This window comes from Mobula hypostoma, chromosome 10 (genome assembly GCF_963921235.1).
Source record: "Mobula hypostoma chromosome 10, sMobHyp1.1, whole genome shotgun sequence".
Lineage (NCBI taxonomy): Eukaryota > Metazoa > Chordata > Chondrichthyes > Myliobatiformes > Myliobatidae > Mobula > Mobula hypostoma.
Genome location: NC_086106.1, coordinates 4,295,639 through 4,367,727, shown reverse-complemented (window position 1 = coordinate 4,367,727; position 72,089 = coordinate 4,295,639). Strand labels below are relative to the sequence as shown.

Below are 72,089 nucleotides of genomic sequence, written 5' to 3'. Positions count from 1 at the left end.
TGAGGGGGAAGGTGGGTGGGTGAGGGAGAGGGGGGATGAAGTGAGACACTGGGAGGTGATAGGTGAGACCAGGTGAGGGGGAAGGTGGGTGGGTGGGGGAGAGGGGGGATGAAGTGAGACACTGGGAGGTGATAGGTGAGACCAGGTGAGGGGGAAGGTGGGTGGGTGGGGGAGAGGGGGGATGAAGTGAGACACTGGGAGGTGATAGGTGAGTCCAGGTGAGGGGGAAGGTGAGAGGGGGAGAGGGGGGATGAAGTGAGAAGCTGGCAGGTGATAGGTGAGTCCAGGTGAGGGGGAAGGTGAGAGGGGGAGAGGGGGGATGAAGTGAGAAGCTGGCAGGTGATAGGTGAGTCCAGGTGAGGGGGAAGGTGAGAGGGGGAGAGGGGGGATGAAGTGAGAAGCTGGGAGGTGTAAAAGATAAAGGGATGAAGCAGGATTGGTTAGCAAGACGCTATTACCTCTCGGGGTGTTCTAAAGTATGGAGTTCAATTCCGGTGCTATTCCGTAAGGAGGGTCTGTACATTCTCCCCGTGGAACGCCTGGGTTTTCCCCAGGAGCTCAGGTTTCCTCCCAGTCCAAAGACAAACCAGGAGGATAAAGTGATCATTTTAAGTTGTCCCGTGATTAGGCTGGGGTTGGTTAATTGGGTTTGTTGGGGGTTGTCGGGTCGCGCGTCTCAAGTGGCTGGGAGGACGTACCCCACATGTATTCCAAATAAATAGATAGATAGATAAATCTTGTCGCTGAGAATACCTTCAAACAACTTACCCAGCACTGAGGTAAGGTTTCCCCATCTAATTCTTGGTGCCTTTCTTGAACAGCGTTAGCTATCTTTCAACACCCTTCCAGTGGCTGGGGATGTTTTAAATACCTCTGCCAGAGCTCCTGTAGTTTGTACACTGGCCTCCCACAAAGTCCAAGGGAACACCTCTTCAGGCCCCAAGGACTTATCCACCTTAATCTGCCTGGAGACAGCAAGCACCTCCTCTTCTGTAATTTTATGCGATAGATCCTACAGTCGTCGGCACATGAGCAGAGGGCCTCAGCTAACGGTGTCAGAAAGTGTCAGGCACACATATATACAGCTTGGGTGCCTGAGACATCTACACAGGACTGTATTGGTCAACGTGGAGCGGAGAGCAAGTTTGTGAATCTGGTGGGAGCAAAGATGTTGGGAATGGTGAGGGTGGAGCACCACGGGAGGGGTGTGGGACAGGTGGCAGAGAAGGAGTGTCCGGGGTGGGGGTTGTGGGTGTTGACACACCCAGCTCTGAGACACCAAGCAAGGCAATTTGATTCCAAACAATTGGTTTATTGATCATTACAGAATGTCTCTCTGATGCTTCCCGCTCCCTCCCCTCTCCCTTCCCCTTTCCCCAACCATGATTCCCCTCTCCCTGTCCCCTTCCCACTCTCAGTCCACAATAGAGACCCAGATCAGAATCAGGTTTATCATCACTCACACAGTGATGAAATTTTTTTTTGTGGTAGCAGTACAGTATAAAACGACAGTACTGTGCGGCAGTCTGAGGTACTCTAGCTATGTGAGGCACTCTGTGCCTGAGACTTTTGTACAGGACTGTACCTGACAGCCTCAGTGACCTGAGTGCAATTCTGACCTTGGGTACCATCTGTGTGGAGTTTGCATGTTCTTCCTGTGACCGGGTAGGTTTCCTCTGGAAGAACATGCATGACGTGCAGGTTGGTAGACTTAATCGCCTCCGTAAATTGCCTCTAGTGCGTAGTTTTCTGGGAGAATCCTCCTCCTGTTTCTTTGGTTGGCTTTCTCCTATGAATATTGCATCTCTAATGTTACGTGCCTGCAGTCGTGCTCCCACTAAGTTTTTCCTTACACCTGTGTGTACATATGACAATAAAGATGATTTTGGGATCTAGGAGAATATAGAATTAGTGTAAATAAATCCATAATAAAACCACAAGACCATTGAAACATAACACCTAGGAGCAGAACTCGACCATTCAGCCCATCCAGTCTGCTCTGCTAGTCCATCATGGATGACTAATTATCCTGCTCAACCCCACTGTCCTGCTGTTTCCCTATAACCTCTGACACCTTTACTACTCAAGAACCTATCAGCCTCTGCTTTAAATGTACCCAGTGAAATGGCTTCCATTGCCGTCTCACCCAAATTCCAGCGAGTACAGGCCCAGAGCCATCACACTCTCCTCAGACGTCAAACCTTTCATTCCTGGGATCATTCTTGTGAACCTCCTCTGGACCCTCTCCAATGCCAGCACATCCTTTCTTAGATATGCAGCCCAAAACTGCTGACAATACAGGTTCAAGTTTAATTGTCATTTCACCATGCAGACATACCCATGAATACGGCCAAACAAAACAGCGTTACTCCAGGACCAAGGTGCCAAACACAGCACCAACAGTCACACACAGCACAAGGCATACAGAGCACATTGAAGATATCAGTAAAATACAGTCACACACAAAAAAAACTATATACAGTCCAAGACCCTGAGCCCATGAATGTTACAGCAGTCTGAAGTTGAACAGAATACAAGTTGTCTTCTGCCAAGTGAACACCAGAGGGCAGCACCAGCTCCACACCCCAATGCCTCCGGTGGAACCCAGAGACCCTGACACCACAGCTTAAGGCCTAATCCTTGCTACGACCAAGGCCACGCAGCCGCCCCGCCATCAGCCGACAAATCAGTGAATCAGACTTCAGACATCCCACCTCTCCCGGAAGTTCCGGGAGTCTCCCGCATATGAATAGTGGCTCCCTGATGCCCGCAAATTATATACAATATCACGGAAATCAATTTTTTTGAGAGCGAGTGAGCGAGAGAAAAGCAAGAGAGAGCGCGAGAGCGACCACGAGAGAGAGAGAGAGAGAGTGCGCCATGGCAGTGTTTCAAAAAGAGAAAATATAAAACGTACTTCACCCCAGACTACCCTAAAGTGTACCCCTGCCTAATAGGGGTCAAAAATAATGACAGTGTTGCTCGCCGCACTGTTTGCAACAGTGACTTTTCTATTGCCCATGGTGGGTTAAGACTGTAAAAGACATGTTGAGGTGAGTTTAACAGGTCTCATTCGTTCATTAGCATAGCTAATGTTATTTAAACTAGCTGGCCAGCTGCTAAAGAGCTACTCTATTGCAGACATCCCACCTCTCCCGGAAGTTCCGGGAGTCTCCCGCAGATTGATGGTGCTACCTCCCTGAAATGAGTTTTTTCAGGGTGGGATGTCTGAGACTTTCACCGTTCCTTGTGATCACATGAAGAGCGACTAAGAAGACCTCTCGCTGTTAGACTGCACACCGGCTTCACGCCATGACTCCTCCGACACAGGCAGTGGGACGATCCACACCGAGTCCAGCTCCTTCAGCTTCTCCGGCCCCGAGCAACTCGCTGTACTCTAAGACCTCCAGTACTCTAAGTTCTTAATGTCCGGCGGGGTCTTGCAATCATAAAAAAAAAACATTTAAAAAAGAAAATAACTCCTTTGGTTGACCCCACAGGAGCAGCTACGACCAAGCGTGCCGCCAGCTTACTAGAGGATGGTATGTCTTTCGAAAGGCAACGTTTTAGGATGTGCGAGACGAACTGGCAAGGTGTCAGTCTCCCTCATCTTCGGTTGACCAACGCAGCACCTGAAAAAGCCTCAGGATTGAGTTGGAGAGGAATAAGTGGGCCAGAGGTCCTGTTCGTCTGTTGCATGACCCCCTGATACGATAGCCTCACTGATGCAAAGCGAGCTGAGGATTCCCAAAGCCAGGCAAGATGCTAAAGACCTGTAATGAGAAGTGTTACTTTAATGAAAGTACTTTCTTTTCTGTGCACCATTCAACAAAGTCGTCCATCATCAACGAGGTGGTTAATAGGTTTCAAGTTGATGGACACAAGGCAGAAGTCATTGGCCTTGTTCTTCTAGGGAGGGAGCCCAAATTATTGACCAGTGCAACCCCTGACACTTTAAGGACTTAGCTGAGCCTCTGAGGCCCTCCGTTGCTCAAGATCAACCATGGATGTTCTGCCCCAGGACAATATGGAGAGCAAGCTGTTGCCCGTGCCCAAGCTCCCCCTCTCCACACAGCTGATGCATCCAAAGGAACGGCAGGGACTGATACAGTTTGGCACCAGTGGCGTCGCAGGAGTTGCCAGTCAGCATTGAACTCAACGTAGGACTGCCTTAGAGACTCCAGCTCCGGATTTTTCCCTCGGGTTTTACTACCAAAGCCTTCCCCATGAGTGAGTGTAGCTGCAAGGCAGCGGAGGTTTGAGATCAGAGTTTTCCTGGTGAGCTGCCAACCACGGCTGTAGAGCCCCATCTGCCCGACGCAACTGGTTTTAAGGTGCCGGTAACCTGCCTTTGCCCCTTCTCCTGTCAGTGGAAACATTTCAGCCGGGCTTAGTAGCTAAGCACACGCAAAGGCCGGGAGCTCATCTTGGTTGTCAGTGGCTACTTGAGCCATTGGGAGCAATTAATACATAAAATACTGGAGGAACTCAGCAGGCCAGGGCAATATTTGCACTTTCGGTCCTGCCAAAGGGTTTTGGCCAGAAACGTCGACTGTGCTTTTTTTCCATAGATACTGCCTGGCCTGCTGAGTTCCTCCAGCATTTTGTGTGTGTTGCTCGGATTTTCAGCATCTGCAGATTTTCTCTTGTTTGGGAGCATTTAATAGGTGGTGGGAGCTTGTCCCATCACCGCCCCCAGCTATAACAACCTTAAGGAACCAACTTAGCTGAGTAAAATGTTGCTGCCCACTGTAAGAGACTGTAAAGGAACTCTTGCTTTCAGCAGCCCACCTTCAGATAACTTGGGAATTCACCTTCTGCCACACCTGTATGTACGAATCTAGCACGGCATGAGGTTTGGGGTTTGGCGATTTGATAGAGTCAACGGCAAGCAACAGTCCTGTAGAAATATCAGCTCCAATGGGGTAGCCGGAATCAAAGCACAGAGGATTGAACATCTGGCTGAGCGGTGCCTCTTATTCGATTTCAGAAAGAGCAAGGAGCTGATTACTGACTTCAAGAGGAGGAAACTAGAGATCCATGAGCCAATCCTCACTGGAGAATCAGAGGTGGAGACAGTCAGCAACATTAAATTCCTTGGTGTTAATATTTTGGAGGGTCTGGCCTGGGCCCAGCACAAAAGTACAATCACAAAGAAAGCCTGATAGCACATCACTTCCTTAGGTTTTCTCAGAGAATTCTGCATGACATCTTAAACATCGACGGACTTCTATAGATGTGTGGTGGAGACTACATCGACTGGTTGACTGGTTATGGAAACGCCAATGTCCTTCAATGGAAAATCTTACCAAAAGTAGTGGATTCGGCCCGGTCTATCACGGGTAAAGCCCTCCCCACCACTGAGCACGTCTACATGAAACGCTGTCGCAGGAAAGCAGCATCCATCATCAGGGTCCCCCACCACCCAGGCCATGCTCTCTTCTTGCTGTTGCCATTAGGAAAAAGGTACGGGAGCTTCAGGACTCACACCGCCAGGTTCAGGAACAGTTACTAATCCTCAACCATCAGGCTCTTGAACTAGTGTGGATACCTTCACTCAACTTCAATTGCCCCATCATTGAAATGTTCCCATAACCTCTGGACTCTTCATCTCTTGTTCTCAATATTTATTGCTTATTTATTTATTATCATTACTAATTGTTTTTAATTATTATTATTAATTGTGTGGACATGTGGCCAAGTGGTTAAGGCATTGGACTAGCGACCTGAAGGTCGTGAGTTCGAGCCCCAGCTGAGGCAACGTGTTGTGTCCTTGAGCAAGGCACTTAATCACACATTGCTCTGCGACGACACCGGTGCCAAGCTGTATGGGTCCTAATGCCCTTCCCTTGGACAACATCGGTGTCGTGGAGAGGGGAGACTTGCAGTATGGGCAACTGCCGGTCTTCCCTACAACCTTGCCCAGGTCTGCGCCCTGGAGAGTGAAGACCTTCCAGGCGCAGATCCATGGTCTCGCAAGACTAACGGATGCCTTTACTTAATTGTTTCTCAGTTTAAGCTGGAGTACTGAGATATGCGCATAGCCAAGCACACTCATTTCTCAATTGCTGGGAACTTTCAGACTATTCTAGTGGTGTTTAGTGCTGTGGTTTTCTGGAGATTTACATAAATATTGCTGTGTGGGCCTAATTGTTTAATCTTATTGCGTAGTGCCTTTGGGATGTTGTATATATTACTATCTGGACAATGTATACCCAGTTCAAGTTCCAAAGTCTTTTAATTTCTTTTAGTTCAAGATATTTCTGGTGTTTTTCACTTATTAGTTTCTGTACGCTGTGTGCATTTGGCACGGCTGTTATTACTAACATTTCTTTCTTATTGCACTTGTACAGGTTGTTGTCTTTTGCACACTGGTTATACACCCAGTCGGTGTGGTCTTTCATTGAATCTATTATGGTTACTGGATTTATTGAGTGTGCCCACAAGAAGGTGAATCTCAGCAATGTATACGGTGACATGTAAGTGCTTTGATAGTAAATTTACTTTGAACTTCAAGCTTTAAACTAACGTGGCCACCTCAAGTACTATCTCTGGCAGTTCCTTCCAAATTCGCCCCACCCTTTGTGCGAAGAAGCTGCCCCTGGTGTCCTTTTTAAATCCCCTTCCTCTGCCCTCTTGTTTTTAGCACCTCCTCCTGGGAAAAAGGCTGTGTGCTTTAACCCTGTCTAATATTCAAGTTACTTTCATCACCATCATTATGTGCCACGTCATATGACATCATCGTTATGTGCCGCATCATATGACATCATCATTATGTGCCATGTCGTATGACATCATCATGTGCTGTGTTGCATGACGTGGACGATCATGGCTCTGACCGTGATTGTTCCTGGCAAATGTTTCTACAGAAGTGGTTTGCCATTGTCTTCTTCTGGGCAGTGCCTTTACAAGATGGGTGACCCTAGTCATTATCAATACTCTTCAGAGATTGTCTGCCTGGTGTCAGAGGTCACATAACCAGGACTTGTGATCTGCACCGGCTGCTCATACGACCATCCACCACCTGCTCCCACGGCTTCTCGTGACCCTGATTGGGGGCTAAGCAGGTGCTACACCTTGTCCATGGGTGACCTGCAGGCTCGCAGAAGAAAGGAGCACCTTACACCTCCTTTGGTAGAGACGTATCTCCACTCCACCACCCTATGACACTATTTTCCCCAAGCAGTAAGGCTGATCAACACGTCCACCCACTAACCCACCCCTCCACACCCCAATCACCACTACTTTATCATTTCCTGTCACTCCTGTGCCTAGTGTCATTTTATGGACATGCAATCAATCTATGTACATAAGCTATCCACTTTGGTGGCAAAAACAGGAAAACAGATTATTATCTGAATGGCAGCCGATTAGGAAAAGGAGAGGTGCAACGAGACCTGGGTGTCATTGTAGACCAGTCATTGAAAGTGGGCATGCAGGTACAGCAGGCGGTGAAAAAGGTGAATGGTATGCTGGCATTCATAGCAAGAGGATTTGAATACAGGAGCAGGGAGGTTCTACTGCAGTTGTACAAGGCCTTGGTGACATCACACCTGGAGTATTGTGTGCAGTTTTGGTCCCCTAATCTGAGGAAAGACATCCTTGTCATAGAGGGAGTACAAAGAAGGTTCACCAGATTGATTCCTGGGATGGCAGGACTTTCATATGATGAAAGACTGGATCGACTAGGCTTATACTCTCTGGAATTTAGAAGATTGAGGGGGGATCATATTGAAACGTATAAAATTCTAAAGGGATTGGACAGGCTAGATTCAGGAAGATTGTTCCCGATGTTGGGGAAGTCCAGACCGAGGGGTCACAGTTTAAGGATAAAGGGGAAGCCTTTTAGGACTGAGATGAGGAAAAACTTCTTCACACAGAGAGTGGTGAATCTGTGGAATTCTCTGCCACAGGAAACAGTTGAGGCCAGTTCACTGGCTATATTTAAGAGGGAGTTAGATATGGCCCTTGTGGCTAAAGGGATCAGGGGGTATGGAGGGAAGGCTGGTACAGGGTTCTGAGTTGGATGATCAGCCATGATCATAATAAATGGCGGTGCAGGCTTGAAGGGCCGAATGGCCTACTCCTGCACCTATTTTCTATGTTTCTAAGCTATCTTATGTATTTATATTTATTGTGTTTTGTATTATTGTGTTCTTTATCTTATTGGGTTTTTTTTTTGGGCTGCACTGGATCTGGAGCAACGATTATTTCATTCTCCCTTACACTTGTGAACTGGAAATGACATTAAACAATCTTGAAGGCCTGGCATAAGATGCAAGTATTTTTGTGTGACTGCAATAAACATATTTTATTTCTGCGCATTTTGCAATTTCGCAGACCCTTCAGTCAAGGCAAATATCTTTAAGTAGCAGAGCGCCTCGGGCAAAGGGGAAACCAGAGTCCCTCCGGGTAAGTGGGAGAGTGTCTGCAATACTCTTTTACAAAGTCTATTGCTACGTTTGTGGATTAAGCACTGAACTCTCACACATCCCACCCCCGTCTTGTCTGGGTGCTTGGAAGTCCTACTCTGTAGTTGAAGAGGTTCGAGTGGTGTTTTGTAAACAAGCGAGCCATGAGAGTCTGTAAGAAGAACCTGTCACTTGGCGTCAGGCAGCAGGAATGGAATGTACTCTCTGTTACTGTAGCTGAACAGGGGCACACAGGGGGGTTGAGTAGAACTGGCTTGGGCGGGCAACTCTCTCGCCACACTGATCACATCATCCAGTCTAATCGTGGCTCTTGGGTTAGCTGTGAGTTCCAATTATAAAAATACTCACCCACTTAGACTGTTGAGATTGCCGGCCCACAAGACGGGTCGCAAGCAGGTATCCCACTCCTGACACTAAGTGTTGGTGCATGAGTGCAGTCGCCGGGGAGAAGTACTGGTAGGCGCGAAGCAGACTCTTCATCTGACAAAATATCACAAATAATCTGACAGCCTTTGGAGTCACGGAAGAGAGAGAGAGGCCTTTTCAGAGCAAGAGGTCTCCCTGGCCCAACGCCAAACATATATTATATGCTAAAGGTCACAGGACAATTCAGGCCAAAGTTCAAAAGACAGTTCCATACTTACACTGCTTCCTTTGAATTACATGTAAGAGTTTCAAATGCCTGGATCTTCCCACCATCACACCTCCCTGTTCACACCTATATTACAGGCACCCAAACACACGCAAGTAGCGAATTTAAATCAGCACTGCCTGATCTTCCAATTAACCTGGCTCACGGTTCTTAGCCCACTGTTCGGAGCTGCATTTCAGATTTAATCCACAATTTATATTTGACTCTGAAGGCTAGTGGCTGAAGTCAGTTAAAAGTTATTTGCTGCATGTGCTAACCCCAAAAATCGCTCCAAAAAGGCAGTGGGGAGAATCTGTCAAAGCTCCCCCTTTGTCCCTCTCCCCGCCATTCCTGCCCTCTCAACCCTGCCTCCACCCATTGTTTTCTCTTTGAATAGTGAGAACTAATGAGCATATAAAATGTAAGGAATTAGCCCCATTATAGGAAGAACGTTGAGGTTTTGGAGCGGGTGCAGAAGTTGTTTATTGTATCAGTCCAACTGGGAGAAAACTTCCCACAAGGATCCGTGGATTTTAACCAGCTGTAAAGCAGCAAGACCAACTCTCCCTAGTCTCTACCCATGAAGACTGAGAGGGGCACAAATTTGACCGGGCATCAGTGGAAGTCATGGCACAAGCAAACACACGGCACGCAAGAGAATTCCTGTGGCTTTCTGTGATCAATTCTGTAAACAAACACATAGATCCCATTTATGCGAAATTCCTGACCACAATGCACAGAGTTCACCAAACAGCCAAAGGTTTAAAGGTTCATTTATTATTCAAAGTATACGACTCTGAAATTCTTCTTCTCCAGATAGCCATGAAGAAAAGAATGGCAGCGTGATCATCAACCCCCAGTTCCCTCTCCCTGAACAAAAATAAGAAAACCGGAACAGGTACATCAACAACCAAATCCCCACACTAAAAAAAAAGACAAAGATCGGGCAAAAAGCACAGAATATAAAAAACTGTAAGACTGAAAAAAGTCCATATCCAAAATGTAGAAAACCTGAGTAACATTCTCCAACAAAGTGGCAGGTCTTTCCTTCTTCGGCGGAGCGATCCCACCAGCGATCAACAGTCACCCCTTTAGCAGTGGAGTGACCCCACCAGTGATCAAAAGGCAGTCTCCCCTCAGTGATGAGATTTCCTCCCCACATCACAACAGATTTTCCAAAATGATGTCCAATCAGCTGATTCAAACGTATATAAAAGCCAAGCATTCAGAGGACACACCACAATCAATACCGCACCGACGATGTCTCCTCTCACGGTGACAAAACGTTTACAAGTAAATTGCCAAGAACGGAGAGCAACTCATTCCAAAAGTTAAGTTGTTCATTTCAGAAGGAAGTTCTGAAAGATTAAGTGAATGGAGAGAGGGTGTAATTTGCAGAAAGCTGCAACACCAGGGGATGACTTGGCAGTCACTTTGCACACAGAGTGCAGCAGGTTATAGGGAAGGAAAAGGGAATTGCAAACTTCAAGGAACCAGAAGTGAACTTTTGCTCATGTTGAAAATATGAGGAAACACACTGGGCCAAGCATTCAATCACTGTCATACAAATTTAATTGTTTCATGAAAATCAGAACCCAGCAATGCTGGGAATTCTCATCAGGTTAGGCAGCATTGGTGAGAAGTGAGAGGGCGAACAGTTCACCCCACTATAGGAAGGTTGTTGAGGCTTTGGAGAGGGTGCAGGAGTGGTTTACCAGGATGCTGCCTGGTTTGGAGGGCATGAGTTATCATGAGAGGCTGGATAAACTTGGGTTACTTTCTCTGGAGTGGCAGAGGCTGGAGGGAGATCTGATGGAGGTTTATAAGATTATGAGAGGCATAGACAGACAGTGAGTATCCATTTCCCAGGGTTGAAATGTCTAATACCAGAGGGCATGCATTGAACACGAGAGGGGATAAGTTTTTTTATTCAAGAGTAATGGATACCTAGAATGCACTTCTTGGTCTGGTGATAGAGGAAAATACATTAGAGGCTTTTAAGAGTCATTTGGATAAGCACATTAATGTAAGGGAGATGGAGGGATATACAGTGGTATGCAAAAGTTTGGGCACCCCGGTCAAAATTTCTGTTACTGTGAATAGCTAAGCGAGTAAAAGATGAACTGATTTCCAAAAGGCATGAAGTTAAAGATGACACATTTCTTTAATATTTTAAGCAAGAAAACTTTTTTATTTCCATCTTTTACAGTTTCAAAATAGCAAAAAAAGGAAAAGGGCCCAAAGCAAAAGTTTGGGCACCCTGCATGGTCAGTACTTAGTAACACCCCGTTTGGCAAGTATCACAGCTTGTAAATGTTTTTTGTAGCCAGCTAAGAGTCCTTGTTTGGGGGATTTTCACTCGTTCTTCCTTGCAAAAGGATTCTAGTTCTGTGAGATTCTTGGACCATCTTGCATGCACTGCTCTTTTGAAGTCTATCCACAGATTCTCGATGATGTTTAGGTCAGGGGACTGTGAGGGCCATGGCAAAACCTTCAGCTTGCACCTCTTGAGGTAGTCCATTGTGGATTTTGAGGTGTGTTTGGGATCATTATCCTGTTGCAGAAGCCATCTTCTTTTTATTTTCGGCTTTTTTTTTTACAGATGGTGTGATGTTTGCTTCCAGAATTTGCTGGTATTTAATTGAATTCATTCTTCCCTCTACCAGTAAATGTTCCCCGTGCCACTGGCTGCAATACAAGCCCAGAGCATGATCGATTCACCCCCGTGCTTAACAGTTGGAGAGGGGCTCTTTTCATGAAATTCTGCACCTTTTTTTCTCCAAAGATACCTTTGCTCATTGCGGTCAAAAAGTTCTATTTTAACTTCTTCAGTGCACAGAACTTGTTTCCAAACTGCATCAGGCTTGTTTAGATGTTCCTTTGAACTTTTTGAATAGAACTTTTTGGCCACAATGAGCAAAGGTATGTTTGGAGAAAAAAGGGTGCAGAATTTCATGAAAAGAGCCCCTCTCCAACTGTTAAGCACGGGGGTGAATCGATCATGCTTTGGGCTTGTGTTGCAGCCAGTGGCACGGGGAACATTTACTGGTAGAGGGAAGAATGAACTCAATTAAATACCAGCAAACTCTGGAAGCAAACATCATACCGTCTGTAAAAAAGCCAAAGATTAAAAGAGGATGGCTTCTACAACAGGATAATGAACCTAAACACACCTCAAAATCCACAATGGACTACCTTAAGAGGTGCAAGCTGAAGGTTTTGCCATGGCCCTCACAGTCCCCCGACCTAAACATCATCGAGAATCTGTGGATAGACCTCAAAAGAGCAGTGCATGCAAGGCGCCCAATAATCTCACAGAACCAGAAGCCTTTTGCAAGGAAGAATGGGCAAAAATCCCCCAGACAAGAATCGAAAGACTCTTAGCTGGCTATAAAAAGCATTTGCAAGCTGTGATACTTGCCAAAGGGGGTGTTACTAAGTACTGCCATGCAGGGTGCCCAAACTTTTGCTTCAGGCCCTTTTCCTTTGTTATTTTGAAACTGTAAAAGATGGAAATAAAAAAGTTTTCTTGCTTAAAATATTAAAGAAATGTGTCATCTTTAACTTTATGCGTTTTGGAAATCAGTTCATCTTTTCCTCGCTTAGCTATTCACAGTAACAGAAATTTTGACCAGGGGTGCCAAACTTTTGCATGACACTGTACATTATGTAGGGAGGAGGGATTACTGTTTGGGTGTTTTTGATTTGCTTTTTGGCTGGTTTGACACAATATGAGTCAAATGGCCGGTTCCTGTCCTGTGCTGTTCTATTTCAGGGTTGAGACTCTTTGTCAGAACTGACCAGGAAAGGATAACGGAATATTGGTGCTTCAAGGAGCTGGAGAACAAACATGGGGAAGTTTGATAGGAGCATTCCCAACACCACGAACAGTTTGATTGCTCTACTTTAAGGAGAGAAGTTATTTCACTGGGGGCAGCTTCGAGAGAAGTTACCATAAAGTATGGAAGAAAGAGGCCACTGAGTTTGCTCCATAATACACCCAATGACTTGGCCTCCACAGCTCTCTGCGGCAATGAATCCTCCACCCCCTCACTGAATACATTCCCCCTAATCTTATTGAGACTCTGCCCTTTGATCCTCGACTCTCCCACTAATGGAAACACCGGACCCACTCTATCCAGGTCTTTTAGTATCTGGTAGGTTTCGGTGAGATTTTCCCCACACACATCCATCCTTCGGAACTCCATCAAATACAGGCCCAGGCAAGGTGCCCAGCCTTTTTCACACCGTGGACCACTACCATTAACCGAGGTGTCCACGGACCCCAGGACCATAATCCTAATGAATGGTAAAGCAGCTCGAGAGGCTGAACGGCCTTCTGCCATTCCTCCTCACAATCAGGACTTGCTCAGGCTTAAGTTCTTATCCATTCTTGATCAATGAGCTGCTGCCCTCAGTGGGGAATAAGACTATTAAAACATAGGAGGGGCCATTCAGCCCATCAAGTCTGCTCTGCCATTCAATCGTGTTATTATCCTTCTCAACCCCATTCTCCTGCCTTCTCCCCATAACCTTTAAGTCCAATCTAATCAAAAACCTATCTCCTCTGCTTTAAATATACTCAATGACTTGGTCTCCACAGCCAACTGTGAGCAATGAACTCCATAGATTCTCCACCCACTGGCTAAAAATATTCACCTCCATTCTAAAGGGATATCCTTGTATTCTGAGGCTGTGCCCTCTGGTCCTAGACTCACCCACTATTGGAAACATCCCCTCCACAGCCACTCTGTATCGGCCTTTCAACATTCGATAGGATTCAATGAGATCCCACTTCATTCTTCTAAAGTCCAGGGAGTACAAACCCAGTGCCATCAAACACTTCTGAACACCTACACTCCGTCCGCGAGAGAAAGCAGGATCTCCCAGTGGCCATACATTTTAATTCCACATCCCATTCATATATATCTATCCACGGCCTCCTCTACTGTAAAGATGAAGTCACACTCAGGTTGGAGGAACAATACCTTATGTTCCGTCTGGGTAGCCTCCAACCTGATGGCATGAACACCGACTTCTCTAACTTCTGCTAATGCCCCACCTCCCCCTCGTACCCCATTCGTTATTTATTTATTTACACACATTCTTTTTCTCCCTCTGTCCCTCTCACTATACCCCTTGCCCATCCTCTGGGTTTTCCCCCCTCCCCCTTTTCTTTCTCCCCGGGCCTCCTGTCCCATGATCCTCTCATATCCCTTTTGCCAATCAACTGTCCAGCTCTTGGCTCCATCCCTCCCCCTCCTGTCTTCTCCTATCATTTTGGATCTCCCCCTCCCAATTTCAAATCTCTTACTAGCTCTTCTTTCAGTTAATCCTGACGGAGGGTCTCAGCCTGAAACGTCGACTGTACCTCTTCCTAGAGATGCTGCCTGGCCTGCTGCGTTCACCAGCAAATTTGAGGTGTGTTGCTTCTCACATATTAACATTTTCATTCAGCGGATCATTCTTGTGAACCTCCCCTGGACACTCTCCAATGCCAGCACATTCTTTCATAGATAAGGGACTCCTCACAATGCTCCAAATGCAGACTCGCCACACTTGGGGAATTGAGAGTGGTTTTGGGCTCCTTATCTACGAAAGGATGAGGTAAGGAAATATTTCTAGAGCCCTGGATAATTCAGCAATATCAAACATTGCAGGGGTAACACCCAGGTAGATGACCTGTAGTGTTCCACAGCCTTCCTGAGCTGTTAAAGAGAAAGATTCCCTCCACACTGCTGGACTGCATTGGAAGATTAACAGTGATTTTCTGGAGACGTGACGTTAACGGAGTTAACTGTTGAGCCACCATGGCACTCACCTTTTACCACCCTACAGAAACCAAAACTCAAACGGCCATGTTGGACTACAAAGGCGTCCATCTTGGAATTGAGATTTCCCCCCCACACACGCCGCACAAATTTACACTTATAAAAAAAAGTCATACATCAAAATGATAGAGTTTTTATTACAAATGACACTAAACAGATATCAGTGGGGAAATGACACAGACAATAAAACCAAAAACCTAACTCTTGTTGCTTATGCCATGTGATAAGTTACATCTTTCAGAAAATGGCGTTCATTTGCCTGTGATCAGTGGGTTCCTAAGTACGACAATCACAGAGTCCCCTCGAAGGAACATCTTAGAGATGTATCGATCCTTGTTGACGGGTTTTGACTTCTTCTTTCCTTTTCCGCTCTTGGGTACCTCGGTCCACATCTCCTTCACGTTTTCTAACACCATGTTGCAATGCCTGAAACAGCAAAATGAGAAATGCCTCAGAAGAGAAATGGGTTTTCATTAAACATTACAGTTCAGGGCATGTACCACCGTAACACACATTTCAAGACTCCCAAGACATTTCTTAGTGTGCCCCTGCATTTGTTGACAGATGAGGGAAATCTCTCCAAATTGAACTCCTTTATCAAGGAACTGTGTGCACTTAAATGTAATGTTAGCATTCATTTTGCTAGGATGAGAATATAAAAGCAAAGATGTAATGTTGAGGCTTTATAAAGCACTGGTGAGGCCTCACTTGGGAACACTGTGAGCAGTTTTCGGCCCTTTATCTAAGAAAAGATGTGCTGACTGGACAGGGTTCAAATGAAGTTCACAAAAATTATTCTGGGATTGAAAGGCTTATGATATGAGGAGTGTTTGATGGCTTTGGCCCTCTACTCACTAGAATTCAGAAAAATGAGGGAGAATCTAATTGAAAGCCATTGAATGTTGAAAGGCCTCAAAAATAGTGGATGTGGAGAGGATGTTTCCTATAATGGGGGAGTCTGAGACCAGCATACACAGCCTTAGAAAAGGGGGACATCCATTTACAATGGAAAGAAGAAGGGATTTCTTAGCCAGAGGATGGTGAGTCTGCGGAACTTGTTGCCACAGGAAGCTATGGAGGCCAAATCATTGGGTACATTTGAGGCAGAGGCTGATAGATTCTTGTTTAGTCAGGGCATGAAGGGAAACAGGGAGAAGGCAGGAGATTGGGGCTGAGAGGGAAATGGATCAGCTGTAATCAAATGGCAGAGCAGACTGATGAGCCGAGTGGCCTAATTCTGCTCCAATGTCTGAGCTTATGGTCCAAGAAACTGCATTGGACTTAAAGCCCAAGCGCAAAACACACGAAATGCTGGAGGAACTCAGCGGGTCAGATAGCACCTATCAAAATGAATGAACAGTTAATGTTTCGGGTCGAGACCCTTCATCAGGACTGGGGGGAAAAAAAAGATGAGAAGTCGGAGCAAGAAGATGGAGGGAGGGGAGTGAGAAGCACAAGGTGGCAGGTGGCAGCACGACAGAATTCTGGGATGCCTGCAGCAACCAGCAGGTCACCGCTGCAAGCCTGAAAATGCTGGAGGAACTCAGCAGGCCACACAGTGTCTATGAAAAAAATTGCAGTCGACATTTGGGGTATTCTTTTCCACAGATGCTGCCTGGCCTGCTGAGCTCCTCCAGCATTTTGTGTGTGTTGCTTGGATTTCCATCACCTGCAGATTCTCTCTTCCATGTAGTCTATTTGCCATTTTCTGCTCCAAATACAAATCAAATGGATCCATCAGTTACAGTATTAAAAACTGACAAGATCTGCCAAATGAGATTTACTGTCCTCCAATCCAAGCCAATCCTATTGCTTTCTAAACGTCTTTCTGAACAATTAAGTCCAGCGCTTTTCTTCTAAAGTCAGATTAAAAGTTTCCTGTTTTCCCTGCTTTCTTTAGCCTAGCCCCTCCACAGTTATCTCCCTCCTTGCAAATGGAACAAGTGCCACACCGGCCCCTACACCTCCTCCCTCACTACCATTCAGGACCCCGAACAGTTCTTCCAGGTGAGGCAACACTTCACCTGTGAGTCTGCTGAGGTCATCTATTGTATTCGGTGCTCCTGGTGTGGCCTCCTGTATATCAGTGAGACCCGACGCAGACTGGGAGACCGCTTTGCTGGGCACCTGCGCTCCATCCGCCAGACAAGGCGGGATCTCCCAGTGGCCACCTATTTCAATCCTATTTCCCATTCCAATATATAGTCCGTGGCCTCCTCTACTGACGCAATGGGGCCATACTCAGGTTGGAGGAGCAACACTTTATATTCCGTCTGTGTAGCCTCCAACCTGATGGCATGAACATCAACTTCTCAAACTTCCGGTAAATCCACCCCCCCCCTTACCCCCTCCTCCTTACCTTATCTCGTTACCTCCCTCTGGTGCTCCCTCCCTTCCCTGGTCTTCTGTCCTCTCCTTTCAGGCTTCCCCTTCTCCAGCCCTTTATCTCGTTCACCAATCGACTTCCCAGCTCTCTACTCCACCCCGTCCTTTCCCAGTTTCACCTATCATATACTACCTTGTACTTCTTCGTGCCCTCCCCCAAACTTCTTACACTGACTTGTCCTTTCCCGTCCCGATGAAGGGTTTCAGCCCGAAATGTTGACTCTTTTCCACAGATGCCGCCAGATCTGCTGAGCTCCTCCAGCACACGGTGCATTATGCTATATTTCCAGCATCTGCAGTACATCTTGTGTCTAAGGTTACATTTTCTAAGGTTTTTTATTTTTATTTAGCAATACAGAGCAGAGTAAGCTCTTCCTGTCCTTCATGCCACACCACCCCAGTAACGCCTAACCTAATCATAGGATAATTTACAACCACCAATTAACCTACCCGGTACATCTATGGAGTGTGGGAGGAAACCAGAGCAGCCGGAGGAAACCCACACATTCCACGGGGGGGGGGGGGTTCAGACAATCCTTACGGAACGCTGCCAGAATTGAACCCAAACTCCGAAACAACGGCCTGATGCTGTGCTAACCACTATGCTTCCATTCTGACGGAACCACTCTTGAATCTGTGGAGCTGTGAAAGACAGCAAGCGCAGCAGCTCACCAAGCTCATATTCTGAAAGGTTGTTTCTGCTGGTTTAAGAACCTACAACCAGGAATCAACTTCAGGATAAAGGCTGATTTAATCTTGTGCATCAACTCGACGCCGTAGGTACAGTGTCGCCGCGCACCCTACACCGTAGCCTGACGCACACCTCTCCCGAAATGTAACTACGCATCGCAGCAACGCAGAACGCAACAGCTGTGATTGGTCCATCTGGTAGCATCGCATTTCCTCCTACGCTGCAATAGCTTCCCATTGGGCGACTGAAAGGCAGGGAGGGAACTCTGCTTTCCATAGAGCTTTACAGACCTCTGAAATTATGGAGGACACATTTCACTTTTACGAAAAAAGACACTCGCCTTAAACTTGTTTACCCCGTGACAGACTACCATGACCATGAAGCCTTGCGCGGGCAGGTGCGTGCGCATGCACAGCGTGCCCGAATTGCAGAGCGACGCAGACACACCAACGCACAAGTATAAGTGCTCGCAACACGCGTAGGCCACTTGTGTAGGTTACAGCGTCGAGTTGACGCACAAGTACATATCAGCCTCAGGTGGTTAATTAGGAATGAGGAGCAAATTCTTTAAAGACTGTAAAAGCTCTACAACCCTCTATCATACAGCGTGGGATACTCAAAGCAGAGACTGCCACATAAGACACAGAACTAGACCATTCGGTCCATCTCATCTGCTGCTGTTCCATTATAGCTGATTTATTACCCTCTCAGCCCTATTCTCCAGTTTTCTCCCCGTAACCTTTGATACCCTAACTAATCAAGAACATATCAACCTCCGTTTTAAATATACCAAACGATTTGGCCTTCACAGTCATCTGTGGCAATGAATTCCACAAATTCACCACTCTTTGGCTAAAGAATTTCCTCATCTCGTTCTAAATGAACACCCCTCTATTTGGCGGCTGTGCCCTCTGGTCTTAGACTCTCCCACTACAGGAAAAATCCTCTCCACATCCACTCTCTCTGGGCCTTTCAATATTCGATAGGTTTCAATGAGACTCCCCCTCATTCTTCTAAACTCCAGTGAGTACAGGCCCAGAACCTTCAAACATTCCTCATACATTAACCATTTCATTCCCAGGATCATTCTTGTAAATCTCCTCCAGATCCTCTCTAAAGTCAGCGTATCCTTGCATAGATATGGGACCCAAAACTGCTCACAATACAATCATATATTTGATAAGGAAAACAGAGCGCATTTGAAATTAAGCAAATGACACTCGAGAGACCATACTAGTTCTGCTTTCGATGTCAGCCATACCCAACGACCTCAACAACACGACTACAAGTGCCAAGGGAGGGATTCTGACTAAGTGAGATGTCATGTTTATTAAAAACTAAAGTGGTTGGAAGTCTCCGTTTTGAATTAGCCTTAGACCGAATACATAAGACCATAAGACACAGTAAAGGTGGAATAGTTACAGGGAACCTGAGAAGGAACACCTTCACTCTGTGGACTGTGGAACAAGTTGCCAGAGGTGGATTCACGTTTGATTTTAACATTTAAGAGAAGTGCGTGGAGGGGCAGGGTATGGAGAGCTATGGTCCGGGTCGAAGGGACTAGGCAGAGGAACAGTTAAGAACAGACTAGATGGGCCGAAGGGCCTGTTTCTGTGCTGTCGTGGTGTGTGTGTGTGCGCGCACGCGCCCTTAACTCTAGGGAGCCAGCCGGATTCGAACTCGGGACCTCTCACCCCGAAGTCCAGCGCCTATGTCATTACGCCACCAGCCGGCAATGCTCTATAACTCTTATGTATAACTGGTGAGATGAGATTGGACTGTATGACCGAAATCAGGCTCCCGAACCAGCAAGGATATCTTCACTCACCTCATCAGTGAGCCGTTTCTACAATCTATGGACTCACTTTCAAGGGCCCTACAACTCATGTTCTCAGTGTTAATTATTTATATATACCACATTTGGCGTTTGCACAGATTGTTTTATTTTGCACAATGATTGTTTAACAGCCTTTGTGTGTAGTTTTTCATTGATTCCACTGCATTTCTTTGGTCTACTGTGAATGCCCACAAGAAAATGTATCTCAGGGTAGTATATGGTGACAATAAATTTACTTTCAAATTTGCTCAAATCGTTAGACAATCACACAATAATAATGTAGAATAAAGCACACAAACTGAAAGTGCAGAGCAGGCAGAACAAGGAGTCAAGCCTGCATAGGCGGGAACCTCTCAGTCACTACCTAACAGGAGTCACCTGCAGCCTATTTAAACCCAGCTCTCATCCTCTGTTCACTCATTGAACTTGAACAATAAACTGACTTTGAACTGTGGTAAAACGAATACAAGGGTGGACTGTAGTACTGAAATCAGAGACTCTGCTGTCTAAATCTGACAGTTGACAAATTCAGCCACAGTTTGGAAGGAACAGGAAGATGGTTCCATTATCTTGCTCAAAGTGAGAAGTGCTGGCAATGAGTTGTCTAATTCATTATCACATCAATCCCTTCTGAGGAGGCCTAATCCCCCGACCACACCCCATCTACATGCCATCAGATTCAATTCCCACACTTCTATTAATTTATTAAGAACCATTTTAAGGTGGCAGGGTGGAGATAAATCTCTGCCAAAAGAGGTAAAAGGCACTCGTTCCCTCTGCTAGCCTGTAGGTTACCCTTGGGCGAGGTGTAGCACCTGCTTAGAACTCTTTCCCCGCGCCCCCCGCCCCCCCGGTCAGCCACAGGAGCAGGAGGCGGCTGGTTGTACAAGCAGCTGGTGCATATCACAAGTCCTGGCTATGCGACAACTGATGCCAGACAATCTCTGAAGAAACATAGAAAATAGGTGCAGGAGTAGGCCATTCAGCCCTTCGAGCCTGCACCGCCATTCAGTATGATCATGGCTGATCATCCAACTCAGAACCCTGTACCTGCCTTCCCTCCATACCCCCTGATCCCTTTAGCCTTATCTAACTCCCTCTTAAATATAGCCAATGAACTGGCCTCAACTGTTTCCTGTGGCAGAAAATTCCACAGATTCACCACTCTCTGTTTTTCCTAATCTTGGTCCTAAAAGGCTTCCCCTTTATCCTCAACTGTGAGAGTATTGATAATGACTGGGGTCACCCGTGTTGTAAAGACACTGCCCAGAAGGTAGTGGCAAACCACTTTTGTAGAAAAATTTGCCAAGAACAATCACAGTCATGGATAGACCATGATCGGCCACGTCATACAACACAGCATGTAATGAGCGAACAAATGAAGAGCCATTTTAATGAGAGTAGCTGAAAAGTGACAAACAATTTATGATTTGAAAACATCTCTTAGTCCTTTCAATCCGCACTGATTCTTTCAGTAAGCCTGCCAGCTAGTTCCACCCACTCCTTGCCCATATCTCTGCGATGTTTTTTCCCCTGTAAGTGTTTACCAAATAACGTTTTGAAGGGTTCTGTCAAAGCTATCAGGCAAAGCAATCCACATCTTAAGCACTCACCCTTATTTTAAAAAAAGAGGTTTTGCCTCTGGCACCTTAAGTATCTGCCCTTTGGTTACTGACCCTTCAAGCCCATTACAACTGCAATGTAGTTTAAATGCCTGGAGACAGAGGGGAAGCTATCACACAACAGTCTCTTTTGAAACCTAGCTTTCATCCTCTTTGCCATTATGGGTCCCATTGCTTTGGGTGTCAATACAAAAAGAAAACGGACAGAAATGCAAGCAGGCTTTTTCCGCTGAGATTGGGCGAGACTAGAATGAAAGGTCATGGGTTAAGAGTGAAAGGCGAAATATTTAAGGGGAATTTGGTAGCGTAGTGGTATGCACAATGCTTTACAGTACTAGTGACCCGGGTCCATTTCCCACCGATGCCTGTAATGAGTTTGTAGGTTCTCCCCGTGACCGCGTGGGTTTCCTCCGGGTGCTCCAGGTTCCTTCCACATTCCAAGGACATACTGGTAGGTAGGCTAATTGGCCATTGTAAATTGTCCCATGGTTAGGTTAGGGTTAAGTCGGGAGTTGAAGGCCTGGGAGGGCCTTTTCTGCACTGACTCTCAATAAATAAATAAACTCTTCACTCAGAACGAGCCACAAGAGGAATGCGTGGATGCAGGTTCAATTTTAACATTTAAGTTTAATTAGGTACATGGATGGAAGGGGTACGACCCAGGTGCAGGTTGCTGGGACTAAGCAGGGTAATAGCTCAGCATGGACTAGATGGGCCGAAGAGCCTGTTTCTATGCGGTAGCGTTCTGCAACTCTATGTAACAAATAGGTAACAGAATACATTCATACGCTTGGTGGGAAGACTACTTCGGCAATCCTTAACTTTTTCTGAAATTAAACCCCTCAAACTGACAGTTCTAACAGCAGCACTATTTCCTGCTGGAGCTGGGATGCAGCAGCTTTTAAAACACAAGGACCGTAATTATTCCCGTTGTTTAAAGTTTAAAGAGCGCATCCGGATCAGCAGTGCAGAAAATGACCAACAGCTCTGTCAGCAACACACTCGAAATGCCGGAGGAATCTGCAGCTATGGAAATGAACAAATGTTCGATGCTTCGAGCCGAGAAACTTCTTTGGGAAGAGGTCAGAATAAAAAGGTGTGGAGAAGAGAAGGAGGATAGCTAGAAGATTTTAACAGATTAAGGGAGCTAGGGCTTTACTCTTTGGAGAGAAGGAGGATGAGAGGAGACATGATAGAGGTGTTCAAGATAATAAGAGGAATAGATAGAGTGGATAGCCAGCGCCTCTTCCCCAGGGCACCACTGCTCAATACAAGAGGACATGGCTTTAAGGTAGGGGGTGGGAAGTTCAAGGGGGATATTAGAGGAAGGTTTTTTACTCAGAGAATGGTTCGTGTGTGGAATGCACTGCCTGAGTCAGTGGTGGAGGCAGATACACTAGTGAAGTTTAAGAGACTACTGGACAGGTATATGGAGGAATTTAAGTTGGGGGCTTATACGGGAGGCAGGGTTTCAAGGTCGGCACAACATTGTGGGCCAAAGGGCCTGTACTGTTCTATGTTCTATTTTAGGTGAAGCCAGGTGGGTGGGAAAGGTCAAGGGCTGGAGAAGAAGAATCTGATAGGAGAGGAGAGTGGACCATAGGAGAAAGAGAAGGAAGAGGGAACCAGGGGGGTGTAATAGGCTGGTGAGAAGAGGTAAAAAGGCGAGAATGTGTAGAGGAAGAGGAGAGCAGGACATAATTATTTTTAACCAGGAGAAATCAATATTCACATCATCAGGTTGGCAGGTACCCAGAAGGAATACAAGGTGTTGCAACTCCACCCTGAGGGTGGCCTCATCTTGGCACAAGAGATGGTCCTGGACCAACATGTTGGAATGGGAATCCTAATTAAAATGTTTGGCCACTGGGAAGCTCTACTTTTGGCAGATGGAGCTCGACGAAGCAGTCCCCCAATTTACGACAGGTCCCACCAACGTAGGGGAGGCCGAATCAGGAGCACTGGACACAGCAGGCAACCCCAGTCAAGTCGCCGGTGACGTGTTGCCTCACTTGAAAGGACTGTTTGGAGCCCTGAATGGAGGTGAGGGAGGAGGTGAATGGATAGGGGTTGCATTTAAACTGCTTGCAGATTGCAGATTAGGGGGATTAGTGGGGAGGGACGAATGGACAAGGGAATCACAGAGGGAGCGACCCCTGCAGAAAGCAGAGGGGGGAGGGAGGTAAGGATGTGTTTGGTGGTAGGATCCCTTTGGAGGTGACAGTTACGGAGGATGATGTGTTGGATGTGGAGGCTCATGGGGTGGGAGGTAAGAACTGCTCGTTGAAGTGGCATATGCAGCAATATGGGATTACTTGAAGCAACCATAGACTGAAGCAGTACTTTGTAAGAGAGTTTTATCACAAGTGATAAAACAGAGCCTGATGTAGGCTCCTCTCTCACTCTCTCTTCAAAGTCAGCAAGAACTACACCACTGGCAAAACCTTTCATTGAACTACAACATAGATGAAAATGATACTACTGAGTTTCGCGATGTGACTGACGAAGCAGAGCTGCTCAAGCTACTTTGACAAGCGAACCTTGCCTTGCGACGAGGCCAACAAGACTATGCATCTGCAGTGAGAGACACCTTTCCTTAAAGCTGGAGCCAGTCACCAAAGTGTTGCCTCACAGACAGATAAACTGGGCACATACCTTGCCATGGGTAGGTTTACACTATCAAGATGCTTCAAGCCCTTTCTGATACTAAGGACGTCAACAATCCGACCGCAAGGTGAATACATTATCGGCAAGCAAAACTGAGACAAATTTATTTCTTATTCAATCATTTAAGAAATGTCACTGGACCAGAATTTGGTGTTTTTCTAAATTAGATACAACTGCAAATTTTAAAAAATTGCAGTAATGATGTGAGGTAACAAGCTGAGAGTCAGAGAATCTCAGAACAGTCCCTTCAGCCCATCTAGGCCAGGTTGAACTGTTATATTATTTAGCAATTGACCATAATTACTCTGTGCCAGTGGTGTAGTGGTATCTGCGACCAGGTTTCGGAATAAGAGATCCCTGGTTCATATCCGGTTGGTTCCTTGCACGCTTTTCACCTGTGCCGGGTTGAGCGTCGAGCTAGCGACTCGGCCCCGTAAAACAGACAAACACTAAAGAAATTGCAAGGTTGCCGCCCGATGCACCAAACAAGGCACAGGGAGGAGCCAGTCAACTCTTAAATGTTGCAACGGAACCTGCATCCACCACTTCTGCTGGCAGCTCATTCCACACTCTCACCAACCCTGAATGAAGAAGAGCCCCCTCCCCCCCCGCAGGTTCACCTTTCACCTCTCGTCTCACCTGGAAAAGGCCTGGCTTGCATTTGAAAAAGGGATCGATCCGAGCTGAGGTTGTGCCCTTGTGAACGTTAGCCCCTGACGGTTACTTTACCCAAGATCATGTTCCTTGTCTAAGTGCACGTCTCTGAGTATAGCCAGAGAGGAGGAAACCGATTCACAACAGGCCACTGAACCTCGTGGATGCTTGTTACAGGGAGGTGTGAGGGGCCCAGCTCAGTAAGTGTGTTACCCGAGACACAATTCAGCAATGGGACCTTTAAAAACACTGCGCTCCAAGTTAGTAATTCTGCACTCAGTTTTAATAATGTCTGTGCTGCAATTAGATTATGCAGCTAAAACATAGAAATCTACAGCACATTACAGGCCCTTCGGCCCACAACGTTGTGCTGGCCATGTAACCTACTCTAGAAACTGCCTAGAATTTCCCCACAGCTTAGCCCTCTATTTTTCTAAGCTCCATTTACCTAAGTCTCATAAAAGACCCTATCACATCCGTCCCTACCACCGTTGCTGGCACTGCAGTCCACACACCCACCACTCTCTGTGTGAAAAACTTAACTTTGACATCCCCCTTGTACCTACTTCCAAGCACCTTAAAACCATGCCCCTCGTGTTAGCCATTTCAACCCTGGGGAAAAGCCTCTGACTATCCACACGATCAATGCCTCTCATCATCTTGTACACCTCTATCAGGTCACCTCTCATCCTCCGTCGCTCCAAAAAGAAAAGGTCAAGCTCACTCAATCTGTTCTCATAAAGGCATGCTCCCCAATCCAGGCAACATCCTTGTAAATCTCCTCTACACTCTCTCTATAGTATCCACATCCTTCCTGTAGTGAGGTAACCAGAACTGAACACAGTACTCCAAGTGGGGCTGAACTAAGGTCTTGTGATTTTTTTTAAAAATCAGTCATCTCCCTGGTGTCCAGTGCTACATAGGGAAAAAAGTTCAAAGGTTCAAAGTTATGTTGTTGGGGTGTTTATCTCAGCCCTACGTAGGGAATATTTGCAATGCAAACACAAACTATACCACAGTTCACTCATCTAGCACAGATGGCCATCTTACAGACAATCTCAGATTCCAATCCAGCTGGTGACAAATATTAACATATAGCCCATGGCATAAAACATACTCATGGGAAAACATTGCTCTTATTACATGTTCTTTTTGTGTGCTTGGAAGGGAAGGAGAACAGGTAAGCAGAAAGGAACTTACCTGTCAAAGGCCTTGACTCTGCCAAGCAGCTTCTTATTGTTCCGGCAGTTAATAAGGACCTGTGTGTTATTTTTGACAGATTGTGTCAGAACAGAGAGGGGCCCCGTATTAAACTCCTCTTCCTCTCTCTTCTGCAACTCCTCGGGAGTCATCTCACTCTTTGGCTTGTTTAACAGACTCCTGGGGTAAGAGAAACAAAAACATTTTTTTTGTGAGGCACACAAGCACGCTGTGAAATCTGCAGAGATTCAGCACAACATCTAAACCTTTGACAAAGTTCTATAGATGTGTAGTGGAGAGTATATTGCCTGACAAGGAAACACGGTGCTCCGGAACAGAAAAGTAGTGAATACAGCTCAGTCCATCATGCTCAAAGCCCTCCCTTCCATTGAGCATATCTACACAGAACAGGCCCTTCAGCTCAACAAATCTGCACTGGCCACGATTCCAATCAAAACTAAACCCGTCTGCCTGTGGTTTATTCATTTTGCCTGTTCATGTGTCTGTCTAAGTGCCTCCACTGGAAGTGCAGTCCAGGTACCTATCACACTCTGTGTAAAAAGAAAATTTATTTCCTTCATCTTAAACCTATGCCCTGTAGCATCTGATCTTTTCAACCCAGGAAAAAGACTGACTACCTACTCAACTATTCGTTCGTTATGTGCTCCGCCTGCTCCCATGGCTTCCCGTGACCCTGATCGGTCGGGGCTAAGCAAGTGCAACATCTTGCTCATGCAGGCCAGCAGGGGAAAGGAGCACCTCTGGTAGAGATTTATCTCCACCCCACCACCCTACTCTAACTGAACCTCTCATAACTCCCCTCACCCTCCAGCATCCAGTGAAAAAAATCCCTTCCAAGTTTTCCTTATTGCCAATAGACTCCAATGCAGGCAACTTCAGCTGCATCCTGTCCAATCCCTGCCCATTCCTCCTATAGTTTGTATAGTCAGCAGCATGCATAATACTTTACATGGCTTAACTAAACTTTCATACAACTGCAACACTACATCCCAACTTTTATGCTCAGTGCCCTGACGATGAAGGCAAGAATATCGTACGCCTTCTTTATCACCTTAATCGATTTGAGTTGCCCCTTACAGGGAGTGATGGATTTGCACCCCAAAATCTGGCCGTACGTCATGCTAAGGGTGTCAATACGTACTGTCTGCTTTCCTCTGCGAGGAAAGTGTAACCCCTCTATATCCACTAGCTTTTCTGTCTCTCTGGTCTTTGTTCATGTCCCAACACCATGTCAGCTTGGCGGACCTTGTCAAACGCTCCAGTAAAGTCTATGTAGACAACATCTACTGCCAAACCTCTGTCACCTACAGCCACCTTTATTCTAGCTTCTGCTCCTTTCCTTTCCAGTCTTTTCTAGGCCTGACGAAGGGCTTCGGAACCGCGATTACTTATTCTCCTCCGCAGGTGCTGCCTGACCTGCTGTGGTCCTTCAGTATTTTGTGTGTGTTGCTCAAGATTTCAAGCCTCTACAAGATCTCGTGTTCATGAAAAGATTACTGCAAAGTTATTGAAACTGGGGTGGAGACAGTATGTCGGCCAATACAGGAACAAAATAAATTAATTGTAATAAAAGATTAGGACCAGAGGGCACAGCCTCAGAATAAGATGCCCGTTTAGGACAGAGATGAGGCCGAATTTCTTTAGCAAGAGGGTGATGAATCTGTGGAATTCACTGTGGAGGCCAAATCACTGGGTATATTTTAAACTGAGGTTGACCTACAGAATCTCATGCTTATTGTTCACTGTAATATCTGCACGTCAGTGGAAGCTCCAAATTGTGGCTCTCTAACAATTATTGAGGTTTTAATTAATTTTATAAAATAGTTTACATTGGCTAGCAGAAAGAAGAATCAACTCTACTCAAACATCTCTATCGGGTTCCCCTTTCACGCAACCATCACATTTCAATTGAATAAAAAGGGAACAAGTTATGAGCTCAATGATTAATTGGGGCGCCACCATAGCACAGCGGCTAGTGCGACACTATTACAGCTCTGGGCATCCGAGTACTGAGTTCAATTCCAACGTCCTCCAAGAAAGTTTGTACCCTGTTCTCATGTGCGCGTGGGTTGCCTCCGGGTGCTCTGGTTTCCTCCCACAGTCCAAAGATATATGGGTTAGTAGGTTAATTAGTCATTGTAAATTGTCCTGTGAATAGGCTAGGGTTAATCAGTGCAAGAAGGGCCTGTTGCACACTGTATTGCTAAATAAAAATCTACCTGCCGTAAACCTTAATTATTACTAACATAATCCCAATTATTATGTACTTTTTCTAACGTGTTTGTTGTTGAAACTAATAAAAAGATTGAAAAAGAAAGAATAAATAAAAATCTAAAGTGAATTAAATAGAAACTGTGGACATCTTGCAGAGAGTTTGTTGGTCTAGATCCCACATGGCTGTAATGCACTGTAATGCAAGCAGTTTGCAGGATTTTTTTTAAGCGTATTTATCCACAGGACATGGACATCGGTGCCAATGCCAGCATTTTACTGTCCAAAGCTGCCCCCCGAGTCCAGGAGCAGTGACGACCAACCGCATCGGTGCGTTTGAAATCACAGCCGGGACGACTGGCAACTTTCCATCCCTGAAAGGCTTGAGTGAACACCACAGGATTTTACTCACTTTCTGGTGTTTTCAGTCACTTTTGCTGAGACTAACTTTTTATTAAAACTCCAGATTGACAGCACGGCACAGTAGTGCAGTGGTTACAGTAACACTTTACAGCAGCGGCGATCAGCGTTCAATTCGCAACCGCCATCTGTAAACAGCAACACCCACAAAATATTAAGAGGGACCCAGGAGGTCAGGCAGCACCTGCGGAAATGAATAAACAGTCGACGTTTCCGACCGAGACTGCTCTTCCGGACGGGAAAGGAAAGTAGATGCCAGATTAAAAAGGTGGAGGGAGGGGAAGGAGGGTAGCTAGAAGGTGACGGGTGAAGTCAAGGGGGTAGAAAAGGTAACGGACTGGAGAGGAAGGAATCTGATAGGAGGGAGTGGACCATCAGCGAAAGGGAAGGAGAGGCACAAGGGAAAAGTGATAGGGAGATGAGAAGAAGAGGCCAGAGTGGGGAATACAAGAGGGAAGTGGGAGGCAATCTTCGGAATACAAGGTGTTGCTCCTCCACCGAGGGTGGCCTCATTGGGGTGGAAAAGGAGGCCATGGACCAACATGTCGGAACAGGAATAGGGATAGGAGTTAAAATGGTTGGCCACCAGGAAATTCCAACTCTGGCAGATGGAGCAGAGGTGTTCGACAAAGCAGTGTCCCAATTTAAGTCAGGTCTCACCAATGCAGACAAGGCAACATCTGTAGCACTGGATAGAACAAACAAGCCCAACAGATCCACAGGTGAAACGCTGCCTCACCTGGAAGGACTCTTTGGAACCCTGAATGGAGGTGAGGGATGAGATGAGTGGGCAGATGTAGCACTTGCAGGGATATGAGCCAAGAGGGAGATTAGTGGCGACAGATGAATGGACGAGGGCTGCCTGTGAGGAGTTTGGATGTTCTCCTGCGTTTCCTCCCTCATCCCAAAAATTCGAGGTTAAGAGTTATGAGCATGCTATGTTAGTGCTGGAAAAACGGCGACTACTTACAGGCCGTCCCCAACACAAACTTTGTGCTGTATTCGTCGTTGACAAAACACATTTCACTGTATGTTTCGATGCACGTGTAACAAATAAGGCTAATCTTTACAATATTCACTTGAATTTAAACTACCTAACAGGATTCAAAATCACTGTATAGGATCAAAGATCAATCAGTACTCATTAAGCACTTCACTACCAAACCCTTAGTAAATACAAATTTCTCAACTTGGGCATCTAATTGTAAGCTCCCCTCACTTCCTGCCCAAATACTACTGCCGTCTCTTACATGGACAATGGTGAGGACATTGAGTTGAAAGTTCTTTGACTTTGGACATGGTTATTTTGGTAGTTAAGGAAACCTAGGGTGGTGGGGTGGAGATACAACTCTATCAAAGGAGGTGTAAGGCACTCTTTCCCTCCGTTAGCCTGCAGGTCACCCTTGGACAAGGTGTAGCACCTGCTTAGCCCCCGATCAGGGTCACGTGAAGCCATGGGAGCAGGTGGTGGATGGTCGTACGAGCCGCCGGTGCAAATCACAAGTCCTGGTTATGTGACCACTGACACCAGGCAGACAATTTCTGAAAAGTATTGAGTGTCTGGGGTCACCCGTTTTGTAAAGACACTGCCCGGAACAATGCAACGGCAAACAACTTGTATAGAAAAATTTGCCAGGAACAATCAGTGTCATGGAAAGACCACGATCGCCCACTTCATACAACATGGCACATAATGATGATGTCATATGACACGGCACATAATGATGATGTTGTACAACCAAGGCTCATAATGATGATGATGAAGGGAAGCTAGTCAGGTATTCTGAGACAGATTTTATGAATAGATAATTTCTACAGATGTACTGTGGAGAGCATTCTACCTGGCTGCATCACTATCTGGTATTGGGGGATGCTGCTGCATAAGATGGAAATAAGCTGCAGAGAGTTGTCCTGGATACTACGGTTTACAGCTTCAGGGAGCGATGCCTCAAAAAAACGGTATCAATTACTGAGGGCCCTCACCACCCAGGTCGTGCCTTGTTCTCATTGCTACCATCAGGGAGGAGGTACAGGAGCCTGAAGACACACACTCCACAATTCAGGGGACTTCTTCCCCTCTGCCATCCGATTTCCAAATGGACACTGACCCCATGAACACTACCTCATTGCTTTTTTATTTCTGTTTTTGCGTAATTATTTATACACACATATAAATATACTTATTGCAATCCAAGCTTTCCTTCTATTTATGTATTGCAATGTACTGCTCCAAATTTCAGGACATATGCTGGTGTTATTAAACCTGATTCTGATTCAAGCACACCGATTCCTCAAATTCCAACAGCGGCAACTGGATAGGCTTTTTATTCCCCCCAAATAAAAACTAAAACCCAAGGTACAAGACACGAAAGCTGCGAGCAACTGCAGCGAGCTGTGTGCAGAGTTATATTCCAGTTTCTGACACAATCGAGTGCTTGAGGCTGTGCAGGAAAGGTAATCTTGTACTGTTGTACTAATGACACAGACACAGTTAATCTTAAGTTAGGTTGTAAGAATTGGACAAGAAGCAGGTGTGAACTAGTAAAACACAAACTCAAGATGCAAGACAAACACTTGGTAAAGAAACTAGCAGTGAAAACCCCAACTTTAAAACTATTTAGGTTGTAAGCCAAGATTTATAACTCAAAATTTTTGAAAACTGCATATGCTGGAAATTACAAACAAAAACAGAAAGTAGTCCAAATAATCAATAACTTTCATACACTCATGGATAGAGCAACAGGCTTTTAACTTGTAACATGACTTGTTTGGATAGGTACATGTCTGGCAGAGGGATGGAGGGCTGTGGTCCTGGTGTGGGTCAGAATAACAGTTCAGCACAAACCAGATGGGCTGAAAGGCCTTTGTTGTAGTGCTTTTTGACTGTTATCGAGTTATCTTCCCACTGATGTGATTTGTCACCTTGCCACAGTCTGACCTACTGAGCATTTCTACAATTTATTTACCTAAAATAATATAAAGGCTTACATCAAAAATCTATTCCACAGATTTAATCAAAAGAGCCGGGCTGTTCAAACTGTCCAAGTGAGATCTCATTAAAGTCTGAAGTAAGTTTCCAGCTCGGGTGATTTTGGAGAAGGTGTTTAGCTCCCTGTGTAGCTTTGTACACACGCACTGTGAGGGCAGTTGTCAGAGACTCAGGAGGTAGGTGAGGAGAAGGGGGAAAGCGACAGTACAGGACACTGACAGGAATGATTATACACAGACTGTACTAGGAAGCAACAGAGCATAGAATCATAAACGTGCAACAACAAATAAGGTTACAAAAAGGGAAAATTAAAGGTTCCTAATCTGAATTTTAGCAAGATAGATAAATTGATGGCAAATGATTCAATAGACAAGCTGACCAGGCAGTCCAGGCTAGGAACTGCTTAAGACACGCAGGTTAGGGTTTCTTTTCTCTCTGCACAATGCGTGTTCGATGGTCTTTTAATTTTAGGGGGCTTTTTGGGTTTCTTGGTTTTGTGGTGACCTGTATAGAGACAGATTGCAAGGTTACATAGAGCATACATACTTTGATAATAAATGTACTTTGAATACGCAGAGGCATGTGACCTATTGTTCACAAAAGAGTACATCACTGCTTTAATGAGGAAGGGTATTGGCTCAGAAGCTGAGGATGCAGAACTACCTCACGGTCCCTTCACGATGGCGACGCCAAGCGGCACAGTAGCGTAGTAGTTAGCGCAACACTCTATAGTATCAGCTGTAAGGCGACGGTTCAAATCCCACTGCTGTCTGTAAGGAGTTTGTATGCCCTCCCTGTGGGTGCTCCACATTCCTCCCACATTCCACAAAGACGTGTGGGTTAAGGCCAATTTATACTTCTGCATCCAATCTACGTCGTAGGTACGGCATAGCCACGTACCTTACGCCGAAGCCTGACGCGCCCCTCCCCAAAAATATAACTACGCGTCACGGCGACGCAGACCGCAACAACTGTGATTGGTCCGCTTGACAAGAGGAATTCTGCAGATGCTGGAAATTCAAGCAACACACATCCAAGTTGCTGGTGAACACAGCAGGCCAGGCAGCATCTCTAGGAAGAGGTACAGTCGACGTTTCAGGCTGAGACCCTTCGTCAGGACTAACTGAAGGTACCGCTTGGTAGCATCGCATTTCCAGTTGCTTCTTCTCGTCAAATCTACCCGCCGACATCCGAAAATATTTGAAATGCATTTCCTCGTCCATGTCTCTCACTGGCCAGACAAGCACAGAAAATTCACCCTCCTTCTGCCTCAATCCGTTCAATGGTCGTACACACCATCTCCTCCCACGCCTTCTCTCTTTTCTGAGTTGCAGTAATTTCAATAAAAGTAACTCTTGTTCAACTTCTATTAGCTCCACTCCAACACGAGGCGCTCAGTTTCAGTCGCCATTGTCAGAAGTACACAAAGAAGATCAACGCAGTGGCATAGATTCCCCACCGCCAACTGGCGCTTTGGCGGTGAATTGCAGAGCGACGCAGACACACCAATGCACAAGTATAAATGCTCACAACGGCGTACAGCCTAGGCAGAAGTATAAATCAACCTGTAGGGTTAGTGAGCTGTGGGCACACTATGTTGGCGCTGGAAGTGGGGCAACACAGCACACAATCTTCGCTGATTTGATTTGGTGCAAGCAACACATTTCACCACGTTTCAGTTATATGTTACAAATAAAGCTACTCTCATTACACAGCACGACAACTCATTAGAGGACGGAGACAAACAACTGTAAACTGCAGATCAGGTAATCTAATACCTGTCATTAGAAAATACGAGAACCCAGTATTACTATTAAACAAAAGGAACTCCTGAAAAGTTGTAAGGCAATCAAGCAAAATAAACACGATGTTTGATGCACCTGCTAGGTTTATGAATATACAAGAAAATGGTTGATTGGGAGAACCAGTAGACGTCATGTATTTGGATTTCCAGACAACCTTTGATAAAGTGTTCCACAACAAATCAATGGGGCTCAGGACATTAGCTAACAGAAAGCATAAGTGCAATATACACTAGCACGATAGAAGATGGGCTGACTGGCAGGAGGCAAAGTGTGGGAAGAAGCGAGACTTTTTCTGGTTGGCTGCCAGTGGCGAGAGATGTTCTGGAGGGGTCGGTGTTGGAACCATTTATTTTCTTGTTATATGTCAATGATTTGGATAATGAGAACTGATGACTGTGTGACCAGGTTTCGGATGATATGAAGAAAGGTCGAAAGGACGGAGCGTTAGGGTTAATATCTGAGGAGTGTTTGACGGCTCTGGGCCTCTACTCACTGGAGTTCATGAGAATGGGGAGGAGGGGGCAGGAAGCAGGGAGGCTGCAGAAGGTTAAGACCACAGACAAAGAAGTGGCAGATGAAATACAGTGACGGAAATTGTATGATCATGCACTTTGGTAGAAGGAATAAAATCAAAGACAAGAACAAAATTCATAGAAATCAGAAGGGGAAAGGGACTTGGTGGGGGGGGGGGAAGAGGGGGAGAATCTTCACACAAGATTCCCTAAAGGTTAACTTGTTGGTTGAGTTGGTGATGAGGAAAGGCAAATGCAAAGCTAGCATTTCTTTCAAGAGGACAAATTACAATAGCAAAGATGCAATACCGAGGCTTTATAATACATTGGTCAGAACATCCTGAGCAGATTTGAGTTCCTTATCTAAGAAAGGATGTGCTGTCATTGGAGAGGGTCCGGAAGTTTCACTTGAATGATAGGGTTAACGCTTGAGGAGTGTTTGATGCCTCTGGGTCTGTACTCACTGGAGTTTATGAGAATGAGGGGGTGGGGGAGTGAATCTCATCGAAACCTAGTGAATATTGAATTCCGAGAGTGGACATGGAGAGGATGTTTCCTTTAGTGGACGAGACTAGGACCACAGCCTGTACAGGCTGGGCGTCCATTTAGAACAGACTTGAGGAGGAATTTCTTTAGCCAGAGAGTGGGGAATCTGTGGAATTCATTGCCGGCTGCAGACTCCAAATCATTGGGTGTATTTAAAGCGAAGGTTGCTTCTTGATTAGAGAGAGCATCACAGGTTACGGGGGGGAAGGCGGGAAAATGGGATTGAGAGGGAAAATAAGTCAGCCGTGATAGAGGAACAGACTCAATGGGCTGAATGGCCTAATTCTGTTCCTATGTGTTATGGCTACCGGATTGGCATTCAGTAACCAGTGGAATGCCCCACGAGTCAGTCCCGGAGCATCAGCCAGTGTTTGCAAGTGTAATGCAGTCAAACACTGGGGACCGCTGTCTAAACCCACCAAGCACCAGGACAATAACCGCACCACCGGTCTCTGGGACTCCACCAACCCCCGAGGCCTAGACCTGGGCCTCGGCCTCACGCCGTCATTGATTCGGTCTCTACCCCGCCCCAGACCGGCGAACGTCCGCAAGCGGCCCGCGGAGAGCGACAGAAGCGCGACCGCCCCTTCTCGCCCCCCGAAGCCGGGCCCTTCGCCCGTTTCTCAGCGACTCACATGTTTCCCTCTCTCTCTCTCTGTGGCGCCGGATCGCCTCCTCAACCCACAGCCGCGCTTCGTCTCCCGCCGGAAGAGAAAGACCCGCTTCCGTTCGCCGGTGAAACGCTTACTGGGAGTTGTAGTTCTCAGCCTGTCACCTCGACGCCATGAACGGATCGTAGCACTACAATTCCCACAGGCCTCCAGTTTTCCCGAGGTGAAGTCCCGCTAGAACTTCTTAAAGCGACAGAGCACCAAGTGCGACTGGATAAATCCTGCAATTCTTGTAGAAATGTTTCCATTCAACAATTATACCAGTGCCAAAGAAGAATAATGTGAGCTGCCTTAAAGACGATCGCCTGGTAGCACTCACATCGACAGTGATGAAATGCTTTGCATTCATGACCAGACTGAACTCCTGCCTCAGCAAGGACCTGGACCCATTGCAATTTGCCTATCACCACAATGGGTCTACAGCAGAAGCAATCTCAATGGCTCTCCACACGGCTTTAGACCACCTGACAATACATACACCTATGTCAGGATGCTGTTCATTGACTATAGCTCAGCATTTAATACCATCATTCCCATAATCCTGATTGAGAAGTTGCAGAACCTGGGCCTCTGTACCTCCCTCTGCAATTGGATCCACGACTTCCTAACTGGAAGACCACAATCTGTGCGGATTGGTGATAACATATCCTCCTCACTGACAATCAACACTGGCTCACCTCAGGGATGTGTGCTTAGCCCACTGCTCTACTCTCTGTATACACATGACTGTAGGCATAGCTCAAATACCACCTATAAATTTGCTGACGATACAACCATTGTTGGTAGAATCTCAGGTGGTTACGAGAGGGTGTACAGGAGTGAGATGTACCAGCTAGATGAGTGGTGTCACAGCAACAACCTAGCGCTCAACGTCAATAAGACGAAAGAACTGATTGTGGACTTCAGGAAGGGTAAGACAAAGGAACACATACTAATTCTCTTAGAGGGATCAGAAGTGGAGAGGGTGAGCAGTTTCAAGTTCCTGGGAGTCAAGATCTCTGAGGATCTAACCTGGTCCCAACATATCGATGTAGTTATGAAGAAGGCAAGACAGCGGCTATACTTCATTAGGAGTTTGAAGGGATTTGGCATGTCAACAAATACACTGAAAAACTTTCATACCATGGAGAGCATTCTGACAGGCTGCATCACTGTCTGGTTTGGGGGGGTGGGGTTGGTCTATTGTACAGGACCAAAAGATGCTGCAGAAGGTTGTAAATCTAGTCAGCTCCATCTTGGGTACTATCGTACAAAGTACCCAGGACACCTTCAGGGAGCGGTGTCTCAGAAAGGCAGTGTCCATTATTAAGGACCTCCAGCACCCAGGGCATGCCCTTTTCTCAATGTTACCATCAGGTAGGAGATACAGAAGCCTGAAGGCACACACTCAGCGATTCAGGAACAGCTTCTTCCCCTCTGCTATCTGATCCTAAATGGACATTGAACCCTTGGACACTACCTCATTTTTTTTTAATATATAGTATTTCTGTTTTTTGCACTTTTTTTCTCTGCTAGATTCTGTATTGCATTGAACTGCTGCTGCTAAGTAACAAATTTCACGTCACATGCCAGTGATAATAAACCTGATTCAGATTCTGAAAAGTTCAACCTCAGTGTAAATAAAATATCTTAGAGTCATAAAGTCATAGAAGAGTAAAACGCAGAAACAGGCCATTTGGCCCATCTAGTCAATGCCAAACCATTTAAGCTGCTTACTCCCTGCACCAGGACCATAGCCCTCCATACCCCTTCCATCCATGTAATATCCAAACTTCTCTTAAACATTCATATCAAGCACAGTTGCACAACTTGAGCTCACAGCTCATTCCACACTCTCACGATCCTCTGAGTGAAAATGTTTCCCCTCATGTTCCCCTTAAACTTTTCACCTTTCACCGATGACTTCTGGTTGTAGTTCCCACCTCACCTCAGTGGAAAAGGCTTGCATGCATTTACCCTGTCTATACCCCTCATAATGTTGTATACCTCTATCAAATCACCTCTCAATCTTCTACGTTCCAAGGAATAAAGTCCTAACCTATTCCACCTTTCCTTATAACTCAGGTCCTCCAGACCCAGCAACATCCTTGAAAATTTTCTCTGTACTCTTTCAACATTATTCATATCTTTTCTGGAGGTAGGTGCCAGAACTGCACATAATACTCTGAATTACACCTCACCAACATCTTATACAACTTCAGCATAACGTCCCATCTCCAGTACATTGATTTATGAAGGCCAATGTGCCAAAAGCTTTCTTTATGACCCTATCTGCCTGTGATGCAACTTTCAGTGAATTATAGACCTGTATTCCCAGATCCCTTTGTTCTACCGCACTCCTCAGCGTCCGACCGTTCACTGTACGAAACCTACCCTGGTTGGTCCCTCCAAAGTGCGACATTTCACTGTCTGGAGAGGATTTCCAAAGCTTACGACCCAGTAGCCAATTCAGAAACAAACAAGAAGCAAGAATTAGACCACCCAAACCATTATGAGTGTAAGGCTGGAGGAGGTTACAGAGAGATTAGAACCAGTGATCACAACATTTCACTCATAAAGGGGAGTTCGGCAGGTGATGCTATTGTCTCTCAGATCCAGCCATCGGGTTCAATCCAGACCTATGATACTGTTCATGTGGAGTTTGCATGTTCTTCCTGTGCACCCCTCTCCACAGGTCTCCCAGTTTTCTCCCAGGACCCAAAGCCAGGACCGACAGGCTCCGGGGCAGCTTCTTCCACCAGGCCATCAGACTGATTAATTCACGCTGACACAGTTGTATTTCTAAGTTATATTGACTGTCCTGTTGTACATACTATTTATTATAAATCACTATAAATTGCACATTTAGACGGAGATGTAACTTGAAGATTTTTACTCCTCACGTATGTGAAGCATGTAAGAAATAAAGTCAATTCAATTCAGTTTAATTTTGGGCGTGGGGCAGTCATATGTGAGCCTGTCTGAAAGGGAAATGGTCTCTGGCCCTGAGCAGCCTAACGGATAGCTCTGAAGTTCCCGAACTTAAAATTAGTCATCTTTCCTTCACGCAATCAAAATAGTTTCTTCCCCGTCCGACGCTCTGAGTGACGATTGCACTAAACTGTTGTAACCAGATACTTAAGTGAAATCTGCTGAATAAGTTACCCGAACAACGAGTAAATACACTTCGGCAGCTTTTGAGTTTTCAAGACCTTGTCACGCTCACGGCTTACATCAAAGGCCCTGAGAGCTGTCCCCCCGGATCGTTCCCACTGAGGGTGTGCTGGTCAACAACAGTCCTGACGGGTCACAGCTCTTGGGAACATTCCGGCACTGTTGAAATGTACGTGGTGTAGTGGTTAGCGCAGTTGCTCTGCATCGAAGGCGGTCACGGATCGGGGTTCAATTCTCGCCGCTGCCTGTAAGGAGTTTGTATGTTCTCCCCGTGACTCCAAGGCTCTCCCCCAGGTGCCCCGCTTTCTATAGACGCTGCCTGACCTGCTGTGCTCGTGCAGGATTTTTGTGTGCGTTGCTCCTGATAGGATAAGGAGTTGGGGGCTCGGGTGGAAAAGGTGGGAGAATGGGGCTGAGAGAGAAAAACAGCCGTGATGGAATGTCAGAGCAGGCTCGATGGACCAAATCGGTTCATTCCTTGTTCCGCCCTCCTCACACTCCCAGTACTCTGACTGCCCTCCTGAAGTGGGAGGTAATTGGAATTGGCCACGGTTCCTCGGCTGTGGAGCAATCAGCGGATTTGTACAGCTTTAACTCACACTCAGTGGCCACTTTATTAGGCACGCCTGCTCGTTAATGCAAATACCTCATCAGCCAATCACGTGGCAGCAACTCGGTGCATAAAAGCACGCGGACATGGTCAAGAGGTTCAGTTGTTGTTCAGACCCAGACATCAGAATAAGAGAAGAAATGTGATCTTAAGTGGGATGATTGTTGGTGCCAGGCAGGGTGGTTCGAGTATCTGAGACACTGCTGATCTCCTGGGATTTTCACGCACGACGGTCACGCAGAGAATGGTGCAGAACACAATAAGCATCCAGTGAGAGGCAGTTCTGTGGGTGAAAACACCTTGTTAATGAGAGAGGTCAGAGGAGAATGGCCAGACTGGTTCAGGCTGACAGGAAGGCGACAGTAACTCAAATAAACATGGGTTACAACAGCGGTGTGCAGAAGAGCATCTCTGAACGCACAACGCGTCAGACTTGAAGAGGACGGGCTACAGCAGCAGATGAACACTTTGGGGACCATGCCTGTACCTAATAAAGTGGTCACTGAGTGTTACTTCCTTAATAACCTGTATTTTTTTTAAATCGTCCCTGCTCTGGGCCCCTTGTGGGGTTAAATGAAGTTAAGTACTTCAGGAAGTTTGATCTGCAATCGAATGGTGCATCAGCTTCTTTCTGGTGCAATCGTTTCGTGGGACGGGCTGTCTCTCTCTCACACACACACACACACACATAAAAGATAATGTCAAATATTTGACTGCGCTCCAGACACCGTGAAGGAGCCAAGATCATCGGCGTGGCCAGATCCAAGGTGGAGTCTCTCTCCCGTGTGCCAGCATTGTGTCAGTGTGTGACTCAATTCTCATCTCTGCCTTTGTTGTCTGCTTAATACAGATGAAGTTCTCCCCTTTAACTGCCCAAGGTGCTGGATTGCACCAGGGTACAATTACACAGGCCCTCGGGCTCCGTGTCACTTTTTCCTAAGAATGTATTTCTTTGTCAGACATGGACGTCGCTAGAGTTTATGATCCAACCTCAGATCCGATAAGGCAGTTAAAATATAAAAGCACAGCATGTTCAAAATATTGTGTTCAAAGGTTGCCTCATTACAGGGAGGATGTGGAGGCTTTAGAGAGGGTGCAGAGGAGACTTACCAGGACGCTGCCTGGACTGGAGAGTGTGCCTAGTGAGAATAAATTGAGCAAGAAAGGGGCTTTTTCTTTTTGAAGCGAAGGAGGAAGAGGGGAGACTTGGTAGAGTTGCTGGGCAGCGTGGCTCGAAGGGCCGGGAGGGCTTATTCCATGCTGTACCTCAGTAAATAAACAAATAAATTCTTCCTCGTCTTCACACTGGGAATCCGATTTTGACTTTGCAATGGCTGGATGGAATTAGCTCGCCAGCGCTCAAAGCTTTACTGCAAATGGAGTCAAGGATAAAGATAACGTGAAGAAGGGGAATAGTTGCAAGCTTTCCTAAAGATTGTGCCAAGATCTGGCCACCCTCAGGGTGGAAGAGCAACACCTTATATTCCATGTGGGTGCCCCTCCAACCTGATGGTATGAATATTGAAATCTCTTTACGGTGAACAAAATTCACCCCCCCCCATTCCCCTCTCTGACCTTCTCACCTCCCTGTTACTTCCCTTTAAGATCATAAGATATATCAGAGAAGAAGTAGGCCATTCGGCCTATCGAGTCTGTGCCGCCATTCAATCATGGGCCGATCCAGTTCTTCCAGTCATCCCCACTCCCCTGCCTTCACCCCATATCCTTTGATGCTCTGGCTAATCAAGAACCTATCTATCTCTGCCTTAAATGCACCCAATGACTTGGCCTCCACAGCTGCTCGTGGCAACAAATTCCACAGATTTACCACCTTCTGTCTAAAGTAATTTCTCCACATCTCAGTTCTAAATGGACATCCTTCAATCCTGAAGTTGTGCCCTCTTGTCCTAGAATCCCCTACCATGGGAAATAACTTTACCATATCTAATCTGTTCAAGCCTTTTAACATTCTGAATGTTTCTATGAGATCCGCCCTCATTCTCCTGAACTCCAGGGAATACAGCCCAAGAGCTGCCAGACGTTCCTTATACGGTAACCCTTTCATTCCTGGAATCATTCTTGTGATTCTTCTCTGAACCCTTTCCAATGTCAGTATGCCCTTTCTAAAATAAGGAGCCCAAAACTGCACACAATACTCCAAGTGTGGTCACACGAGTGCCTTATAGAGCCTCAACATCACATCCCTGCTCTTATATTCTACACCTCTAGAAATGAATGCCAACATTGCATTCACTTTCTTCACCACTGACTCAGCCTTTGGGCTATCTTGCACAAGGACTCCCAAGTCCCTTTTCATCTCTGCATTCTGAATTCTCTCCCCATCTAAATAATAGTCCGCCCATTTATTTCTTCCACCAAAGTGCATGACCATACACTTTACTGTCTTCAGATTGGAATTGTTAACATATAAAGAATTTTATAAAATATGATATTATAATCTTGCTTTACATAAACACAAAGTTTTATAGTAAAACCGTAGAGCAAAACTGTGCAGAATTCTTTGAGTCTTTCTCCTATTGTCCACTCTCCTCTACCAGATTCTTTCTCCACCAGCCCCAGACCTTTCCAGCACACCTGGCTTCACCAATCACCTTTTAACTATCCTCTTTCCCCTCCACGCCCCACTGTTCAATTCCAGCATCTCTCCCCGGCACCCCCCCCCTTCCCTTTCAGTCCTGACGAAGGGTCTCGGCCCGAAACACCAACTGTTGACTCTTTTCCCACAGGTGCTGCCTGGCCTGCTGAGCTCCTCCATCATTTTGTGTGCGTTGCTTTGGGCTTCCAGCATCGGCAGGCTTTCTCGTGCTTGCGCCTTTCCTGAAGGTCTCTCGTCATTTGGAAGATGATTTATTAAGTGGATTGACTGCAATTAATTTCAGAGTACAACTGCCTGTTGTTCATTAAAGTGATTAAGGGTAGGGTGCAAAGCAAAGCTGGTATAATGTTCTGCCCTTAGGCCTCCAGTACTGGTAATGCCTCATTCCACTGGGGTGTTGCACTGTGAAGATAGTACTGTAACTTTATGAGTGAAAACACAGCAGGTCAAACTCCGTTCAACTCAATCTTCACCGAGAGGGTTGTGTCAAAGAGTTTGGGCATTGCAGCTTGAAACTTCTTGTTGATCGTGGCACGTCACTGAACCAGGGGTATGGTTGTGAGTCTTAGAGTCACAGGACACTACGGCGTAGAAACCGGGCACATGAAGTGCCGGAGAGACTCAGCAGCTCAGGCAGCGTCTATGGAGATGAAAAGTGGACATTTTGGGCTGAGACCCTTCTTCAAGACTGGGAAGGAAGGGGGAAGACAGCAAGATAGAAAGGTGAAGGGTGGGGAAGGAGGACCAACTGGAAGGTGATGGGTGGGTGGAAAGGTAAGGAAGCAACCTGATAGGAGAGGAGAGTGGACCATAGGAGGAGGGGACCCAGGGCGGAGGAGGTAAAAGGCCCATTTGTGGATTAGAAGAAGAAGGGGAGGGGAGGGAATTATTTGTTTGTACCAGAAGGAGAAATCAATGTTCATGCCCTCAGGTTGGAGGCCACCCAGACGGAATATAAGGTGTTGCTCCTCCACCCTGAGGGTGGCCTCATCGTGGCACAAGAGGAGGCCGCGGACTGACATGTTAGAATGAGAATGGGAAGTAAAGCGTTTGGCCAGCAGCAAGTTCTGCTTCTGGGGGGGCGGAGTGGATGAAACAGGCCTTTCAGCCCATCCAGTCTGTGCCAAACCTTCGTTCTGCGTCGTTCCATCGACCTGCACCCGGACCATGGCCCTCCATACTTCTCCCATCCACGTACCTATCCGACCTGCATCTACCACTCCCGCTGGAAGCTCGTTCCACAATCCCGCCACACTCCAGGTGAAGTAGCTCCCCCTTAAACATTTCACCTTTCACACTTAACCCATGACCTCTGGTTCTAGCCTCTCCCAACCTCAGTGGAAAAAGCCTGCCTGAGTCTACCCTATCTATACCCCTCATAATTTTGTATGCCCCTATCAAATCTCCCCTCAATCTTCCACGCTTCGGGGAATAAAGGCCTAGTGGCACATGGTAGGGGTCCATGACATGAAAAAGGTTGGAAACCCCTGTCCTAGCCTACTCAATCTTTCCCTACGACACAGGTCTCGGCAACATGCTCGTAAATTTTCTCTGCGCTCTTTCAATCTTATTGATATCTTCCCTGTAGGCAGGAGACCAGAACTGTACACAATACTCCAAATTAGGCCTCACCAACACCTATATAACTTCAACTTTGGTGAAGTTCGACTCTCCAAGAAAAAAAACTGAGTGAAGAACGTGGAAAAGCAAAATTTCTCTCGGGGATTTGGAATTGGTTTGTTATTTGTTATGTGTTGAAAAACAGTGAAAAGGTTTTCTTGCCTACTGTCCACATGGATCAAATCATTACACACTGCATTGAGATAGGTTCAAAGATTCAAATAATACATTTATGATCAAAGAATGTATAAATTATACATCTTAAGATTTGTCTGCTTACCAGCAGCCACAAAGCAAGAAACCTGAAGAACCCAATTAAAGAGACCAAAATCCACTGCACAAAGAAAGAGAGAGAGAAAAAAAACACACACATCGTGCAAACGACAGAAGCAAGCCAACAGTATCAGGAACCAGACTGAGTCCTGGATCCGCTCCCGGAGCAGTCAGATTAGACCCAAGCCTCAGTCCCCAGCTCATCACACCAGCGGGGCAGAAACGCACAGCAGCCAGATCAGTTCGCAGCACTGGTGCCACGGATAGAGGAATGAACGTTCGCAGGAGAGTGAGCAAAATCAGTCCTACCCCCGCCTCCGCGATTCCAGTCTATCTGTGCCAGCGTATAAATTGTCCAAGCACCAGGTAGTGCCTTGCTCTAGGGCCTGGACCCACAATGCACTTGGGCCACCCAGCCCGAAGCCATTGTCAATCTGAGGGCTTGGATAGAACAAGCTGAAACAATAACAACACAGAATAAAGTGTAACAGCTACAGAGAAAATGCAGTGCGGGTAAACAATAAGGTGCAAGATCATAAACAGTTAGTTAAAGGCCATCTTATTTACTTGTTCGTTTGTTATGTGCCATGTTGTATGCCATGAGTGATCAGGGTCTTTCCATGAGTCTTTTTCAGTCTTCCAGGGTCTTTTTCGCATTTCCTCCTACGCTGCAATAGCTTCCCATTGGGCGACTGAAGGGCAGGGAAGGAACTCTGGCTACAATGCTTTCCATAAAGCTTTACGGACCTCCGAAATTATGCAGGACCCTGTGCTTGACGCCAGTTTGTAGCTAGCTGCTACAGCCCGTTGACTTCCACCTGAAGCTAAAACTCGAATGGTGATTGCCAGTCTCTGAGTATACTGTGCGTACACTGATGCCAAATAAATGGTTGGAGACGATGAACCAAATCGTCAAATCTACCTGCCGACATCCGAAAGTAACTGAAATGCATTTCCTCGTCCATGTCTCTCAGTGGCCGGACAAGCACAGAAAATTCACCCTCCTTCAGTTTCAGTCGCCATTGATTGAAGCTTTGAGTTTCTTCGTGTTGAGTTTCAACACGAAGAAACTCAACACAGTGGCATAGAAACCCCACCGCCAACTAGCATTTTGGCAGTGAATTGCAGAGCAACGCAGACACAGCAAAGCACAAGTATAAATGCTCACAACGCCGTAGCCCACTTGCGTAGGCTACAGCGTAAGCTAGTACGCACAAGTACAAATCAGCCTTAACCGCTACACCACTGTGCTGCCTGTGGATTAGTAAGGGTGTCGGTGTCAGGGGGGCTCAGGAGAATGAGGTTCCACTCGGCAGTCAGCCTCCATAGAGAAAAATAAAGATTTGACGTCCTTCATCTGAACTTGAAAGGAAGGGGGAAGAAGCCAGAATAAGAAGGTGGAGGGGTTGGTGGGGGGGGAAGGAACGAGTACAAGCTGGCAGTTGATAGGTGAGACCAAGTGAGGGGGAAGGTGGGTAGGTGGGGAAGAAGCTGGGAGGTGATTGGTGGAAGAGATAAGGGGCTGAAGAAGAAGGAATCTGATAGGAGAGGAGAGTGGACCACGGGAGAAAAGGAAGGAGGAGAGGCACCAGAGGGGTTGATGGGCAGGCGAGAAGAAGAGGTGTAAGGGGGCCGGGAGCCAGAGTGGGGAATGGAAAAAGGATGAGGGGGAGTGGGGTAGAATTACCAGAAGTCAAGAAAAATTGATGTGTGTGCCGTCAGGTTGGAGGCTACCCAGACGGAATATGAGATGTCGCTCCTCCACCCTGAGGGAGGCCTCATCATGGCAGTAGAGGAGGCCATGGACCGACACGAAGGAACAGGAATGGGGAATGGAATTAAGGAAGGAATTCCAGAATCCAGGGTCTTGGCAGCTGAGAGCAGGCATAGGTTGGAGATATGCAGGATGTTTAACTGGAATCAGAGGGAGTCTGATGCTGGGAAGGGCCGTAAGAAGAGAGAAGGTTACAAACAGAGGGAGGAGGCAAAGCAGTGGGGGGTTAGTTGAAACTTAGGACTGGTGGATGCAGAACTAATATGGGTCAGTAAGTTCATCTTGGGTAAACTCAAGGATTTTAGACTATCCTGTCCTTTCCACTCACCTTCAGCTCAGTAAAACACTCTAAGTTATCACATTCCTGGGTGTCAACATCTCTGAAGATCTATCCTGGACCCAACATGTTGGTACAATTACATGGAAGGCACGCCAGCAGCTGTACTTCATTAGGAGTTAGAGGAGATTTGGAAAGACTCTGGCTAACTTCTTTTTTTTTGGTGTGTGCGTGCGTGCCCGTGCGTCCGTGTGTCCATGTGTCCATGCGTATGCAACGTTGGTGGGATGATGTCTTTTTCATGCCTTTACAAGGCACGGAGCGAGAGAGAAAGAGACTGTGTGGAGCGCCACTCCTCACGCAGACATTTCGCAGTATTTTTCCCTTTTATTTTACGAGGTCGAGTTGCGATCTCGACACTCAACCCGGCACGGATGGAAAGCGTACTCGGGAGCGGACCCGGCTGGGTTCGAACCCGGGAACCTCCGCTCCAGAGTCTGGCACCGATGTCGTTGCGCCACCAGCCAGCCCAGACTCTAGCAAATTTCTAAAGTTGTACTGCGGAAAGCATTCCGAAAGGTTGCATCGCCATCTTGTATGGGGCTCCCAATGCACAGGACTGGAAGAGCCCACAGAGGGTCATAGACTTGACCAGCTGCATCACGGGCACAACCATCTCCACCATCGAGGCCATCTTCAAAAGACGATGCCCCAAAAAGGCAGCATCCATCATTAAGGACCCCCATCATCCGGGACATGCCCTCTTCTTATCACTACCATCAGGGAGAAGGTACAGGAGCCTGAAGACACACACTCAATGTTTTAGGAACAGCTTGTTCCCCTCTGCCATCCAATTCCTTAACAGTCCATGTACAATTCTTCACTGTTTTACTCTGTTTTTGCACTATTTATGTACTGTACACAAAACTGTATTTGTCAACGTGGAGCAGAGAGCGAGTTTGTATATCTGGTGGGTGGAAAGGATGTTGGGAATGGCGATGGTGGGGCGCCGCGGGAGGGGTGTGGGACAGGTGGCAGAGAAGGAGTGTCAGGGGCAGGGGGGTGGATGCAGACACACCCAGCCCTGAGAAACCAGGCAAGGTCATTTGATTTCCAAACAATTGGTTTATTGACCATTACAGAATGTACAGTATACAGCTCAGAATTTTGCACAGTACTTACTTAGTAATACTTTGTGTATTGCACAGTCCTGCTGCCACAAAACAAATTTCAAGTGACTTGGTTGTGAGTCTCAAAACCACCCCACCCTTAGTCATCGCTCATTCTTCCATGTACAAGTCTGTTCTACGAGTTCTGTCTGTAATCTAAGGGTATTATATTCACTCTTTTTGTTTATACGTTACATGGTACGGTGTGGATATGATATTTACTTGAAGGAACATGCCAAACTGGTTGATTCTTGTGATCAACATAGGGTGATGGTTTTACAGCTCTGTAACATGAAACTGATGCTTTGCAGCACGATATGTCATTCTAAATTAATATAAAAACAAAATTAAGGATCCTCCGATAGCTTTCAGAAAATGTGTCTTCTGTTAGGACATGTTTTGTAACAAATTTGATTCCAACTTCAAGGATAATTGACCTTAAGTAGTATTAAACTGTAATACTCTGACTCAATACCGCACTGGGGACATTTGCAAAACATTATCCACTGATGTCTACTATAAACCTACTGACTCTCACAGCTATCTGGACTATTCCTCTTCTCACCCTGTCTCTTGCAAAAACGCCATCCCCTTCTCGCAATGCCTCCATCTCCGCCGCATCTGCTCTCAGGATGAGGCTTTTCATTCTAGGACGAGGGAGATGTCTTCATTTTTTAAAGAAAGGGGCTTCCCTTCCTCCACTATCAACTCTGCTCTTAAACACATCTCCCCCATTTCACGTACATCTGCTCTCACTCCATCCTCCCACCACCCCACTAGGAATAGGGTTCCCCTGGTCCTCACCTACCACCCCACCAGCCTCCGGGTCCAACATATTATTTTCCGTAACTTCCGCCACCTCCAACGGGATCCCACCACTAAGCATATCTTTCCCTCCCCCCCCTCTGCATTCCGCAGGGATCGCTCCCTACACAACTCCCTTGTCCATTCGTCCCCCCCATCCCTCCCCACTGATCTCCCTCCTGGCACTTATCCGTGTAAGCGGAACAAGTGCTACACATGCCCTTACACTTCCTCCCTTACCACCATTCAGGGCCCCAAACAGTCCTTCCAGGTGAGGCATCACTTCACCTGTGAGTCGACTGGGGTGATATACTGCGTCCGGTGCTCCCGATGTGGCCTTTTATATATTGGTGAGACCCAACGCAGACTGGGAGACCGCTTTGCTGAACATCTACGCTCTGTCCGCCAGAGAAAGCAGGATCTCCCAGTGGCCACACATTTTAATTCCACATCCCATTCCCATTCTGACATGTCTATCCACGGCCTCCTCTACTGTAAAGATGAAGCCACACTCAGGTTGGAGGAACAACACCTTATATTCCGTATGGGTAGCCTCCAACCTGATGGCATGAACATTGACTTCTCTAACTTCCGCTAGGCCCCACCTCCCCCTCGTACCCCATCTGTTACTCTTTTTTATGCACACATTCTTTCTCTCACTCTCCTTTTTCTCCCTCTGTCCCTCTGAATATACCTCTTGCTCATCCTCTGGGTCACCCCCCCCCCCGTCTTTCTTCCCGGACCTCCTGTCCCATGATCCTCTCGTATCCCCTTCTGCCTATCACCTGTCCAGCTCTCGGCTCCATCCCTCCCCCTCCTGTCTTCTCCTATCATTTTGGATCTCCCCCTCCCCCTCCAGCTTTCAAATCCCTTACTCACTCTTCCTTCAGTTAGTCCTGACGAAGGGTCTCGGCCTGAAACGTCGACTGCGCCTCTTCCTATAGATGCTGCCTGGCCTGCTGCGTTCACCAGCAACTTTGATGTGTGTTGCTTGAATTTCCAGCATCTGCAGAATTCCTGTTGTTATACAGGTTCAGTGCCCCTTACCCGAAATCCTGTGCACAATGATACCAGAGTGCGACAGTTCACAATGCTACAACAATCTGGAATAACATGTAAGCCTGCAAACTAGCGGACAGCTCTGCACGGCAATCTGGATTAGAGACTCTACACGGCTAGTTAGCCTCTTGGGTCTCAAAATCAGAATTAGAATTAGTTTATTACACTGGACAACAAAGCTTTTGCTTCCTGAATACTTTTGGGTGTATCTTATGGATTTTGGGCTATTGGCCATGAAAATCGCCATGAAATTTCCCTATCATGCACCGTTTCTCACAAATATTTATTTCAATTCAAAATTCAAGTCAGAATTACTGATGCCAAGATTAAGGAAGGCATTTTTACTGGTCCACAAATCAAACAGGTCATTGATGACAGGCAATTCGAAGAACTTTTAGTGGGACCAGAGAAAATTGCATGGAAGCCAGTCAAGGATGTTGTTGAAAATTTTATTGGCGACTACAGAGCACCGAACTACATGCAGCTGGTTGACAACATGCTTCAAGCATACAAAACCATGAAGTGCAACATGTTACTAAAGATTCAGTTTCTGCATTCCCATTTAGACTTCTTCCCTGCAAATCTTGGTGCTGTTGGTGACGAGCACGGTGAAAGGTTTCACCAGGACATTGCGGTCATGGAGAAACGGTATCATGGCAACTGGAATCCATCAATGCTGGCTGATTATCATTGGACACTTTAGTGAGAAGCCTCAGACACTGAGTACAAATGAAAATCATCAAGAAGACATTTTTAGCTTAGTTGAACTATTGCAGAGTGTCAGCAACTTTATGCAATTAAACACATTATATTCAACAAAAGTTTATCTCTATTTTCTCCAAATTCCTACGTGATAAAAATAGTCTGAAGTTATATTTATGTTCAGCTTCAAGTGGTCTGTCATAAACAAAAAAGGAAAAATTCTGAGGAAGCAACACTTTGGAGAAAATCAGTGACCACTTTATCAGACACCTCACTAGATGTCATATATATGACCCAACACTGGGTCCAATGTTGTTTGTCAGATATATTAATGATCTGGATGATGGGGTGGTGAATTGGATTAGTAAGTATGCAGATGATACTAAGATGGGTGGAGTTGTGGATAATGAGGTAGGTTTTCAAAGCTTGCAGAGAGGTTTAGGCCAGTTAGAAGAGTGGGCTGAAAGGTGGCAGATGGAGTTTAATGCTGATAAGTGTGAGGTGCTGCATTTTGGTAGGACCAATCAAAATAGGACATACATGGTAAATGGTAGGGCATTGAAGAATGCAGTAAAACAGAGGGATCTAGGAATAATGGTGCATAGTTCCCTGAAGGTGGAACCTCATATGGGTAGGGTGTTGAAGAAAGCTTTTGGTTTGCTGGCCTTTATAAATCAGAGCATTGAGTATAAGAGTCGGGATGTAATGTTGAAATTGTACAAGGCATTGGTAAGGCCAAATTTGGAGTATTGTGTACAGTTCTGGTCACCAAATTATAGGAAAGATGACAACAAAATTGAGACAGTACAGAGAAGATTTACTAGAATGTTACCTGGATTTCATCTCCCAGGTTACAGAGAAAGGTTGAACAAGTTGGGTCTTTATTCTTTGGAGCATAGAAGATTGAGGGGGGACTTGATAGAGGTATTTAAAATTATGAGGGGGATAGATAGAGTTGATGTGGATAGGCTTTTTCCATTGAGAGTGGGGGAGATTCAAACAAGAGGACATGAGTTGAAAGTTAAAGGGCAAAAGTTTAGGGGTAACATGAGGGGGAACTTCTTTACTCAGAGAGTGGTAGCTGTGTGGAACGAGCTTCCAGCAGAAGTGGTTGAGGCAGGTTCGATGGTGTCATTTAAAGTTAAATTGAATAGGTATATGGACAGGAAAGGAATGGAGGGTTATGGGCTGAGTGCAGGTCGGTGGGACTAGGTGAGAGTAAGAATTTGGCACAGACTAGAAGGGCAGAGATGGCCTGTTTCCATGCTGAACTAGTTATATGGTTATATATTGTTTTGCTTCTTCCACCATTCTCTACAAACTCTAGAGCAGAGGTCCCCAACCAGGGGTATTCGGACCTCTTGCTTAATGGTACTGGTCTATGGCATATAAGAAGCTGGGAATTCCTGCTGTAGAGACTGTTGTGCATGAAAATCCCAGGAGATCAGCAATTTCTGCGATGATCAGACCACCCCGTCTGGCACCAACAATCATTCCACGGTCAAAGTCACTTAGACCACATTTCTTCCTCATTCTGATATTTGGTCTGAACAACAACTGAACCTCTTGACCATGTCTGCATGCTTTTATGCATTGAGTTGCTGCCACCTGATTGGCCAATTAGATATTTGCGTTAATGTGCAGGGGTACTAATAAAGTGGCCACTGAGTGTGTGTCATGAAATGTGTCGTTTTGCATCAGCAGTAGTGAAATACATAACAATTACTATAAATTACAATAAGAATATATTAGAAAAATAAATAGGTTGGTTTCATGGACCATTCAGAAATCTGATGGTGGAGGGGAAGAGTCAAGAGCTGTGAGGAAATATTACAGCTATACAAGACCTTAGTTCCACCCCACTTGGAGTACTGTGTTCAGTTCTGGTCACCTCGCTACAGGAACGATGAGGAGGGTTATAGAAAGGGTGCAGAGGAGATTTACAAGGATGTTGCCTGGATTGGAGAGCATGCCTTATGAGAATAGGTTGAGTGAACTCGGCCTTTTCTCCTCGGTAGCGACGGAGGATGAGAGGTGACCTGATAGTGGCGCATGATGGAGCTGGCTAAGTTTACAACCCTATGCAGTCTCTTTCAGTCCTGTGCATTGGAGCTTCCACATCAGATGCTGATGCAACCAGTCAGGAAGCTCTCCATGGTACATCTGACAAAATCTTCAAGAGCCTTTGGTGACATACCAAATCTCCTCAACCTCCAGATGAAATCTAGCTGCTGTTGTGCCCTCCTCATAATTTCATCGACGTGTTGGGCCCAGGATAGATCTTCAGAGACGTTGACACCCAGGCACGTGAAACTCCTCACCCTTTCCACTGCTGATCCGTCAATGAGAACCGTTGTGTGTTCTCCCAATTACCCCTTCCTGGTCCGCAATCAGTTCCAACATTGCTGGTACTGTGGGCCGTCTGTGATCCGACCCTTTTCCCCAAACCTGATCGCCAAGCGATCGTGGTCTTCAGCAGGTTCAGCTCAAGCTCCTCACACTGACCGTCGTCCTCGTCTAATCTCATTTCTCAACTGCTACATTAATTCACCATTTTGAGCCCTTGTCTTGGTCGTGTTTCCCTGTTTGCAGAGGGTAAAAGAAATTGACTGACATATAATGTTTCATTATTGCCCTTTGGAGAAGCCGGAGATCTGCATTTCTTACCCAGTCTGGGGAAAAAGTGACCATGACTATGAACTTAACTGACAAAATATAACTTCCTACTACCTCCCTTGATTCCTTCAGGTTGTTATAGCTGGGGGTGTTGGTGGGGACAAGCTCCCACTACCTGTTAAATGTTCCCAAAGGAGTGAGTGTCTGACAACCAAGTCCAGCTCCTGGCCTTCACGTGCGGCTTAGCTGTTGAGCCCAGCAGGACCGTTTCTACTGACAGGCGAAGGGGCAAAGATGGGTTACTGGCACCTTAAAACCAGTCGATTCGGGCAGATGGGGCTCGTCAGCCGTGGCCGGCAGCTCATCGAGGAGAAGGAAAACTCTGATCTCAAACCTCTGCTGCCTTTGCGGCTGTACCCACCCACGGGGAAGGCTTCGGGAAGTAAACCCCGAGGGAAAATTCCGAAAATAGGAGACCCTGAGGGGATCCTATGTTGAGTTCAACGCTGACTGGCAACTCCTGCAACGGTACTTGTGCCAAACTGTATCGGTCTCTGCCGTTCCTTTGGGTTCATCAGCTGCGTAGAGAAGGGCTTGCTACATGGGCAACAGCTCGCTCTCCATATTGTACTGCCCAGGCAGATGGAACACAATATCCATGCCTATTTGAGGCACACGCCATTGGGAGTATTTAATCAGTAGTGGGAAGTTATCCCTTCTACCACACCCGGCTATTACAAACTTAAGCAACCTGGTCAGATTGTTCCTGAGAAAAATTGTAAGCGATGTGGTCTGATCTTGGTCAGTTTTTACCCAAACAGTTCCCTGCTCTGGTTGGATCTCCATCCCTGCGTGGCTCAGTGCTGCCACCTCTGTTAGAATCCCGAACAACAGGGCTGGCAAAATTACAAGGTTCAAAGCAAATCTGACGCAAATGGCACATTTGGCGGCCCATGTGATAGGTAAGGCTAACCTTTTAAGAGCTGACAAGGGGCATTGAATGGGTCAACAAGGAGGAAGCCAGCCCCACCTGCTCTCCTGCAGAGAGCACAGAGTGACAGGAGGAAGGGCGGAGAGACCGGCCACACTCTGGATGGGTGAGCATTGGGAGAAGATAAAAAAAGCCAAGGAAAGATATGTATGTTCTGGCTAGACAATGTCAGCGAGATGGAAAGGTGATTCATAAGACCATAAGATATAGGAGCAGAATTGGGCCATTTGGCCCATCGAGTCTGCCCTACCATTTCACCATGGCTGATCCGATTTCTGCTCAGCCCCAGTCTGAGCAAGAGGTCCAAGGACCCCAAGTTGGGGTTTATGGAGAGTGCTGGGAGGAGCAAAATACATCCAGTAGGTGGCACTTTTGGGGGTGAAAAGACCTTGTTAATGAGAGAGGTCAGAGGAGAATGGCCGGACTGGTGCAAGCTGACACATTGAACACACAGCACAGAAGTAGAAGATGGGGCTACAGCAGCAGAAGACCATGAACCGACACTCAGTGGCCATTTTATTATGTACAGGAGGTACCCAATAAGGTAGCCACTGAGTGTATATTCCATAAAATTAAATCCATATAATCCTTATCTCTGTCCACTGTTTTCAGTCATTGGAATTATATTTACATCAAACTCGCTGACAAATATCTGAAACATTTTGTGTTAACAATGTGAATGCATTTAAACGCTTCCAAAGTTTAAAGTTCAAAGTTCGTTTATTATCAAAGTATGGATATATTATACAACCTTGAGATTTGTCTCCTTACAGGATGCCACGAGACAAAGAAACCCAATAGAACCCATTATATTACAAAAGACCATCAAACACCCTGAATGAAAGTGAGGCTAGCAACGAGAAGCTAGAGCAGACCACAGCCCCTGTTCAGAGCAGAGCTGAGCAAACGTCGGAGAACAGCGACTGGAGCTGGCCCGATCCTTGCCTCCGGTCCCGACTGCCTCCCTGCCTCTTCGACCTGACCCGGCTTTTAAATCGTACAAATGCCAGCTCATTCCTTGCGCTAGGACCTGGGCCCTGTCAGTTCAATACGCTCTGGGCCTGGACCTCGCGGCCACCTTTCAGCCATGCCCAACCTTTCCAAGTCGGCCCAACGCTTACGTCGATCAAACCTTGGCCCTTTCCTCACTCTCTGTTTTGGTGGACGGGCCTCGCCTCGACTCTGCTTCAACCACACCTCGATTCTGCCTCGCGCTCGCCTGCCTCTGCCTCGACTTCACCTCCCCTCCACTCCCCTCATCTCCGCCTCACCTCCATCGTTTGTGGTGATCGTTTACCAGGAATCTAATTTCTCCAGGCAGAAATGCGGAACTTTGGATTATCAGGAGCAGCATACAGATGTATCCCAGGAATCTAGTTTGGGATCAGGCCTGCCAATGGGGAAACCCCCTCTCCAGCTCTACAGAACTTAAACAAAATTCAGCTGCAGAACTGAAACAACTCAGAGAGCGAGATCTATAAACACAGAAGTTGTAATCATTTACCAATATACTGGGGCAAGACAATTGCAGGACAACCTGAAAGTTCAAAGTAAATTTATTATCGAAAAATGTGTATGTCACCATACACCACCCTGAGACTTGTTTCCTTGTGGGCATTCACAGGACAACAGAATTTATGAAGAATTATAAATAACAAAGCCAGCTGGTGGTGTAGTGGCATCAGCGCTGGACTTTAGGGCAGAAGGTCCCGAGTTCGAATCCAGCCGGCTCCCGTGCACGCTCTCCATCCGTGCTGGGTTGGGCGCCGAGCTGGCAACTCAACCTCGTAAAAAAGAAATTGCCTGCTACTGAGACATCAACAAAGAGTCGATGGCCTATGCTCTCTCGTGAGTTTGAAGGCAATTTCTCTCTTTCTCTCTGATAATTAACAAAGACTGACAAACAACTGAAGGACTTTGCTACAACTTCAGAGTCTTTGCCTTTAACGAGCAGGTTACCAGCCTGTATCCAGTGTTACACAAGAAAGCAGCATTCGCCAATGATAACCCTCAGCATCCAAGCCATGCTCCCTTCCCGCCGCTACCGTCAGGCAGGAGGTACAAGAACCTTCCAACCCGTCGACACTAGGCTCAGGAACAGTTACTACTCTTCAACAATCAGTCTCCTGAACAAGTGTGGTTAGAAGACCTTAAGATACAGGAGTAGAATTAGGCCATTTGGCCCATCAAGTCTGCTCCACCATTTCATCACGGCTGATCCATTTTCCCCAATCTCCTGCCTTCTCCCCGACTAACCTTTCATGCCCTGACCAATCAAGAACCTATCAAACTCTGCCTTAAATATACCTGATGACTTGGCCTCCAGACCCGCCTGTGGCAATGGATTTCACAGATTCACCGCTCCCTGGCTGAAGAAATTCCGCCTCATCTCCATTCAAAAAGGATGCCCCTCTATTCTGAGGCTGTGTCCTCTGATCTTAGACTCCCCCACCATAGGAAACATCCTCTCTACATCCACTCTATCAAGGCCTTTCAACGTTCAATAGGTTTCAAAGAGGTCACCCCTCACTCTTCTGAATTTTCATGAGTACAGGCCCAAAGCCATCAAACGCTCTTCATATGACAAACCTTTCAATCCCAGAACCATTTTTGTGAACCTCCATTGAACCCTCTCCAATAACTTCATTCTCCACAACACTGAACTGATTCCACAACCTACAGATTCACTTTCAAGGACTCTTTACAACTCGTGTTCTCAGGACTTCTTTTTAAAAATTTGGGCAATTTGCCATCTCTTGCACATTGCTTGTTCGTCAATCTTGCTCATGTATCGTAGTTTTGTGAATTCTATCGTATATCTTTATTTCCCTGAAAATACCTGCGTAAAAATGAATCTAGAACACAGAACAGTACAACACATTAACAGGCCATTCGGACCACAATGTTGCACCTGACCAGCTAAAAAGCAAATCAAACACTAATCTCTCCTACCTACACCATGTCTATATCCCTCCATCTTCCTCATGTCCACGTCCCTATCCAAACTTCTCTTAAAAGCCTCTAATGTAATTGTCTCTACCACCACACCAGGAAGCGCATTCCAGACATCCACCACTCTCGGAGTAAAAAACTTACCCCTCACATCTACCTTTAAACCAACACTCTCTCACCTTCAGTCCCTGTCCTCTGGTGTTAGACACTTCACCCCTGGGAATCTCGAGCTGGTATAAGGTGACATAAATGTTCTCTAACAGTAAATGCAACTTCGTTTCTACAATTTCATGAATTTTGTATTTATACTGAAAATTTAACATTCTTTAATTACCAAAGCAATTTTACAGGCCGAACTGTCTTAATGTAGGAAGCACAACTGATAATTCATACACGGCAGGCTTCCATCAACAACAATTTAATATCGACCTCTTTTTGTGACGTTGGATAAAGTATAAATATTTACCAGGATAGTGGCTGATATATTTGAAGCGGTGACCATGGGATCTTTTACATCAGCTGTGAAACAGCTTTTCCCCCAAACTGTTAGGCTTCCTAACACCCTGCTCCCTCCCAGCATACATGTACACCCTGTCTGAATGCTCAGCTGACCACCCCCCCCCACTCCCCAACCTACAGACACACTCCCATCCTTGCACTGGCCTGTCACCATGTGCACTGGTAATTTTGGAACCCGAGTGCGGACAGACTCCAATGTAGAGGTAACAGCCAGAGTTTATTCATAATAATTCCAACAAAATATTGGTGGTCAGCCGAACGACACTGCAAGATGTAAGATTCTCAAAAGTAGGACCCAGCGATTAGCGTTAATCAGGCATCCACTTAAATGAAGCAACACACATAAAAATTGCTGGTGAACACAGCAGGCCAGATGTCATAAGGACGAAGGGTCTCGGCCCAAAACATCGACTGTACCTCTTCCTAGAGATGCTTCCTGGCCTGCTGCATTCACCAGCAATTTTAATGTGTGTTGCTTGAAATTCCAGCATCTGCAGATTTCCTCGTGTTTCCTTTTAAATGATATTAGTTACACAGTCTGCAGGTATTCTGACCTCTGCAAGGGACTGGCAGCTGTTGGTGGACCTCGAAGGGCAGCTGAAGTTCCCCAACCATATCGCAGCCACCACCCTGTGACCAGACATTGTCCTAGTGTCTGAGTCTACTAAGCAAGTGGTGCTGCTGGAGCTGACAGTCCCATGGGTAGATCGCTTGGAAGAGGCCTTTGAAAGGAAACTCTCCAAGTACGCAGGACTGGTCAGCAACTGTCAGCAGGCTGGATGGAGAGCGAGGTGTCTCCCAGTGGAGGTTGGCTGTAGGGGATTCGTAGCCCGTTCTTTAGTTAGAGCCGCCAGCATTTTGGGCATTGAGGGAGAGAGGAAGAGGAGAGCCATCCGCAGTACCACTGATGCGGCAGAGAGGGCCTCAAGATGGCTGTGACTCAAAAGAGGGGAGCCATGGAGTCATAAGTAGCTAGCCATCTGGACACAAGCTAAGGTCTGATCAGCCCCGGCTGGGTCACCTGGAGGAGGCTGTATGATGTTGAAAGACCCGAAACACCCGATGATTCCAGGAACATCACTGAAGATGTGTCCAGAAGCATCAGTAGATGTATGTACACAGACACGGAACCCCTGAGCCTATCAAAATAAACTTAACAAGTTTAAACAGAAAGCACCAGGAGACCACATTACCAATTCAGGTGCTTTAAAAATCTCGGAGCCCCATGCCCAATGCTCTCCAGCGCCCCACACAGGCCTGAAGAGCTCATTACACCAACCACTATTCATCTTTCATTGCCCGTCTTTCACATATTTAAACGACGGCTTGTTTTATTATGGTAGTGTCAGTAACATTATACTGTCTTCCATAGACATGCACCTCGCTCTTTATGTCAGCCTGTCAATCCTCAATCATTCAGGACTCGTCCTGATGTCATTTTGGGACTCCTCTGCATTGTAAGTAAATGTTCTGCACCTCGGCTCCAGAGAACGATGTTTCATTTCGCTGTATACATGTGTGTGTTTAATGACAATAAACTCGGACTGTAACACCTGTGTTACATCACAGAGCTACTCTAGTGCCCAAAGAATGGCCCTCCCGCAGTACTGCTACGGAATTCCTGCCTTGGAATCCGTGTCTACGCTAAGGAAAGACTTTCACTTCCATACCACCTTTTCCGTTTCTCTCTGAAATTCCCAAACAACCTTGCAATTTTCTAATGGAGTCGGTGTTGTCTGATAGGAATCAATGATCACAAGCCCAATTCAGATGTTCATTCATTTATACTTGGTCCTTTTACCCTGTCAGTAACAATTGAAGCAGTGTGTGCTATCTACAAGATGCACTGTAACAACACACCAAAGTTCCTAAGGCAGCACCTTCCAGACCCACGACCACTACCATCTAGAAGGACGAGAACAGCAGATACCTGGGAATACCACCACTTGGAAATCCCCCTCCAAGTCACTCACCATCCTGACTCGGAAACTTATCACCATTCCTTCATTGTTGCTGGGTCAAAATCATGGAATTCCCTCCCTAACAGCACTGTGGGTGTACCTACACATCAGGGACTGCAGCAGTTCAAGAAGGCAGCTCATCATCACCTTCTCAAGGGCAACCAGGGATGGGCGATAAATGCTGGCTTTGTCATGGTCCGGTCCGTGAAGTCCGCATTCCGGTTCATGGACCAGTCTATCGATCCTTATTCCAGGTTTTCCCTTGTTCTGTTGGGTGCTGTAATTGTGGCGCCTGATTCACATTTTGGGCTGGCTACATAAATAGCTCCTTGGTTCAGCTTCATTTGCTGGACTGTTCCCTTCTCTTCACCTTCCTCCTGAAGACTTGCCTGCAACCTCGTCTGCATCCTCGCCTGTATCGCTGTCAAGTTTTACCGCCGGAGCAAGACCAGAGCCTTGCTGTGTCCAGATAAGGAACTGTCTTTCATTGTTTGGAACTGTCTCTTTGTGTCCACATCTTTGCTAGGTAGGTCCGGCCATTTGCCGCTACCTTGAGTTGGAACTGTCTCTGTATCCGCGCCTTCTAGGTGGGTCCGGCTGTTTGCTGCTACCTAGTGTTCAGAACCATCTCTGTGTCCACGCCTTCGCTAGGTAGGTCTGGCCATTTGCCGCTTCCTTGTGTTGGGAACCATCTCATCGTGCTCCGCATTCTGTGTATGAGTCCCTGCCCTATGTCCAGTTCCTAAGGAGGGGTCCCGGCTCTGTGTTCCATGTTCCTGTCTCCCAAGACCAAGGTTCTGTGACCTGTGTACCTGTCTCCCAAGACCAAGGCTCGGTGATCTGCGTACCTGTCTCCCAAGACCAAGGCTCGGTGATCTGCGTACCTGTCTCCCAAGACCAAGGCTTGGTCATCTGCGTACCTGTCTCCCAAGACCAAGGCTCTGTGATTTTGCATACCTGTCTCCCAAGACCAAGTCTAGGCTTCGGGGTCTCATCCTGTCCTTGTGCCTCGCCCAGCCCAGGAGTACCTCGTCTAGTCCAAGCCATGTCTAAGAACCTCGTCCTGTCCAAGTCAAGGCTTTGTGTTCTCGTTCTGTGCAGGAGTTCCACGTCCAGTCCTGTAGCCATGTCTTGTCCTCGCCTAGATCTGGGGTCTGAGCCTCAGTCAAGACCCAGGTTCTGGGTCCCTGTCCAGTCTCTGGCTCGGAGTCCTTGTCCAGGTTCCAAGTTCCTAGTTCCTCGTCCAGGTCCCACTTTCCTAGTCTAGTCCTAGCCCAGGCCCTGTATCCTAGTCTAGTCCAGTGTCCTTTCTTCCCCACTCCCCCTGCTTTCTTGACACACCTAATCCTGTTCCTAGTACTTCAGTGTCTGTGTCTGGCATTTGGCTCCGCTCCAGCACCCCCCTTATGACATGCTTAGCTGGTGATGCCCACATCCCGTAAATTAATAAATTAAATTAACAGCAAGTCTGGGTGGGTGAGGTGGAGATGTGTCTCTACAAAAGGTGTAAGACGCTCCTTCCCTCCGCTAGCCTGCAGGTCACCCTTGGGCAAGGTGTAGCACCTGCTTAGCCCCCTGATCAGGGTCACGTGAAGCCATGGGAGCAGGTGGTGGATGGTCGTATGAGCAGCCGGTGCAGATCACAAACCCTGGTTATGTGACCACTGACGCCGGGCAGACAATCTCTGATAATGGCTGGGGTCACCCGTCTTGTAAAGACACTGCCCTGAAGAAGACAATGGCAAACCGCTTCTGTAGAAAAATTTGCCAGGAACAATCATGGTCATGGGACCATGATTATCCATGTCATACAACACAGCACATAATGATGATGAACATCAAAAAGAATAACGCACAAAGAGCAACACACACAAACACAAAATGCTGGAGGAACTCAGCAGGTCAAGCAGCGTCTATGGAAACAAATAAAGAGCCAACATTTCAGGCCGAGACCCTTCAGCAGGACCTGATGAGAGATGGGCTCTATATTCCTCTCTATTGATGCGCCACGGTAGAGTAGCGGTTAGTGAAACACTACTATAGCTCAGGGCATTCAGAGTTCAATTCCAGCACAGCCTGTAAGGAGTTGATACCTTCTCCCAGTGACCATGTGGGTTTCCACCACGTGCTGTGGTTTCCTCCCACAGTCCAAAGACATACCGGATAGTTGGTTAATTGGACCTTGTAATTAGGCTGGGGTTAAATTGATTCAAAGACTCAAAGTATATTTATTATCAAAGTATGTATGCAGAATACAACCCTGAATTTCTTCTTCCCCACTGACAGCCACGAAACAAGGAAACACCATGGATCTTGTACAAACCCCAACCCCACACACAAAAAACAAATCATGTAAACAGCAAAAAAGAGAGAAAAACACAGAATACAGGATATGAAGCCATTAAGTTATCGGAAGAGTCCGTGCATATTCAGTTCAGATCAGTTCAGTTCAATTGCAGGCGGCACCCATCAAAATTACACAAAATACCAATGAAAAGAGGAGCAATCAGAGACTAGAAACACACCATAACATCAACTACAGAGAGTGGTCGCTGGGCAGTGTCGCTCGTTGAGCCTGAAGAATCTGTTCCTCCCAGTATCTCTAAAATAAAAATAAAATCAAGAAATAAAATAGATCCTGTCCGACCTGCATTTTGTGAGAGTGTTACTCTGGATTGCCAGCGTTTGCAGAATCTCCTGTGTTAATACACAAAAATCAGTCAGCCCTCTCAGCTCCAAAAACCAGGTTCAATCCTGTTCTTGAGTTCCCTCCCCCCCCCCCCGTGTGAAGTTTGCACATTCTCCCTGTAATCTGATGGTGCTCTGCTTTCATCCCACATCTCCAAAGATTAATTGGCTATCCTGAACTTCTCCCCGGTGTGAGTCGGTGGCAAAAGTGTTAGAGGGGATTTAATCAGAAGAACGGTCAGGATGGGAAACAGTTTCTTCCCTCAGGCCATTAGACTTCTGAACTCCCGGCCACTTCACATTCGATGTGTCACCAGATAAGTTGTACTGAACCCTACAGTATTTAATTTATGCACTTGACTTTGTTTATCTTTGTGTAATTTATTTGTAGATTTACTTCTTACTTTCCTAAGTTATTGTGTGCTATATGTACTACTGTGCTTTACACCCTGGTTCAGAGAAATGCTGTCTCGTTTGACAGTATACATGTATATAGTTAAATGACAATAAACTTGACTTGACAAATTGGCATCTGGGAGAGAACATATTGAAGAGTAAGGGGAAATACCATCAGGAAGGAGGTACAGGAGCCTGAAGACACACACTCAGTGATTCAGGAACAGCTTCTTCCCCTCTGCCATCCGACTTCTGAATGGACATTGAATCCATGAACACAACCGCACTATGTTTTACTCTTTCTTTGCGCCATCTATTTAACTTAACACACACACACACACACATATATACTGTTTATATATATATATAAACATAGAAACATAGAAAACCTACAGCACAATACAGGCCCTTTGGCCCACAAAGCTGTGCCAAACATGTCCTTACCTTAGAACTACCTAGGCTTACCCATAGCCCTCTATTTTTCTAAGCTCCATGTATCCATCCAGGAGTCTCTTAAAAGACCCTATTATTTCCGCTTCCACCACCACCGCCGGTAGCCCATTCCACACTCTCACCACTCTCTGCGTAAAAAACTTACCCCTGATATCTCCTCTGTACCTCCTTCCAAGCACCTTAAAACTGTGCCCTCTCATGCTAGCCATTTCAGCCCTGGGAAAAAGCTTCTGACTATATATATACACGTATACATTTACAGTAAATTTACAATTGTTGTTATATATTGCTCTGTATTGCTGCTGCATGACAACTAATTTTATGACATACGCTGGTGATCATAAACCTGATTCTGAAATAAGAGAGAGGGTGGGATGAATCTATTGCAAGCTATTATTGACTTGATGGGACGAATGGCCTCTCGTGTTGTAATAAGTAAGTACTTAAATGGTAATGTGTTTATTGGTTTGTGTTGCCTACAGTGAAGATGCCAGACCTAAAGCCCAGTTGGATTTACACAGGGGGTATTCCTCAAACTTGCCCATCCTTCCACAACCTCTTTCCCTTTCCTCTGGTGAAAGCTGGAGTACACTTGCGTCTATGCAGGGGCCCCAACCCCTTTTTGTGCCATAGACCCCTACCATTAACTAAGGGGTCCATGGGCCCTAGGTTGGGCTATTGGATAATATTCAGACATTGAATTACAGAAGGTTTAATTGTTTATTTGTTTGTTGTTTGTCTGTTTGTCCAGCACGAAGTCACCCCAGCAACCCCCGACAAACCCGAGCCCGACCACAGGACAATTTACAACGACCAATTAAAACCTGGTCGGGTCTTTGGCCTGTGGGAGGAAACCGGAGCACCCGGAGGAAACCAGAGCGAGGACGCGCAGAGAATCCTTTCGGAACGGTGCTGGAATTGAACCCTGAACTCAGGAATTCCCCCGAGCTGCCCTACCCCGACACCCAAGTCTAATTACAAACTGCCCCAGAGGGCAGAGGCCGTTAAACACGTTGCTGAACCACTCGGGGAATGATGGCCTTTCCCCGGCTGAAATTATGCATTTCCAGCTTCTGCCCGCGGTCCTGTTCTCAAGACCGCAGGCACTGGGGCAAAATCGACCCCACCCCACGGGTATCTCAAGTTGAAGCTTTTCGTCACCTGACTGTATGTACCATGCACACGACCAAACGAAACAAAGTCTCCCCGGACCACGTGTACCCACAAAACATACAGCAGGCACACAGCACGTAAAACAAAATATCACCACCAATAAGTTAATAAAGTATAATTCAAAACGCACTAGTGCACAACACAGGTAAACAGCAGAGAGCTCGCTGCCCTGGTGACGAGACCTCGGTGGTGGCAGAGAACTCAGTCTCACAGCGTGAGGGTAGCGGCCGGTACCCAGTCCTGATGCTCCCGCACCTCCTTCCGGACGGTAGTGGGTCAAAGAGTTTGCGGGATGGGCGGTAGGGATCCTCCGTGCAGGCTGCGTCTGTGTTTATGGGGGGGTCTCCGAACACCCGGCGGAGTGTGTTGCGGGGGCTCCATTCCCGGGACGCGGAACTGTTCGCGAGTCTACGGGACAAGATCATCCGAGCGAGCGGGCAAGAGCGGCTGCCAGCCGCCGCCGCTGAATGGGCGGGTCCCCTCACCTCTCCCGGCTCTGCTCGGCTCTCTCCGGCCCGGATCGTTGTGACGCGGGGGAGGGAGATTGGTTCCGTTCCCACCCGGCAAAGGGGCCTACCGTCTGCAGGTGCCCTTCAGATAGGCGCTCAGAACCCGTATGAATCAGTGTGATACCGCCACACTGAAAAGATACCTTGGCTGTTTAAACCCCACCCCAAAACGCAGGCAATATGTTATCTCCAAAAGCTAGTACTGTAGTGCGATCACTCGAGTCGAGTGTGATGCTCCTTTAACGGCGAACGCCCGTGCGTGACTTCGTTTAACGGGGGGAGGCTGATACACCGGGAGCCACCGCACGGTCCTTGGCGGATCGGGGTCACGGTCCAGCGGCAAGACACCGGGAACCTTTCACTTCGGAATCAGAATCAGTTTAATTTCACTGGCAAATGGTCGGGAAATTTGTTCTCTTTGCGGCAGCAGTACCATGCAATACATAATAATAATTTTTAAACTGTGAATTACAATGAGTATATATATTAAAAAGTTCAATTAACTAAGTAGTGCAAAAACAGAAATAAAAAAGTAGTGAGGTTGAGTTCATGGGTTCAGTGTCCATTCAGAAATCAGATGGCGGGGGTGGGAAGAAGCTGTTCCTGAATCATTGAGTGTGTGTCTTCAGGCTCTTGTACCTCCTCCCTGATGGTAGCAATGAGAAGAGGGCACGTCCTGGGCGATGGGGGTCCTTAATGATGGACGCTGCCTTTCTGAGGCATCGCTCCTTGAGGATGCCCTCTACGGAGGCTGGTGCCCGTGACAGAGCGGGCATTCGACGTCATGCCCGATAGGGGGCTCGGTCGGTCCGGAGTTCGGAAGGAGTTTGTTCGCTCTCCGGGTGCTGCGGTTTCCGCCCCCGGACCAAGGACGTGCCAGTTAGTAGGTTGATCGGTTTTTGTAAGTTGCCCTGGGATTCGGCCGGGGTTAAACAAGAGAGTTGCTGGGCGGGGTTGCTCCGCGCTGTATCTCTTAATAAATAATAACTAATGAGGGGCATTTAAGAGAGACACAGGTGTGAGCAAAATGGAGGGCCATGCAGGAGGGAAGGGTTAGATTGATCGGGGTAGAGGCGCTGCCGTACAGTGCCAGAGAAAAGGGTTCGATCCTGACTTCGGGCGCTGTCTGTGTGGAGTGTGAACGTTCCCACTACGACCCCGTGGATTTCCCCCGCCCACTCGCTGTCCTCCCACATTTCAAAGATATACTGGCAGCGGGTTAATTTGCCGTAATGAATTTCCTGTAGGTGAATTTCCTGTGTGGGCTTTCAGAATTGGAGCCAGGTTAATGGTCGGCGCGGACTCGTCGGGCCGGAGGGGCCTGTACCCTACTGGTGGGCCGAAGGGCCCCTGCCGCGCTGTAACTGTTCTATGTTCTAATGGTCTGCCCTCTGAAACGGGTCAGCAAGGCGACAGATCGCCAACTCCCACAGCCCGCGACGGCGTCGCTGCTGAATGGGGCTCTCTCTGCCGCGATTCCTACGACAGGGGTCGGAAAATCCGTCGGCGGCTGAAGGGTGCGTTGAAATGTCTTGGGGTGGCGAAAGAAACGCCGTACAGAGGTTCCACATGGAGGGTGAAAGGACATCTCTAAGCCCCTCTAATCGCATAGTGTCGTTCAGCAGAGAAGCGGGTCCAACTGCTCCATCGAGAATCCGCTAACCGCATTTACCAGAACTTGGTCCGGAGCTTTCTAAACCCGGGCGATTCAAATGTTAGTCTAGGTTTGAGATTTCATAGAGCTAACAAAATTATGAGGGGTATGGCGGGGGGGGGGTGCAATCAGGCTTTTTCCCCCCACTGAGGTTGGGTCGGATTACAACCAGAGGTCGTGGGTTAAGGGTGAAAGGTGAGAAGTTTAAGGGGAACATGAGAGAGGAAACTTCTTCACGCAGAGGAAGTGTGGATGGGTACGTGGATGGCAGGGGCACGGCGGGCTACGGTCCCGGTGCAGGTCGATGGGAATAGACAGTTTAATGGTTCAGAACGGACTAGTTGGGCCGAATGGCCTGTTTCTGCGCTGTTCAGTTTTTTTCCTATATTTATAATGTATTACAATGTGCTGCTGCCGCAAAGTTAACAGATTTCGCGACATATGCCGGTGATATTAAACCTGATTCTGTACTCTGATTCTATCTATAGAAACAGCAGCCCTCCGCTCTCCGTTCCAGCAAGCTCACAGAATCCGGACCGCTCAGAACGAACAGGAGCGGCGGGAACAAGTTGAGAGTGAAGCCCTTGGCAGGCACTGTAAAACACAGCAGGGCGGTGGGGGCGATGGCGGCTAACTCTGTCCCTGAGTACCGTTACCAGTTAGCCTCCTGGTCAATAAAGAAGGAAAATAGCGGAAACAAACAACATCGGTGGGGGGGGGGGAAACTACAGTTAATTTTTCAAGTCGAATCCACTTCATCTGAACTGGGTGCCTTTCCAGTCTTGATGAAGGATCCCGGCCCGAAACGTCGACTCTTTATTCCTGTCCACAGACGCTGCCCGGCCTGCTGAGTTCCTCCAGTATTGTTTGTGAGTCTGCCCGTGTGTGTGTGTGTGTGTGTGTGTGTGTGTGTGTGTGTTACCCTGGATTTAAATTTCGGAGAGTCTCAGAAAGGTCGTGAACCAGAAATATTAATTCTGTATCGCTTTGTATAGATCCTGGCCTGACCCACTGAGTCTTTCCAGTGCCTTTACGATATCTTATTTAAGATTTCCGTTATCTGTAGCTTCATCTCGAGCCCCCTTTTTTAAATTCGTTAAATTTGCATTTTGAAAAATTTCTCTCGATTCTTTCTTCAATTTTCCGGACAGAGAGTTCGATAGCGGCATCTCCCTGGATCTCACCAACGTCACTTTCAAAGTGTTGAGGATGGGCAAATGCCCAGCTTTAGAGTCCGGACCATAATGTTGGGAAGATAATTCGTAACCAGTGTACAGAGAAGAGGGGCCGGTCATACACCGCTCCCCCTCCGCTGACCACACTGCAGTCGGTGGCACCCACATTCCAATGCGATTTAAAATGTAACTTTAAAAAAACTGCAGATGCTGGAAACCTGTAATAAAATCAAACGAAAAAAAAAACACAAACAGGAAACATCCAACAGGTCGGGCAGCATCTGTGGAGATAAAAAGGAAGGAACTCGTTCTGTAAATTTCTTTTCACCGATGCAGGGTTTCGGCCCGAAACGTTGACAAATCATAAACACAAGAGATTTTGCAGATGTTGGAAATCCTGAGTAACACATACAGTCACACACACACACCACACTCCACACACTTACACGCACCACACACACACACTCGCACTCATTCTCTCTCTCTCACACACAGACACACACACACACACACTCACACACACTCACTCTCACACACACACACTCACTCTCTCACACACACACACACACACACACAGTAACACACACACACACAAACTGCTGGAAGAAATCTCAGCACAGTAGCGTAGTGGTCAGCACAACGCTTTACAGAACCAGTGGCCCGGGTTCGATTCCCGCCGCTGTCTCTATGGGTTTGTACGTTCTCCCCGTGACTGTGTGACCATGTGTAATTCCTCTCACAGTCCCTCCAAAGACTGTGGTAGGTAATTGGTCATTGTAAATTGTCCCGTGATTGGGCTGGACGGCACAGCTCATTTCCGCAATACAGTATCTCGATAAACAAATAAAATCGGCAGGTCAGGCAGCATCTATGGAAATGAACAAACGGTCGACGTTTCGGCCCGAGACCTTTCACCAGGACTGTACTTTGTGTGCGTTACGTTGACAATCTCCCACCCAGCCCCCCTCACTCAGATAATGCTCCATGTGCCAAATTAGATACACACTCATATCTAATAATTTGTTAGCTACAAACTATGAAGTAGGGAGGCAGGAACACAGGCTGTGTTCTGACCTAAAACATCAACTATTTCTCTCTCCGCAGATGCTGCCTGGCCTGCTGAGTTTTTTTTACATTTTTTAACATTTCCAACACCATTTACAGCTTAAGTTTAGAAAGGTTTGTAAAAATTTCACAATCTTTCTGACTTTAGTTTTTAACTCAAACATTACCTTTAATATTGAAAGTTTTTACATACCTCATTACAAATAAACATAAGTTCCTCCAATACTGATTCTATACAGATAAATGGTCTGTTTTCAATAATTTATCCCCCTCCCATTACACTCATTAGTTAATTGTGCCTTCAGTCTGTTATTTACATAATAAATAATCCGGTCCCGGGCTTTCAGAGGACCAGGGGGTTGAAGGGAGGGTTTTGGGTCTGGCTGGGGAGGAAGGTATTGGGAAAGCTGGAATAAGGCGTGACGAATTCTTCGTTGTGTTTGAAGAGCGGAGGGCCCATTCCACCGAGGGAGGCGGCCGGTCCGGTCACCGGCGGGTGTTGGAACTGTGAGATGAGGTAACCGGCCTGGCCGGCGAGCAAGTTAACGGAGCACGGTCTGTAGGAGGCGGGGATGGCGAGTCCGTGGGGCAGGGAGGTGGCCAGGGCGGCTGCCGCGACCTGGTGGTGGGCGGCGCCGAAGGGCAGGTCGAGAGCGGCCAGCTTGTCGCCGCCGGCGCCGAGCTGCTGCGACAGGACGGCGGCGTAGGAGGCGGCCGGGTCCGGGTACGAGGCCGCGGCGCCGAGGCCCGGGTGGGCTTGGTGCAGAGAGAGGAGGGGAGACACGGGCCAGTAGAGCGAGCCGGCCAGCGCCAAGCCCGGGGAGGCGAGTCTCGCTCCCCTCTTGAAAGCCAGCTTGGCCCTGGTTGAGGTCGACCTCCTCCGCAGTTTGCCGGTCGCCCCTCCGATGAACACGTCGTCGCTGGAGGGGTCAAGCATCCAATAGTTGCCCTTGCCCGGGTCATCGTAGTGCCTCGGCACCTTGACGAAGCACTTGTTCAGACTCAGGTTGTGCCTGATTGAGTTCTGCCAACCTTGTTTGTTCTCCTTATAATAAGGGAAATTCCGCATTATGAACTCGTAAATGGCACTCAGCGTCAACCTCTTCTCTGGACTCTGGCGAATGGCCATCATAATTAGGGCATTGTAGCTGAAAGGGGGCTTTTCGTGCTTGACACTGTCTCTGTTCCCTTCCCCGTTCACTCCGTCTCGCTCTGCCTCCTTCCCCGGGACGTCCCGAACCGGCAACCTCCCGGCACCGGACGGCCCGTCCTCCCCGCGACCGCCTCTCTCCAGCTTCAACTCGGGGCTCCCGCCGACCATCGTCTCGGGCAGGAGGTTCTTGATGGCGAAGGGCGCTCGGTCGGACACTTCGGGCTCTCCCATGGCCGCCACGACATCCAGTTCTCCCGGTAATCTCCCCGCGAATGTCAAATCGCAGAATCCGCCCCCACCCCCTCCACAGCGCCTGGAAGATTTGCCGGGCCCCTCCCCTCTCGGGTCCCTCAACCTCTCGCCAATAGCCTCGCTGCTCAACGCCGCTGGAGCCAATCAGCTTCCCCCGATCTGCACTCCCCCCCACCCCCAAACCCACTGAAGGTGTTCATTCCCAAACCTAGGCTCGGAGGCCCACTGAAAATGTTAATGAATTTATTTATTTTTGCCCTCTTCGCTATGAAAGTTAGGGCTGCGGGCAATCCGGAGTATCTGAAAGGTAAGGACCCTGTCTTCAATTCTTCTATCTCGTTCATATTGCGTTAAATAAATAAAACACCTCTACAGCACGAATTCAAAGGCAGGGAAACGGGCAGGCTCAAATATACCTCTGGATGTTTAAAAATCATTTATTTGTACTTTGGAAGCTTTAGAACACACCTGCCCGACACAAAGACACATTGTCACACGCAGTAAAACACACTGCACGCAGATACACAGTTAAACGCGCACAATTACATAACACGACTCGAGAATCACACACGGGTTAAACACTGACTCAGTCTCGCCGAGGGAGAGTTTAAAAAAAATAAATTTATTCCGCATACACCTGGAAGTATTCAAAACACAAATACGGATCGATGTGTTTGTGGAGATTTGTTTTCAAAGTTCCACAGACACAAGCAAACGCGAGCGCGCCAAACTGTAGAAACTCAGACGCACACTTTAAAAAAAATTCCAGAGCGACTCACGCAAAATGCTGGAGGAACTCAGCAGGTCGGGCAGCATCTGTGGAAATGATTAGATAGATGGTCGACGTTTTGGCCCGAGACTGTTCTTCGGGGCTTACAAAATATTCGGGAACCTTAAACAGACAGACAGAGACACACACACACACACTGACACAAAGGGGGAAAGAGAGAGACGCACGCACACACAGGCCTCTATAGATAGAGATTCTATAGACAAGCATAACTTCAAAAACGTACACTGTACTTCAAATTCAAACGCACGAATATATATTTTTAAAATACCTCATAAAACCCACACCGAAACAAAATCTCAACTGCACGAGCAGCACAGACGCTCGGTAAATCGGTTTAAAAACTGTCTGAGATAACTCCAGCTTTTTAAAAAACAGTTATGGGTCATGGCGTGAATTTGAAAAAGGTTTAAGGAACGAACGGCCTGAAGTGAATTTTAGTTTTCAGAAGAAAATTACGGTGTTTTTTTGTACTTGTCAAGTGCAGATAAATTCTGGGTGAGAAATGGACATTTTAAAGATAAAACATCGTCTGTTACAAGACGCGCGAACACGTAGAAAATAAATTTGATTACAGCTCGAGGTAAAGTTAGACTAAATGTATATCTGACGTGTTTATTGTTATCCCAAAGCTGCGCGCGAAATCCCTACCAAATAAAGATACTGTAAGTAAGACAGAACATTTTTTCAAACATAGATCAGCACAACATACAAACAGATCCTTCGGCCCACAATCTTGTGCCGAACCAATTAAATTGTTAATTAAATGGTATTCAGCAGAGACAGTTGAAAGCGTTGGGTCACGAACATTAAGAATTACGGGGGGAGATAGAGGGGAAAATGTTACCGGGAGGGAGATAATGAGAACATAAACAAATACCGTCGGGAGAGACCAGAGAAACAGCGAGAAAGGGTCATTTCGCGTTAGGACGCATTTCCAATATCGGTGTTGTACCTATGGACATTCACCATATTAGGAAAAGCTACGGATATCCTCATAAACGCTACTTAATGATGAGTTCCGATGTAGGGTCTCGGCCCGACTTGTTGACTGTTCATTCATTTCGACAGACGCTGCCCGAGCTGCCGGGTTCCTCCAGCGTTCTGCGTGTGTTGCTTCGGATTTCCAGCATCCGCTGAATTTCTTATGTTTGTAACTTTAATTATTCGTTTTGCAATATCGGTAGTATTACAGAATTTTCTGCTCTGCTTTGCAACATCACGCATAGTCTGCGAGACTATGTTTAACTCGTGATAATTTTTTTAAGTCCGTGCGCTCGTTTAACTACTGCTGTCTTACTGCCCGCGGCCGTCTGTCACTACATTGGGACTCCGTGTTTTACTGCTGTCCGTGTACCGATCATTTTATGCATTTATTGTAAGTTATCGTACTTTTATGTCCGTTCCGCTGCCGAAAAACAACAAATTTCACATCATGTAACTGCGTTCTAAAATGAAGAAAACTTGATCTGAATAAATAATTTCATTTAACTAACTGCGACCTCGGGAAATACAGTGCCGAGCAAAAGTCTGTATTAAAAAAATCTGTAAAGCGAAGATGATTTCAAAATAATGAAATTAAAAGTTTCTAGATATCAAAAATTACTATAAAGAGCGGAAAATAGTAAAAAAAAACCTAAATATTTGGTGAGACCACCCTTTAAAACTGCATCAATTCTCTTAAGTACACTGTTGTGCAGTTTTATAAGAAAATCAGCTGGTAGGTTGGAGAACTTGGAGAATTTGCCACAGTTTTTCTGCAGACTTTGGCTGTCTCGCTGGCTTCTGTCTCTCCAGATAATCCCAGGCAGCCTGGATGATGTTGAGATCAGGGTTTTGTGCAGGCCGTACCCTCTGAAACCAAAAACCAAGAGTGCTTAACACTTCTGCACACTGCTGTATATCCGTCAGAATTTCCATACAGTGACGTTGAAGAATAAATGCGAATAATTGCCAACAAATTATTCTTCATGATTTTTAAAACGTTATTTTAGTTTTTCAGCCAATAACGTCTAAATGTCTGTTCCCCTCTCCCTCGCCAGTCGCCCGAATCTAATGTCGGCAACCGAAGTAATCCCCGGTTTGAAAATCCCCAGTCAGAGACCGGCGAGGTGAACTTCACGTTTTCTGTTTGGACATTTGATGTCTTCTTTGTCGTGGCAGTTTCTTTTAATCGATAATAGACACAAGAGGTGCTACAGATGCTGGAAATCTTGAGCAAGACGCACACAATACTGGATGAATTAGGAGGTCAGACAGCATCTATGGAGAGGAATTAAACGTCGCCGTTCCGGACTGGGAACCCTCAGCGGGTCACGGACGGAAACGCAAACTGTTCAGTCATTTCCATTGATGCTGCTGGGTTCCTCCCGCATTTCGTCCGTGTTTCTGTAATCATGATTAAACAATATCTTAGGAGAACCAGGAGACCCGAGCGGTCATCTTGTTTATCATTTTTAATATAAATATAGGAGGTTATGGGGAGAAAACACGAAACCAATTATTAATAAAAACTACATTTATTGAAACGCTCTGCTTGAAGTAACGCGATGCCCGTTT

At 46.7% G+C, this 72,089-nt stretch overlaps 2 protein-coding genes across 2 annotated transcripts; both read right to left on the bottom strand.

Moving 5' to 3' along the window:
• Positions 1-15,011: 15,011 nt before the first annotated feature.
• On the bottom strand, positions 15,012-35,182 carry snrpd2 (small nuclear ribonucleoprotein D2 polypeptide). The gene is made up of 3 exons (XM_063061248.1): positions 35,090-35,182; positions 25,951-26,130; positions 15,012-15,320 (listed from the first exon to the last, which is right to left on the bottom strand). Coding segments are annotated over exons 1-3 (357 nt in total). The 5' UTR covers positions 35,092-35,182; the 3' UTR covers positions 15,012-15,145.
• Positions 35,183-67,678: 32,496 nt separating this feature from the next.
• On the bottom strand, positions 67,679-68,719 carry LOC134353222 (forkhead box protein G1-like). The gene has a single exon (XM_063061247.1). The coding sequence runs from the start codon at positions 68,717-68,719 to the stop codon at positions 67,679-67,681; it is 1,041 nt and encodes a 346-aa protein (XP_062917317.1).
• Positions 68,720-72,089: the final 3,370 nt, after the last annotated feature.

Coding starts and splice junctions, on each gene's coding strand:
- snrpd2 (XM_063061248.1), bottom strand. Junction 15,321..25,950: donor AGAGTCAAGGCCTTTGACAG/GTAAGTTCCTTT, acceptor TTGCTGTTTCAG/GCATTGCAACATGGTGTTAG.
- LOC134353222 (XM_063061247.1), bottom strand. CDS start 68,719: ATGGGAGAGCCCGAAGTGTCCGACCGAGCGCCCTTCGCCATCAAGAAC.